The following is a 69,924-nucleotide window of genomic DNA, read 5'->3' on the forward strand; positions in this document are numbered from 1 at the left end:
GGAAGCCAGTGAAGATGGAACAGCGTTGGGGTGATGTGGGAGTACCGTGGGAGAAGGCAGGTGACGCACTGTGGCGTCGAGAACACGCTGTAAACGGTTAAGTTGGTACTGCGAAACACCGTAAAGCAACGTGTTTATACATTAATAATAAAATAAAGTACGTGATTAGAAGTGCATCAGCATTTTTACAATTGAGTACTAGACCATTCAGGTGTTGTTTTAATCGTCGGAAACAGATTTTTTTTTTTCTTTTTTGTCAAATGACGTGATTCAACTTGTTCTGTGGTATCCACAACAAGCATAATATGTTAGTAAATACATTAGAAGCCTTTCAGACTCTCACTTTAAGTCGAATTTCTTTGTAGAGAAGGATTGGATATGGAACTAATATTCAAATTTTCCACAAATAGATAATTAGTGCCTCAGTATCAAAGGTGGAATATTTCCCATGCTTTATTGACGTTTGACAAACTGAAAAAGATATTTGTTGGAAATAAAGGACATTAAGGCCATGATATGAAATTGAGATTTTAATATAATCCAGCCGATCTTATAACCGATGTCGAAGGAGTTGTGTTTAATTCTTTCTCACAGGTCAAAAAGAGAATTCACTAAGAACCATCTATATCAGACAGAGAGTCTCAAGCGTCGATAAATTCAATTAAAAAGCTTCAACTCCCGCCATCCTCCGGCAACCCACAGGCATTTGACTGTCGTCCGTCCCGGGGGATTGGAACCTTTGATCCTTGCCTGGGTGCCTGGAGTAGAGCATTTGAACCCGAACTGTCAAGTCTTTCCAATGGGACACGTGTGTATTATCTTTAAATATGGAAATGTTTAAAGGTAATGAACACGAACAGATGACTCGGCAGAAAAGGTCTGTTAGAAAGTCACGGTCGCTAGCTTTGCCTTTCACAAACAATTGACTATAGACCCCTTGCATTGACGTCACACTTCATTTACGTACCGTTAGTTACCAGGCACCTCGACTGAGGACCACTCCCCGATTGTTCATCGTAGCTTTCTTGTAATTAAATTTTGATATTGATACCGAAATGTGGTTGAGGCATTTATACATTTGATGGTTGGGGGGGGGGGGGGGGAGTGGAGGCGAATTTCAACGATACAATCTTCAAAAGCTCAAATACCTCGGGGGCTGCCGGGGGGGGATGTTGAAGCTTCGAATTGATCGATACATTACAGACTAAAGCTCTCAGTTGTTGTAGTCCTGTTCTAAGAATTTCATTGGAGAGGGTTTTAAAGTACCACAACTAGCAGACCCTACAAGTGCCAGGGCATAGGTTTGATAAAGGAATCGACCACACTTTCTATGGTTTTACCGGCTATTGATTAAATCACCCTTCCATGGCGCTTATTTCGACGGTATATTGTAGTTGTTATCGAATTTATTTTCAGTAGTGTGATTGGTTTTCTTGAAGGCTTGATTTATAATCCTTTCTCGTGTTCTTTCAAAATTCTGCGTTGATCTTTACGCTTTTAAACTAATAGTGCAGTCTATTGATTTCAAGGGAGAATTGATTACCTGACGGGAAAACTCTGCGTTATAAATTGGACACGAAAACCGATATTGCACGAATCGCAATCTATTTATCATCGTTGGCAATTTTTTGCTAAGAGAGGGAGAGAAGAATTGTAATTTGAAATTCAAAAACTAAAGAGATTTTCTATATCCTGTGCAACAAGCTTTCATGTATTTTCTTCAATTTTGATTTTAAAATTTGTGATTGAAAAGCTCCTTGTTGAAAGGGATCCAGCTAAATTTAGGCTCATGAAACCTACACTTTCTACCCTAACAGTTACGAAACTGGGCAGAGTTTTTCGAAAGGAGGCTAACGTTGACCTAGGATTAAAAATTAATCTTGGCCTTAATTTCTCGTGTAAAAGAGCGTTTATAAGAGCTAAGGTTCCCTTGGGGTTTATCTCAATATGCCTCCAAACTACCTGCAAAATATTCCATAAGAAAAATCCCTTTGCAAAGCAAAGGGAAATAAAAACTTGCCCTATCCCCAGGTCAGGTTAATCGTGTTTTCAACAACCCGGCACGGAGCGCTCTGCCTCGTGGCTTACGAATAAAATTTTCAAGTGCTAACCTTAATTGGAAAGGTGCAAAGTCATTGAATACTTCCGAGAATATTTTAAGGTGCAGCTAACGAGGAAATGTCTAGCTTAAAGTGCACCTACACCCAAAAATTTTTTTTCGCTTAACGAAGTAAGCTTATTTTTTTGAGTATTTCTGCGCAAACATTTTTTTATTTGCTCAAATCTTCAATTTTCTATGCCCAGTCAAAATACGGAAAATCGGCCGCCATCTTGCCCCACGACCGAGTTTAAAGAGGAATGGCTCTAGTGGGTAATGTGACGTCAAATCGAGAACACGAAAGTCTGCATTTCACACATTTTCACTTGTTTGGGAAGGTTGTAGTCGATAATTGTCCGAAAATATGCCGACTAAGTGTGTTGTAGAAGGATGTAGCAACGTGCGAAATTTGCAAGAGGGTATCGCGCTTCATACATTCTTCATACAACACACCTAGTCGGCATATTTCGGACAATATCGACGACAATCTTCCCAAACAAGTGAAAATGTGTGAGATGCAGACTTTCGTGTTCTCGATTTGACGTCACATTACCCGCTAGAGCCATTCTTCTTTAAACTCGGTCGTGGGGCAAGATGGCGGCCGATTTTCCGTATTTTGACTGGGCATAGAAAATTAAAGATTTGAGCAAATTAAAAAAATTTTGCACAGAAATACTCCAAAAAATAAGCTTATTTCGTTAAGCGAAAAAAAAATTTTGGGTTTAGGTGCACTTTAAGATGTACGTCTTTTGGTAAATTCCGTTTGTTAATGGCAGGCACGTCGGTTGATTTGCCATTTAAATCATCACTGGAAAATGTGAAACCATTTTTCGTGTACAGTTGAATCGCTGGCATCAGTGTGGATGTCGTTTTTACCATAATCAATTTTAATCTAGTTGTCTTAGCATGTGAGATTAATTCGTTGATGAGGTGATTAGCGATTCCCATTCCTCTACAATTAGGCACAATATACATGCGCTTGAGTTCATAAACACCTTGTTCGAAGTTTTCATTGTGAAGGAGGCCCACCATGCCAACAACACTTCCGTTCAACTCTGCCACCCACATGCGCGAGTTTTTATTCGACATGTAGGTTTCTTCAATGTCCTTTAAGTCACCTGATTTCAGCGTATGATTACTATACAGCCAGCCCGACAACTGTAGATAAATGCAGATGAATGCCAAAACCATGAATGCCATCACCACAAACACAGCAAAGATCCACGCCGACCAAATCCCTGCTGCAAGTATTGCAAACACAGCAGCTATGGCAATATACCTCATCAGCAGCAAAAGGTATACGATGGTTAAATTTTTGATAAACTCTTGATATCCGTCCTTGAAAATTTTTTGGCATTTCGATTGGTCCTCACGTTGGAAGGAACGAATAATGGGTGAGATCCTGACTGCAATGTTCTCGGTGAGTACGACCAACCTCTCTCCGGAGAATGACGGGGCCATTTGGGGCTGTGTGAAGTAATAAATAGAATTTACTGCTTAAAATCAAACGTGAAATATTTTACTCCGGTATTTAAGATGATGAAGATGATAATAATAATAATAATAATATTCGCTCCGACGAAGGGCTAACGCTCGAAACGTCAGCTTTTGTAATCGTTACGGTGGCCAATTTATCATTTCAACTTTGTTGATGTCAGCCTTTATTCATTTGTATATTAGTATCAGTTGTATCTTAAATAATATTCCATGCTAGCAAATAGGTTTTTATATTTTTTTTATAAGTGCAACGATGTGTAGTTTCATAGGCTACACTGTACACCCTGTGAAACTTTCTTTTGCTGGCATGCTGAAGTTCAATAAACTGCGTCATAATTTTCACTGCTAATCGCCGTCGCAAAGTACAGCAACGACTCAACTCAACAAGGTCGAACCGAAAGCTTACGAGATCTAACATTGTTAAAAAAAAAATTCAACCTTTTTTAATCAAGGTGATAATAAAAAGGCGCGTTACACGAGGCAAGGAAAAATTATACGCGCCTCTCCTCATGGGGAAAAAAATTAACGACTAGTCAATCTATATTGCCGGGCGGGGGTGTGGAGGGGGGAGAATTTTATGGGGAGTCAAGTTTTTTTGGAGGGGTGGGGAAAAGGGGGGGACAGTCTTCGTAAGATGAGGGTGGGGACTACAGAAAATTGAATGCCAGTGAGGGGGGGGGAGAGTAGCGCCACTACTCCTAGTTGCTTCATGCAAAGCAAACCAGGGCAATTTGATAAAACTAAAGCAGAAGGGCCGAAAAGCCTCCGTAAAGTCCACAGCTGACAATGAAAATACGTCTATTTTGGAGCGAAAAGGCTATCAGGAGCTAATCAAAATTACTTAATTCTTTCTGAAACGCAAGTGACTGGTAAGTTTGGTGGACGAGGACGCCTTCTTTTCTTTAGAAATTGTTTTCTAGGGTTGGAATTGACAGAATCTAAAGCTGATTTATCAGTGGCGCACCGGAGTACATATTTATCATCATATCCTTGACATGCAAAGACGCTGTTTGAAGTTTCATCAGAAATCTATGATAACTTTTATTGTTAAGGAATCACTTAAAGAAGGACTCATTTTAGCGCCAAAACACGTGAGTCTCGCTGACCCATTCAGTGAATGCTCAGCGCTAATTGACCATGCAACCCTTTCCGGCCTCTCACGAGATATTTTTTGCACCGAATCGATCCATTAGCGCAATTGTTAGAGTAACATGGTCACAGGAAACTGACCCTTTTAGCTCAACGTCATACATTGGTCAGATGGTTCGACTTGGGTGAACAACATTTGCGGTAATAAGAAATTTAAATAACTGCGAAGCGTGAAGAATGCTCCACTGTTGCTGCGTTTTTGACTGCTATAATAATTTCATACATTCGAATTTGTCTTTTCATGAATTTCCTAAGGATTCTGAGCTTCAGGAGTTAAATAAACATACCATATTACTTCAACCACTAGTCGCACGAATTTGTGTTTCAAGAGGGTATCTATGGTGCGGTGGCCCATAACAGTGTCACGGCAAGAAAAAAAAAAACTCACGGCAAGACAACGCCAACTCATGGTTTTTTAATGCGATGGTTGTTTTTCAGTTTCCTTTAAAAGTTTCCTTCGAAGAACACCGCAGTTCGAGATCAAAATCATCGAAAGAAAAAAAGTTTTCCAATAACGTTACTGCAATCAGTACTGCAACTGCCCAAATGTCCCTACGCCCCTTCTTATTTTCCTTGCTTTCTGGAAAAAAACATTTACTGATTGTTCGCAGCTCTGTTGTCGTGTTATGTATCTTGCAATGGCAACGCACAAACTTGTGTGGTAAAAGTTTTCGATGGCTTTTGAAGTTATTCGGGATAGCTTTTATTCCAGTCTCGGGGTTGGATGAAAATTGGAAGAACTGCCGATAGTCTCTTAAAATTGGACAACATTCCTTGAAAACTCATAACAATGTTATACTTGGGAGAAGACGATAATTTCTCGACTTGAGACTGATGAATTGTCTATCGTCGTTTCTTTTGCCCCTTTGCCTCCTACTCCTTGGCAATATAGGCTAATAATGGAGGCAAACAGTGAAAATGTTTTTACAAGCTTTTTTAGGACTTTTAGCGTGCTCTGGACATACAAGTCACCGTAACTATCCCACATTTAATCGCCATTAGTTAGATATACTTCCCCTATTACTTCCTAAAACTTCAACGAGAGGACGTAACTAGAAAGGAAATACATTTGCTAATCATTAACTATCCAAAAAATATCTTGATTACCTTATTTAAAGCAAGTTGTTTCTCCAGCTGCAGCGGATTACTTTCAACATGTACACCAAAAGATGTACAATACTAATGGACGAATGTAAACTAGCATATATATCAAAAACAAGAAGGTGACATAGGTGAATCTATTATAAACAGCCACCTAACCTTCTTGGCATAAAATTAAAAAACAATTTATTCATGTGTCAATAATGCGGGTATTTTTTTAAGTAAATCACAAAATATAATAAACTTGAAAAGCAGAAGCAAATTGAAATTTAAAAGCACTTGAAGCGATTCGCTTAGAGATCGCAATTGTTAATAAACGTTTTTTTCTTTGTTATCTTGTCAATTTCATGCTTTTATAAATCATTAAATAACACAGATCGATAACCTTTTACTAGGATTGGCAACAACTCGCCAAGAATTTGAAAAATATTTCGGGATGCAGGCAAATTGTTTTTAAAGGAAGAAACTTCGAGATATCTAAAGCCGGGTACTTCTAAATGAAACATTATTGTCGTCGATGTTTATCAATAAAAATTGAAGAAAGACGCCGGGAACAATAGATAAGTTGGTGGGGTAACTTAAACTGGTAATATTTTCAGTAAAAAGTTAAGAGCCAGGTGGGATTTTTTTCTATTTAAAATAGTGTTCTTTTTGCATATTTAGATGGCCGTCTTCCAAGGTAAGTTCAGCTAATGAGAACATATTGAAATACAAACGTAATGAAAACGTTTTTGAGCAAAAGATGTCTGTTCTTGCAGATATTACAAAGAGTTTGCTCTTCGCTCGGGAAAGTCTTCAACTGTTTCAGTGAAATTTTTTCTCAAGATACGGCATGATTCTCTGCCGAAAGGAGATTACTAATGCTGCGGGACCCAGAATTCTTTCTCTGTTACCGCACCTACCTTATTATTTCAAGATACCTCACCGACGGTCGCAATGCCGATGGAACCACTTGGCATTTTTCCAAGCACGTTCTTGAACTTGTAACTGATCGAACCTCACTAATACCCAAACATAAATTAAAATTACCAGCAATGTCGCTCTCTCTGACTTTACCATTGTCTCAGTAACCAAGATCATGTTTCCAAGAGGGTACGTAGCGAAAGGGTAGATCATGATCCTGTTTCACGCACGAATTTTTTACGCAGTTCTAAAGGAAAACTTCGAATCGCTCTTCTTGTGTACAAGGTCGAAGGGAGATCCAGGGGTTTACAGGAGATGAAATGTATACCTTCTAGTCCTTTCGGAAACAAAATAATTCTCTAACCTTCAGCAGAAGCCTATGACCTAGATTAGAAACTCCTGCTCGTCAGCATAATTTTAATTTAATTTAGTTTAATTTAGTCCATTTTCACTGCATTAAGTTTTGCAGTGGGGAAGGACTAGAAAGGAACATAGGAACCATTCGTGCTAGTCCACCCTCCCACCCATCCCACCCCAGGGGAGGACATCCATCACACAGTAATCTCGTGTGTGGGAAATTAACGTCTCCTACCCCAACCCTGCAGGAGACGGGACCTCCATTTATTCGTCCCTATCCGAGAAGACTAGAATATCTAACCATTTCTTGATGTTATAGAAAGGCAGCAAATTCTTCTCAATTATTTTAAGACCCTGAGTGTTGGTCCGGCCGGGGCTCGAACCCTCGACCTCCCGCACAACAGTCCAGCGCTCTATCCATTGAGCTAACCGGGAGGCGGTTAGCCTCTAATGAAATGAAATATAATGCCGACACTTGAACTTGCGTGTAAAAATTGATGAAAGAAGCAGGCTGGAATTTCAGCCTACAAAAAATGGTCACGAATTCCTAACCTGTAGAAAAAAAAAAAAGACAAAGCAGAATGCAAGAAATTTGTCACCACGGACCTATCTAAAAGACCTAGTATATCAAGAGTCTCCTGTGAGTCAACGACAATGTAAAAAAAAAAAAGAAAATACAACGCGAAGTTCAACGTTCTTCTCTGTCCACCATTTTCACCGGCGCTCGACCATGCACATGATCGTATACAAAAATCACGTTTTTGGGAAGGGTAGATGCATCATAAGTGTTATAAGTATAGACTTAAATTTTGCGGCTTGACCTCTGAATTTTCACCGGAATACTTCAATTTCTTTTTTACGTCAAACGGACGATTTTCTACTTAATGACGTCAATGTCTACTATTCGGACCCCAAATTTTCCCAACGGACATTACGTCCTATAAATAGTAATCACGTTTTTGGCAAAGAGGTACAGACGTTATTCGTGTTATGAATTGACTTAAGGTTGTCAGACTTTCCAATTCCAATTTCCACTATGTGTCATGTACTACAAATGAAGTTCAAGAGATTTTACACCGAGTTGTCGCCGCACTATACTCAGGGGGAGTCAGAGTTCCTCGAGCAAATGGTCCGCCCATGTTTTTTTACCGTCAGGGGTGGGGTCGGAGGATTTTTAGGGGATTACATGGTTTTCAGAGGGAACCGGTGGGGAATAATTTTCGCTAACAGAGTATAAACTGACTGCCAATGAAGGGGGGCCATAAGAAAGCTAAAAAGCCTAAGGGGGGGGGAGTGATCATTTAAAGTTTAATATGACACAAACAGATTAGCCCCCCCCTCCCACGATAAATAATAACTGGTCCTCAACAACAAAGCATACTAGTTCCTAAGCAGCAATAGGTCATTTTAATGACAAATTACCATAGAAGCCCTGTATCATCGGGAATGAGGAGAGCAAGAGTGAGGAGGGTGATGAGAGTGAGTTTGAGCCACTTGCAAAGAGACCTTGAAGCACAAGAAGTGGGCATCATACATCAAGTTTCATACTCTAGTTCTGTATCAACATTTTGTCCAAACGAAATAAAAGACAGGAATTTTAAGAGCATCGAACAGCATATTTTCATACCTTTTCTTTTTTCAGGAAAAAAATGGTTGCCCCCCCCCCCCTATGCTCCATGTCATTTTTGTTGAAAATTTTCCTTGGCCTCCTCCCCCCTAAATCATAGTAGGGAAAAAGAGTGATGCCCCCTGAAAATCATCATAGCCCAGCCTCTTGGTAAATTATGAATGCTCCCTAAGAACATTCAAATGATTTACACTATTTGGATTCTACACTTTTGATGCCATGTATCAGATTAAAAATAAATAACTTGAAAAGAAAAACTTGTTTTCAGTCAAAACTTATAGTGATCAGTACAAACTCTGCAGTCAGGCCTGTGATTGTTGCACAACCTGTACTGAGTGAAAATATCAACATATTATGCTTTCTTTTTTTTTTTTTTTTTGAGCCGACAGTGAGTTACGACTGTCCACAAAGTCTTTTCCTTTTAAACATAGTTACCTCTACTAACTATGTTTTAAAAGAGTCTTCATGTTTTCCACACCAGACTGAGGTTAACAGTTCATGAGTTTCTTTTTCATGCATTTTCTGTATTACCTGTCTCTTGGCAAGGACAAGGAAAGGAATGGATAGCAAACTTTAAATGAGACAATTTGTCAGAGAAGAGAAAATGGTCCTTGGCAATTAATGTCTGCAGTAAGAGATGGTTCCCCAAGATCATCCCAAAAACAATTCAGACTTAGTGACCTTTTTAAAAGCTGCAACATTGGTCATACATTGGTCATTGGCTGCAACATTGGTCATACATTGGTCACTGGTTGCAACATTGGTCATACACTGGTCATTGGCTGCATCATTGGTCATACATTGGTCATTGGCTGCAACATTGGTTTCATGGATGATGAGTGCAATGAAGACTCAATATTAATTACTTATTCTCAGATGTTAAGGTGCTACCAATACTCTGTTAAAGTCTGTACCCAAGCCATAGTTTATCATGGTTTCCATGAAGCTACAAGTATTACCACTCCTCCCTGGATGAGATACTAGTCCCTTACAAGATTACCCCCTCGGATTTCATCAGGCTTCCCTGAGATTGCTGGAACCCATTGCACTCCTGAGTGGAAAGAGGTATTGTGAAAGTAGAGTGTTTTTCCCAAGAACATGACACATTGACCTTGCCAGGTCTTGATTGTGGACCTCTTGACTAGGGTCAGTGCACTGATCATTAGGCCACTGTGTCTCCCACACAAGCACACTGTATACATGGCTAATTGTACACAGAGTTTCTATAGAGAAGAGACTCAATTTTGAGGCCACTGTGTCATACACAAGGTAACACTAGTAGTACAGCAGATATCATTATATGGAAATTAAAATGCAATCAGGGGTAGCTATCAATTGACCCTTTAAATCCCAAGATCTGATTGTCAATCCTCTCCTCTAGCTGCCACACAATTCCCTGTAAATAAGTTATGAGAATTTGGTGTAAGATCAAGATCACAACTTCTACACGTACCTGATAAGTTTGAGTATTCTTATTACCTCTTGCTAAATAATGTATGGATATTGTAGGGAGAAGTTCCATGTCAATCGCTTCTAGGAGTAAAAGGGTTAAATAACCTGATACCATAACAACAGAAACCAGCCTTATCCTAGATTTGGGACGTTTAATGTCAGAGGCTGGACCACTGCCCTAACAGTAATAATAATTTAATGATAATTTAATATTTATATTGTGCAAATTAACATTGGGATATGATCAAATGCACATTACAATGTTTTTTGCAGGGATTTGGCAGACTACTTGCAGCAGTTTACAATTTTTTTGTGGACTAACTTTGACAGATGCCACCAATTTCAGTAAACAGGCCAGACCACAATGCTGGGAGCTACGTTCCCTACTCTTTGTGATAAGTGTGTGGGTTCTTTGTCATCCCCTGCTAAACAGTACAAAGAAGATGCAGGAGACGGGGCCTGTGGTTTTTCATCTTTATCCTAGAAGACTAGAATGTCAATCCATTTCTTGATATTATAGAAAGGTAGCACATTCTCCTCAGTTATTTTGAGACCCGGAGTGTTGGTCCGGTCTGGGGCTTGTACCCTCTACCTGCCGAACAGCAGTTTGCTAACCAGGGTCAAATGCTGATGATGACAATAATGATGATATGCTATAACCCTTTAACTCCCATGAGTGACCAAGACAGAATTTCTCCTCACAATATCAATACAATATCAAGCAGACAAGTGATGAGAATAAAGAAAAATATCAATTGGGGGATTATTGGTTGATCTAATGTCAAATTCTCTGAACTAACATTCAAAAAATTGCATGGTAGACGGGAAGGAGACTTACTAGTATAAAATTAAATAAGTACAGATTGCCAAGTTTTTAATGGTATCTGATTACCATTATAGGTTTTATTAATTAAAAGAATCTCCCCAGCCATTACAAATAAATTTAAATTTCAAGTTTTTAACTACTAAATAGTTCAAAATGAAAAATAGATGTATTGTTTCTAACCTTCGAATTTGAAATTAAGTGGAATATCTGTGAATTCTGATATCATGAAAAAGTGAGTTCTTTTGCACTTATAACTATCTCATAAAAAAAAAAAAAAAAAAAAAAATATGCTTAATTTTACCATATGCTTAATTTTACCATATGCTTAATCTGAGTCAATTCAAAGTTATTTCCTAAGCTTTGGAAAAAAATTGGACTAGATAATTTGTTGCCAAATAGACCTGCTGTAGCTTCAAAATGTGAACACACTCTACAAATCCTGCATTATTTCATGATTTCCAGCTGTAACCTGTGTATTTCCCCTTCCAAGCTTCAATTGAGCAGACTCAATGAAACAAATGCAAAAATAAAAAATAGCTATCAATTTTTGAGATGATCAGTTTAAAAAACTCGACCAACAAGAACAGCTGAGACCAAAGGCTTGTTAAAGTAGTCTACACTCATAACATTTCCTGATACTGACATTGCCTTAGCTGGGATAAGTTCCACATTAGAAGCCAGAACAGCTGGAAAAACATAAGCCTTCGCTGAAAAGTTCCCCATTAGACGAAATGATTTGAATACAGTTGACGAAGTTTGTGTGGCAGTGCCGCAGGAAGACTCTCCCATACTTAAGCATTTTATCAAAACACAATTCTGGAATATGTAACCCTCTGGGATATGGCGGCCACTGAAAGCTCCCAACGCAAACATTTCATCACTGAAAGGATTTTGGCTCTGTGTGATGTAGCTTGCATGGCAACAAAGTTCACTATCACAGACTGAGACCTGACCCACAGCACTGCTGAGTTTGACAAAAGTGTACATGTCATTCATCAACTTGGAATAAAATGGTACTCCTTCTTGCCGTCCTTGTTTGAAATCATAATTTTGTGTTGAAAGAGGAGGGACTGATAGACAAGACTGTTGATTGCATTTTGGAGGTTGATGATTCAAATCTGGTAGCTGTGCAACAAGAAGGTGCCCTTCATAAGTCTTCATATCATACACATATGATAGTGGATCTCCACAAGAGTAAATTCCACTTCCCACCATATCTAAGATAGGGAAATGTTGATTCGCTGCTAAAAGATTGACGCATGTCAATCTAGACCATGCTTGCTGATACTCAACTGAGGCCATGATAGGAAAGCCATCCATCCAAGCAGTTGGAAAAACAATGTTCCGGATGCCGTATTTCTCTACCAACTCAATTGCAGGATCGTGGTAAACCATGTCAAAGCAAGTGAACACACCAAACTCGATTCCAAATGATGTCTTAAAAATTACGATTTCCGGTTTTTGGGGAGTGTTGAACGCTTTCTCGTGATACAGATGCTGTTTGTGATATTTTGCTAGTAATGTGCCATCTGTATCAAACACAACATCTGTGTTAAATTGGTATCTGCCATCTCCGGGACAGTAAGGATCTGATTTATCACAGTACTGCACATCGCCCATGTTGGCTACCACTGCAATAGAAGAATTACGAGCAATGCAGCTCAACTCTCTTAGCACCTCAATGTTACTGAAGCGACCAGGATCTTTACACGGATTCCAGCTCTTCTCCAAATGGTAAGGATTTGGAATGACTTCTAAGAAGGGAAGGATTTGTTCTCGGGCGTAATCAAAACCATATATTCCATCTTCCGGGAAAACTATGATCTCTGCACCCGTGGATTTCGCCAAGACCGCCTTTGTTTCGAAAACAGCGAGATTTTTCTTCATGATTTCCAAAGCTCCAGATCGAGTGACCTCTGTCTTGTTTTCCAGTACGAAGAACGTGACGTGTTCGTAAACTGCTGCAGTGTATTTTGATGAGCAGAAGCCGAGAGAAAGTATGAAATAAGTAAACGACAAACAAACGAAAGTCAACTTCGACTCCATCGTGACGAAGCAGGTTCGGGAGGCAAAAGTAAACCAAACAAGTGTAGACTGGGTCCTACTCGGTCGTCACACCGTATTTTCGGGTGACACAATAGAGCGTTTTACACTCACTTGACCAAATTTCTTTATCATCATGGTAACCGACTTATCCGCCATGTTGGTGTTCCATGATAATCAGCTCTGAGTAATTGTGACGGGAAACATTTGGAGCACATTTTACGGTTTTGAGAAGATAATCGTGTAATATTTATATTTTCGTTATCACAGTCCTTTGCCTTGTCATTAGCTGTGGAAACAAAACAGGGAAGAAGTGGTCTAACGTCGAAAAGTAATGTTTTTTCGTGTCCCACGTGTTCAGTAAAGTCAAGGAGAGTACACCGAAGAACTTACTTCTGAGCGAAGAAGAATGTGGATCTGTGCGATCAGTAGAGATGACTTAACTGATGATATTTAAGAACGCGATAGGGTCTGCAGCCGGCATTTCGTTTCAGAAGAAGCTGCGAAAGATTGGGATCGATTCAACGTAGACTGGATCCCTACCCTCCATCTTGGGCATTCAAGTATGCAGGTCCATTGCATCGGGCAACTATTTTATTTTCACTATAATAAAGTGGGTATTCTTTCTCTCCAAAAATTTTTTAACTGTAGATGTACCTTAAGCAGTCTAAAATTTAGGAAACATTTTCAATACACCAGATTTTAAAGACTGATATAAATGGTTTCTCGTTTTAGGGACATCAAATTGCATTGTTTCAGGGTGTATACCATAAGCAAGGCATGTAGCAAAGGTGGCAGCAAATACCCCACAGTCACTGCTATTTGTCAGTTGTTGCACGGGGACAACTTGAAATGCTAGTAAAATTTGAACGTCCAACAAGATTGAGTACCTGCTCTTGTACTTCATTTAGAATAATGTTATGATACAAACTGTCATACAGGCTGACAGTGCCATCTTCACACCCTACTGAGCTTACACATACCCAGTGGGCATTGCCAGTATGCAGAATCTGAATAAATTCCCCAATAACCTGATTAAGTTTCTAAAGGGGCCTAAAGTTGGTCTCTGAAAGCCCTCCACATCTGGATTAATATGTTTCTTAGACAAACATGTACTTCATGGATAATATCACAGTCAAACCAACCATTGGGTGATGAAATCAATTGGTAATGCCCATCATCCAGCTTTGCAAGTGATGCCGACTTTTCTGAAGAGTATTTTGAAATACCAGTTATCGCAACACTATCATCAGATGCATTGAAAGTGTCACTAAAAATCTTTGTTCAGTTTTCCCTCCTGATTTACACACCATACATTCCCAAGTTGTCATTGCATTGTTCAGCACCTGCTTGAAGTATAAGCAGGGCAAATGAAAAAACTTTCTACCTTGACAAAATGGGTTGTGGGATTTCAGCAGTTTATCTGAACAGTGGGTTTTGTTTGCATGTGCAGATAAAATCTAATTTGAGAGCTTCATCCAAAATATCTCTGTTTATGTCTGTTTGCATTTTGATTTTTCATTTTTGGCTGCTGGTGTTTTTAGAAACAGGTGACAAAACCACTTGTTAGGTACTTTTGTAATTTTCAAATAAGATAAATGAAAAGTAGAGATGGGACATGCTTGGTTTGTGCATGTTACCACAGGCCCTCTGGCTGCCAGTCTGCAAAAACAAGCAAAAACAATCGGGATACGGGGATGAATGAGACAAACTTCACTTTTGAGTATACCACCTTCCCAAAATTTCTGGTAGCACGCAGTATCTCCAGAAGTGATTAAGTTTGGAAACAACAGAGTGCCAGTGTCTGACATCAGGCAAAATTCTTTCACAGAAGAGATCAATTTGCTCACGAAAACCACAAACAACAAAGTCACAATAAAGCTTTTCAGCAGTGAATATTTACTGTTAGATTTGGTAAAAGTAGGCATGAGTTGTATTTGTTAGTATACAGCTCCAAGTCTATATTGTTACGAGGATCGAATTATTTTTACTGAATCTGTCATGTAATCCCAGGCTTTTCTAGAATTATCTATAATCTGTAATATTCCAGAAACTTCTTTCATGTGACTCAGCAGTTTCCAAAAATAGTACAACTTGTAATACGCTATAAATAGTAATAGAACATTCTAAATCACTAAAGTAAATGTATAAAAGCTGGCTTGTGAGAAATACAAAAGAGATTTGCCCGAGGGCTTACCCTTGTGGCTTGCTGACTGAACTTTTGGAAGCTATGATATGACGAGGCTATGACCTTTTGACCTTGCGATATCCGGAGAGAAGAAAGAGAAGAAAAATACGAAAGCCGAGAGAGGAAGGAGATAAAGAATTTAGAGTTCACTATGAAGTCCTCCAGAAGAGTTTGTGTACACGGAAAGAAAGTCATGATTCAAGAAAGCCAAGCGCTGTGGTCTTCAGTCGGCGGAAGTTGGAATTGGAGGTTGATCAAGACGATGAACACTTCTACGGCATAAAGGATTGTAAGCCTGCTTTATGAACTGCTTAACTTCATCTTTAACCTAAGTAAATTAGACAATGTAAAACTAATTAAATAATAGTTAAAATGGGTAACTGCTTGTTGTTACATTTTTATTGCGTGCCATATAGCATACTCGGGAGTCTATTTTCATATATGCTTTGTTAGCGGACATTTGTTGGTCATTCGTGCACGTAACAGTATCCTTTAAACAATAGGGGCTTTTGACCTCCCCACATCCATTCCCACAGCAATTACACCTACACAAAATGTCAGGTGTGGCATGTAATCATGGATATTGTTTATTGATAAACGTGCCACATTTCGTTACCTGAAAGTTGATGTGCTTTTCCTTCATGATCTTTTCATAAGTTTCAATAGCAACACTTTCATGTTTACAACCATGTTCTGTAGACTTCTATACGCCTTAAAGTAGTCTTTACTGTAATAACTCGTGTCAATCACCAAAAACAACAATAAATCCATCGATTCGACCAGAGGCAGGCACTCTGGATCGTATTTTTTGTCTGAGAACAAGAGAGGATCGATTCCAACACAAGAAATCTTCTCTAAATAACGTTTTTTCACGTGGGGATCGAGCGTGTTCGCATAATCTGAGAGAGGATATCCCGCCATGTTGAAAAATGTGGAACACCAACATGGCGACTCAACTTTCCCGCGAAATTTGTGACGTCATGTGCAAACGCTCTATAGTGCTTTCTACAAAGATGTCCAGACATTTCAGTTGTGGTTCATTCTAAATGGGATATTACCAGGAAAGAGACGCAAACCTTCTAAGGCAGTCCAAAGATCCCAAATAGTTGATTTTGTTTCTTAGTAGGTAAGCTACAGCAAAAGTCACATTTAATTTCACATGCATAACCCGTGGGTTGCCCAAGGGTGACTTTGAAGCTTGAAATTCATCAACGCATCGGTAATTTTCACTCTTGGTGTCGTAATCGTTATCGTTGTTATTGTTATTGTTAGTTTAATCATTATCGTTTTTACTATTATCTGGCAGTATCTGTATCTGGATGCCCAGAATAAAAACAAAACCACAGCTATGGCTAGGCGATCAGCCGTGGCCAGCCACAGCGTCGACCAAGATCCACATAAACAATTAGAAATACAGATGGTAAAAACAAACAAAAAAGTTTGTAAACACTTTGAATGTCTTAATGTTCAATAGTATTCTACAGAAATCAATTTCAATTCCATTGTTTATATGTAATATCTAGTGACTCAGCTTAAATGTTCTTACGATACGACGGGAGCTCGTGAGGATGACCTTCTGCATATGTCCCAGGATAGATTCATTCTTGTCTTCCATCAGTTCTTTGATATTTCGCTCCACCTCTCTTGAGCAACCACTATACTTTCACTGAGACTTTGTTTCCCCAATACTATAGCGGTTCCAAGGAGAGTAACTTTTTGTTTGCGCTCCTCTGAAGTGCCAGAACACCGACACAGTACGCGAACTACTTTGATTCGAGCCCTCATACATTTGCCCATTTTCTCGCTCTAGAACGCCCAAACAAATCAACCGAAGTTTATAACAAGCTTTATTTGATAGAGCCAGAGTGTCTCTCTTCTGAAATTCCAAGCTAATGGCTCTTTGATTACCGTTTACTTTTTGGTCACAATGTTATGTTTGCGTTTGTGCTTGCGCTTGTGCTTGCGTCGCTAGTGAAAACCAGGCTTAAGACTGTATAGGTCAATTTGTCTTTTGGATGAAGAAATGGTGACCCTTTACTTTCGTAAAATTACGAGCAACAGATCTTAACACAGGGCTTGAGAGGTACATTTATTCCGTCATTAAAACACTAAAGAACGCTAACACTAACAGAAATTATACGCTCGAGTTACCCACATTTGGGGTAATCGCAAGGGTCAACGTTTGTATCGTACGCGCAACTATTTCTCCACATCCTCTTTAATTTTCAAGGGTCGCGTTCACATAGTGGATATGATTACCTCAGGAATATTCCGGCAACACAGGGTAGCCAATTATGCTCAATTCTGAAAGTACACCATTATTTTCGTATTCTTCTACGATGAAAAAATTATTCGAGAGATCAATCAACCTCTGATGAGTGCCGTGAACTTGTTTAAGGCGATAAACAACGAACCTACTTTAGGATGTAAATAAGAGAATCTATTTCTGTTTTTGTTTATAGTTGTTTAAATTTTGTGTTGTTGTTAACAGTTATTCACTCCTCCCCAGTACACTTGAATAGTATTCGTTGTGACGTATTCAGCCTCGCTTCCATTCGGATGGCATCATCCACTAGGGTTTTCTAAGGATTGCGCACAAGCTAAGAATCTCACTTTGTTAACTCACAGTTCATTGTCACACCGGCGGACAGACTCAGCTCGCAAAGGTTAATTGAGGTTGACCCAATAAGATCTCTACTTTTCCCTGGCAACTGGACAAATCTCTCGTTTTTGACGATCACTTCCAAGTACTTATTGCATAACTGGTCAAGACCGATAACGTATTCGAAAGTGTCGTTAAAAACGGGATTTAGACTTCCGGCGTAGGAATCCGTCTTGCGAATCGATCTCTTGGAGCGAGAAGGAAGCAGATTTAGCTGTATATAAGGATTCGTTTTGGACACGGGCTCTGATGACACAAGCTCCTTTGCACTAAGAACAGTGACAACCAGTCTGTTCCTACGATGATCGTATATAAGCCACAGCGATACTTCTCCTCGGGACATATAATCCCTAACCGAAGCCTCGGGACTTTGCCCGTTAGACGTGTCACCTGCAATGCTTCCACTAGGAGATGAACCGGAACTGGAACCGGAACTGCTACTAGACGTTTTCTCGGCGGTTCTACTGCTGTCGCTCTCGGTACTAGCGGAGGTAGATGGATCATCTTGAGCATTCACGTCTGGTAACATCGTGGGCGTGTCCACTCTCTGGAGACAGATTCCATTGTTGTGAAAAGCGTTGAACTTTCGGCCAAACTGTAGTGGCATTGGGGCGTTAGAGGTGTCTGCAGTCTTCAGCGCCCGGAGAATGAACTTGCACTCAAGACTTCCGGTCCCGCCATTCAGCCGGAAAGAGTCTTGTCGAGCCATTTCCGGTTCCTCTATCAGCTTTCGAATGACGAATAACATAGATCCCAAGCTCTTGTTGTCATTACCCTCCATAACTTCAATACGGGCCTCTTCATGGGGGTCTGTAAGAAGGAATCGCAAGGATTGCCCCCATACCATTTCATCTCCGTGCGCGAAAAAACTGTTCAACGCTATATCTCCGACGGATACCTTACAGAAAACTTTTCTTGTCACCACTGAACTGGATGAGCTTGGAAGATTTTGTGCTTTGATCAGCTTAACAAACAGCACGGCTACGGTCTCCTTTTCCCTAGTATATCTAAAATGCAGTGGATCACAGCTCAGAGAAAACCATTCCAGGTTCAAATGGATTTTTCCCTGTTTGGCTTTTTCTAAAGGCAGCCAGATGTCCTGGACGCCTTCTTCCACCACGGAACGGATTTTGATATCAACACTGCCAATTTTAGAATCTTTTGAAGCAACATCCCGGTCGTAGAGGTAAATTTCTAATTCCTGGCCCATGGAATTGTCTACAAATGACTCAAAGGTTTCCTCCCACCCCGGATTTGAAGCATTTTTCTTCGTTTCAGTACGAAACTTTTGCGCACCAACTTCCAAGATGGCGTAAGGGTCAGGACTAGCTCCACCAATCAGTGAAAAATCAGACTTTACCAGTTCCCGTGCTCCCAGAATTTGCACACGTAGGAGACCTTCAGGGATTGGGTACTGCAGATCGCTGAGGTCCACGCTCTCCGCCAAGGGTATTGCAATCCTATTGGGCAAGACGGCAAAACTAGCGATGACGTCATCAACGATGCCACGCAAAGTTTTCTTCAATCCGGGAAAATCTAACACATTCAACAAGTTTGTCAAATTGAAGGTGATTCTTGGCCTCTTGAGAAAAAATAGCGTTACACCGCCAACGATAGACTGGTTCGACAGAAGAGGTTTCAAGATAATTCGAAGCGAGCCGTATATCTGAAAATCGGAGATTCCCAAATTTACATTTTTAACTGTCACTTTCACCTGTGCATCTCCATTGTACGTAACATCGGCGTCCATTATAAATTCAGAAGCTCTCTTTTCTCCATTTCCACTTGCATACGATTTTATGTTTCCGACGAAGGGAGGTTTTTGCCCCAACTCGATCTTGTCGAAGGAAAGAGTCTTAAAAGCCGAAGGAAGGTTTTTCTGTATTTCGGGCTCCACACGTTCCTTAATAATATTCTTTGTCATTCCCTCGATAGAAGGCCACAGTTTTTTAATAAACTCGTTAAGCCATGTCGAGCTTTCCGTCTCTGACAGATAAACGGATGGTATTGGAAAACTTTTTATCTTGGACAGGTTCGCTTCATCTGTCATCTTGCGGAAGTTTTTACGCTTCCGTTTAGAAACTTCTGAACGATATTCTCCAAAAACATAGATCAAAACAAACATAATTACCCATGCGAAGCTAATATTCCACCATCCAAACAACCACAGCATGGAAGCGACGAGAAAATGAATGATTATTTGTCTCCGATCGATCCCTACAAACGCTTGAAACATTTGCGATGCAGTATTCTTGTCTTGTTGTTGTTCCATATCGCGTCTATCGACGATATGTTTGGAATTCCTGTTGAATAAAAATATATCGATACTAATGTATATTTTTTGAAGCAAGAAGGAGGCAGGAAACATAGAGATCGGCGACGGGAAAACGAAACGGCCACAGTTTTCTGTATAATATTTTTCTGTAAAATATTTTTCGAGCAAGCTAGAGAATAAAAAAAATCATCTCATTCGGAAAATCAAAATCGCCAAACTGATCAAAAACGACTTACCGAGTTATGCCAATATTTTCGTTAAAACTCTGACCAATAATCCGAAGAGATCTGTTTACTGGCGTACAAGTGACTTGTGATCAATTCTTGTTAGGCTTATATGTGCATTTGCATCTATTCCAGTTGTCTACATTACTTTGTGTATATTTGCAAGCACGTGTCCACATGCCTGTTTTTAAGAAACCCCCAACTTGCTATCTTTTGTGTGCGGAAGCTTTTCTCCATCGATTCAGCCAATCAAGGATAGTTTTCAATCTGTTGATCGATCTCTGACCACAATCATCTATTAGGAGCTTATGCAGATCTGCGAGCTATTTTAATTTCTTTAGCCATTCTTGATCATGAATTTTTAATCAGCGTCTTCTTCTTTGAGTTTGATTGTTTTAAGGACTCACTCTCTTAAGATGAAGCGAGGATCCTTTATAAAAAGACAATTTTGTGACAACGTAAATATATGACATGAAAATACTACATGTGTTTGTTTGGATGGGAGCTTCTAAAAAGAACAGGTTGTTTGGAATGTTTCTTCCAATTTTGGTTTTTGTCTTTATTTAATCGTATTTCAAGGTCCAGATGTTTTGCTTTTTTCCGTGTTCCTTACGGTCACCAAAGAGCGCAGAATAAGCAAAAGGCACCAACATTGTCTTAGCGATAGATTTCAGGATATCGTGTTCGTTTCCTCTCTAACATGTTCCGCTTTTTATTGTTGTTTGACTTCCAAATTTAGGCGAGCGCCTGCCTCTTTTATTCACTCCTTTGCTATTAATTCGGTGCCTATGTCTGGCAGCTCATGAATACCTCTATTACACTTTTTCCGCTTCCAGACAAAACGAAATTCCATCCAACTAGCATTACTGATTAATCTAGACATTTTCGATCGTGCTACATCAGCTACATCAATATGGTTTTCAATAACTTTTTCATGATAAGTGGTTGTGTAATTGGGGGCCGTGTCCGGATCGAAAAAGAGCGCAAGACAAAATCCAAACACGTGAGCCCGCTCGCAGACCAAACATACAGCGGTGCGAGGTCTTTTAGGTAGTGGTAGACCGCTGGTCCGGTAACTGGTAACCTGCACATCATGTGTAAGTTTATTGACGTTTTTCAATCGAACTGACGCAAGTGCGAGGCGAGGTGCGCTAAGTGTGAGTTACACGCGAGCCACTCGCGAGGGAAATAACGGAAAAAAACCATAAATATAAGAAAAATATATTAGAGAGATGAACAAGAGGATGGGAATGTCATTTCAGGACGGCAAATATAACGATAAGAAACTGGGTCGAGAACGGCGTCGCGCTGTGTTGAGTGATTTAGCAAGGAAAACGTGTCGTCAATTCTTGTTCTAGAATATCAATATTTGTCGTAAAGTTACAGTTACAGGTATATTTCGCGCCACGCGCTCGCCCAGCGCTTGGCTTCGTTCGCTGTTAAAACGCAAAAAAATTAGACCTGTTATGTAGGGCCAGTAAGCAGTTTTTATTGAAGCACTATCCTGGGCTTGTTTCCTGAAAAGGTTTTTAGAGCGTATTTCAAAATCTGGCTTAAATGGAACTCTTAAAGGTCCAAAAAATTTTGAATAAGCCGCTGTGAGTTTCAACTACCCGTCTAATCTTTATTCCTTAACCTCTCCCTCTATCCGGTAGTATAGCAGATCATTTCCGATCTACTGTTTACCAAAAGCCGACAAAAGGGCCAAAATTATGAATCAATAATCTTGCTTCTCTCTTCTACAATGAAACTAATAAATCATAAAATTATACATTATTTCAGAAAGTTGTCACTCATGATCAGGTCATTTTTTTTTTGTAAGGCCGGCCCTGATGAAATGTAAAACCGATCTGCAGACCCACTAGCCTTTTAGACGTCGTCTCGAAAAAGACTTGTTTTTTGTAAGAGTTTTTCGAGATCGGTTTTTGATAGCACAAGGGGAGAATGAAATAGCAGAACCTTTTTTTGTCTGCTATCCTCGTATCACTTGCCACTACTGCAGTTAATCAAAACTGTAGAAAAGTTCTCGAACGTGATTGGTTATCACCACTGCCCCGTTTGGAGCCCTGCAGGAGGTAGGACAGTTATGCCCTGTTGTCGTGTATTTTGCTGAGTTAACTGTCGTCTGTGAAAAAAACCTAAATACAACCATGGCAAGTCTGTTTAATTCTCAAATTTTGTCATAGTTTTGATTAATTGGTAACAGTATTTCGTGTCGGCCAACTCCTTCGATAATCGTGCCCGTGATTAATCGTGAACTAGACTTCCGCTTTGCGGTCGAAGTTTAATTTTGTTAATCACTCGTATGATTACGACCAAATTGGGTTCCACCCAATCCTTTTACTCTATTATTCTATTAGTTTTGTTCGTTCGTCCGGGGGCACGCTCACAGACGCCAGAAAGCTCTTCCGTCAGAACAAACGATTTTATGAGTACAATTCAGCCCTGCTAGCAGAATTGCCACCTGCCCGCATAAAGCTCCACGACATTTAAAACGTTCAAACCTATTCTCGTTTGTACTTGTCGTGCGAAATGACAATAGAGCTTACGCCGAGAGCAAAATTCCCCGTGTGATGGGCCTTTGCTTAGGCGTAACTTGTGCCTGTGAGTGCAAACAACATTTTTAGACTATTCTACTGATTAAGTATCTTTCCAACTACACCTATAAAGTCGTATTAATCTACTGTTCAACCTTTTTTCTTGAGCCATTTTGCAACGATTTAAATGGTTCCTTTCTATACATTACCCTTTCGCCTTACTGACTTGTTAAATTAAGTTTATATCTGGTTTGATGAAGACATTAAAACTTCTCCTCTCGCCCTCCCCCACAGCGCACTATTTTGTCACGCTTCGGCACACAAGAGCATATTTACATACGTGAGCCCGGCACGACTGTCTTTTCAGCGGAGTCTGTTAATCACATATCATCATTTCCACGCCGTTATCGATGTGCATGGACATTTTGCACAATGAACCATGATTTCGCCATTGTTTCTCTAAAAGAAGGGCGCTTTTGAAACTGAGAACAAGCGTAGTCAACCTATCAACAAGTCGTATCGTTATGAACTACCGTATTATGTTTTTACCCGAATTTTTCTTATTCAACTTTTATGAAAGTGCTTGCATTTGGCACTTCAAGAAACCTAAAATCGCGTGATTGTGAAAATATACGAGATATTCGCAAGGATACTTATAAAAATATTACGACGCGCTTTGATGCTTGTCGTAGTTGACAGTCGGATTCTCGGGTATTCAAATTCACAAACATACGTGTCACTACGGAATAATTAGCCCGGACTTTTAAACAAAGCTGATTGGCTTATTAGCTGTTTATTTCACGCAACAACGAAATTGAATCTTAATGACCTTTGAATAGGATATAAATATCCATCCATGCATGGTATTTTTCGTCTGGGCGTATAAGACTTGAGCCAAATCTTTTGCTCGTGTTTTGCCGCTTGGAAAGGAATTTTGCGTCTCTTTTTGGCCTTATCTGACGGGTTTGTGGTTAAATTTGTTCAATCAAACCTCAAGAATCATTCGTAAAAGTCTCACCCCAGGAGCCAGAGAGATAGCAGGCCCGTGATTTAGATTGCACGAGAACTTTCCATCCCGAGTAGCACTCGAGCTGACATCAAATTGTTGTTTAACGTTTGATTTGGGCCATGGCGGACACAACTTCGACAACAGTAACCGCTCCGAAGCCTCCCTACAAGCGAATTCTGCACAACTTGAAGAATATTTCACGCGACGAGATTAAAGAATTGCTCCTTTATTTTGCTGTCACGCTCTCTCTTTTTCTGGTCGGCCATTTTCATTTCAGCTTCGCATGGATCATCATGATTCTCGTGTTGTTTGTCAGCTGGGAATATCAAATGGATGATAAGAAAAAGCGCAGGGATCGCATGGAAAAAGCTCTGAAGTCCTCCTTTATCGACAAGATACAGAATCTTCCCTCTTGGGTCTATTTTCCGGAAAAAGAGCAAGCAGAATGGATCAACAGCATCATTGATCAAATGTGGCCCTACGTAGACGGCATGGTGTACAAAATTCTGAAAGAAAGTGTCGAACCCGAGATGCAGAAGAACATGCCGAAAGCTCTGAACACGCTCTACTTCGAAACAATCGACCTCGGGAACAAGCCACCTTACGTAGCAAATGTGAAGTCGTATCCCAGCAAGGAAGACAGGAAATCAGAGTTTATTTTCGATATGGATATTGTGTACAATGGCGACGCCACAATCAAGCTTGCAGTCAAGAAATTTAAACTGGGCCTGTCCAACATCGAACTGCGTGGAGTCCTAAGGGTCATTTTCAAGCCGTTGGTTGCCGAATACAACCCTATTGGAGGCGTTACAGTGTTTTTCTTAAACAGACCCAAGCTAAAATTCGATCTAACCAATTTGTTGAATGTTCTGGATCTTCCTGGGCTCAAAAGCTCTTTGCGCCGAATCACAGATGACGTCATCGCCTCCTTCGTAGTGCTTCCGAACCGCATCGCCGTTCCCCTCGCTACGGGTGTCGACGCCAGTGATCTTCAGTATCCGATTCCTGAGGGAGTCCTTCGTGTAAAAGTCGTGGAGGCGAAGAACCTGATAGCGAAAGATATCGGCCTCGTGAAGAAGGGAAAGTCGGATCCTTATGCCATAATTCGCATCGGTGCTCAAAGCTTCCGCACCGAGGTGATCTCGAACGATCTAAATCCAGAGTGGAACGAAACCTTTGAAGCATTTGTGGATAATAGTGAGGGGCAAGAGCTTGAAGCTGTAATATACGATGAAGACACATCCTCTAAGGACAGCAAGATTGGACGACTCGACACCGACATTGCTTCTGCGGTGGAGACAGGCAATCGGGACCTCTGGCTGCCGCTGGAGGGTGTCAAACAAGGAAGCGTTCACTTACAGCTGACCTGGTTCTCGCTCAGTGCCAATGCATCAAATTTGGAACCCCCGCAAGGGAAGGGCCTCTCTGTAGCAGCGCTCATCGTGAAGCCCATCTCTGCCCACGCCCTACCTCTCACCAGTGGTCAGAAGGAAGCTCTGAGGAGTGTTTACTGCGAGATCACAGTTGGCAAGACCACCCTGCAAACCTTCCAGTGCTATGGAGAAAAAACTGAATGGAAACATGCATTGCGTTTCCTTGTTGGCGACCCTGGAGGCCAAGTAGCTGAGGTTGAGGTGATCGAAGCCAAGGGCACCCACACGTTGGGTAAAATGTCGTTCGATATCTGCAAGCTGCTGAACAAAGATGGTATGACCGTAGAAGAAACCTTCCCCTTGAAGGAGTCTGGGGAGAAGAGCACCTTAACCTGCCGCTTTACCTTGAGGGTTCTGAACACCCCGGATGTTAAACCGAGCGAGCCTGAAACGAGGTAATTCAATGTTGGAACTTTAAAATTTCTTCGTATGCTATGTACAACTGGAAAAAAGAAAAGGACTGATAAGTATTTGTTTTCATTTGAATAAGGTTATATTTTTCTAATCAAAATTTGGTGACGGTGTTTTGGGCTCTTATTTAAGAGATAGGGATTAGTCAATCTATATTTAACCACTTAACTCCCCAAGAACTGATTATGAATTCTCCCCTCTAGCTGCTAGACATTTCCTTGTAAACTGGTTATGAGAATTCGCTGTTCAATCAAGGTAACAATTTCTACCTGATAAGTTTGAGTATTCTCACTATCTATTTTCCGGATAATGTATGGATATTGTAGGGAGAAGTTACATGTTTATCACTTCTGGGAGTCAATGGGTTAACAATTTTGAATGATGGACAGAAATTCTGACCTACTATCTTATATGGAATAGTGTTTTGGTTTTTTTTTTTAGACTGAAATGCCAAATAATCACCATACGTGTGATGGTAGATTTTAGAATTTTGTAGTTCATCAAGACAACTCTGTTCAGTTTCCTTTTGAGAAGTTACGATGTTGTATGGAGAAATTATAATTTAAAGCTGGATCGATTTCGGGTATAAATAGCTGTAAGGGGGTTACTTCACCTAAAGGTTAAAAGATGTCATTCCACATTGAGGTGTGTTTCAGAAATTTAGATGTAGGTTTTGCACTACAAGGAAATGTTTGCACCTGTAATTATTCCAAAAACATAAAATTGTGTTAAACGCAAATCTAGCAGAACTGCTCGAGATCTTCGCTGTTTTGTGATGATCGGGTATTTCCATGCAGCATGTCACGCAATGTCCTGCAAGTGTTGCGTGACATTGACGGTTTCCAAAACGATTGGAACTTTCTTGCGTTGACATTCCCACAAGACATCCATGTGATAACGAAGACTTCATCTAACCTTTTCACTCCCAGGAAATGATCACTGGGGAAACTCTCCTTACATTGGTGTTATAATGTCGAGCAAATCTGTGATGAGAATGTTTGATCAAATCAAACTACGGAAAATTGTCTTGATATTACTTCAAGTTCTCACGACAAGCCAACAAAGGGATATATTTTTTAAACTAACAAAAAATCATGGGAGTGAGAAAGCTAGTTTACTCCATGGTTCAACCAGAATTAAATTTATTTTTCTACTCCTCTGTCATTTTCATTCGTAGTCTCGTAGATATATTTTTGAGCAGGTCGATTTTTTGATAGTATTTCAGACTTTTTCAGGTATTTGCCGCCTGGCTGTCTTGTGGATATCAACCTAGTTTTCACTCTTTCTTCAGCTGAAAAAAAGTATTTGTAAACAACCGTAAAGCGCTAACATTTTGCATGACCACCAACTGAATACTCTGTAATGTAACCTCTCTGTGGCAAAAGAGCTCATTAAATGTGGGTTTGCGTTTTTTGTTTAGTTGGTCCTTGTGTCTGTGATTTTTCGGTCGCTAATTCGCTTAGCTTTAATTAACCCTTATATTTCTCCACATGAAGTGTAACACCTTACGCTCGGCAAGCATGATTATTTTGTTGTCAAATTAGTCTAGGTGCGACTTTTTTTGTAGTGCAAATACTACATTTACTAATCAACATGCTCGTCACGTGACCATGGTTATACCTTGCACGTGTAAACTTGACCATTTGCGTTTAGAGGTGATGCGAGTGTCATGCGGGATATCCCGTTATACTTTAATTCCCTTTACGCGACTCGCCCTTATCTCGTTAAGGCTTCGGCCTTGTTGGGAAGCTTTTGTTGCCCCTTTGCAAAAGATTACGGTCGGCATGATAATTGCGATTGAAAACTGTAAGACGCACACAAATTGTGGAAAACTCTCGTGAGTAATGGCCCACGTTGGATTTTTTTTGGAACCGAACTAAAAATACTTGTCGAGTACAGAGGGTGGAAGCTTTCGGCGAAAAATGAATGAAAAAGGCGCAGGAATTCATCTACTTCCTGGTTTTAACTGTTCTGTTTGGCTTTTGCTGTCTTCTGATAAGCTCCCGCCAAAATTTATTTCTGTATGTGGATTGTGACTTTCCAAGAACTTCGGTTAGAAAAAGAAATACAAGTGATCGTTTTGAAAAATTCTTTTTGGAAGCCAAACTATCGAGTCTCGATCTCTTGTACTCGACCCACTCCTCTTGTGTGGCACCTTAAACATATACAGGTCCTCGGCTAAAGAAGGCGAGCGAAAGAAAACAGCTTAGTTTTTTCTTTCTTTGCCTGACCCTCACCATTTTTCGTGCGGCCGCTTTTATGCTCGTTTGCACTGACCAATAGTCTAGCACAGGCCAATCCTTCTTCGTCCGTTGCAACACGCGCGTTCGCTGGGCTCATCGCCTGCCACAAATCTTCATGCAAGCTTCTACCAACGTAAGTGTTTTTCACCCTTTACCTCTCAGAGGTGATCAACTTGTAACTTCTCCCTATAGTGCTTAGACTCAACAGGTAGATGGTTATATTGATCTAACACCAAATTCCCGTTACTAGTTTACAGAGAAGTGTGTAGCAGTTAGAGGGGAGAATTAACAATTGAAACTTGGGATTGAAAAGATTAAACTGTGTATCAAAAGGGGTCAAGCCTTTCACACTTGGAACAAACAGTACTTGCAAAGTTTGCGTGAAAGTATAATACAGTTTCAAACAAACAGGTATTAATGAGAATTGAGAGAATCATCAACCTTTCTTAAAACTGGCCAATAAACATATGTATGTCCATCTGTTTGGAGATATAAGCTTGCAGATCTTGAGAATGAAATCACGGGTTACCCTTTTTTGTTCCTAAGATCTCGATTGCAAAAAGTCCCGCTCTGTCTGCGAAATACATTTAGATATGTCGTTCCTAGCTGATAATAGCCCATTTCTGAATTGCCTTAAAGCCTCGTTTTCAAAGCGAGTCCTTGTGCTCATCTTCTCGTATGGTAATAAGTTTTCATTCACACGCAAATTAAACTCATATTCGTACGTATGGTTGAGCACCAGGCCTCGTTTTGAAAGAGAGGCCAAATGTAATTCGGAAATGGCCTATTTTCTTTTTATTTCATAATTTTTTTCGGGATTCTCTTGGTCACTCCCGCTAGTGAAAAGCTCGTCAATTCCGGAGAATTGAGTTTTCTCAGAATGAACACAAGTTCCTGCCCGCGGGACACCCGAGGCAGGACTCTCGACTGATAGTGGCCGTCTTATGAATTTTTTTAAAGAAATTTTGATGTTTGATCGACTCATGAACCCAGTCTCACCATCGTAGGTATGACGCTGAAGTTGATGCCGGACTCAAGAAACCAGTGATTCCCTTGGCTCACTCAACTCCAATACCAAAACTTGTCATTAATGGAGTTAGTCCCGAGGAACAATCGGAAGTAGGGGAAGAACGCGACAAAGATTCTGACGTGGGAAGCGTTTATGACGGAAGTGTTTATGGCACTGAGAGCCATCGTACGGATTCCAATGACGACCTGACTAATAAGGGGCAACTGGATTTGCACTTGAAGTAAGTGACAAGTCTAGGGGTACGTTTAAAAGTTGGAGGAATTTATAATTAAGTGTCAAGAGTACTTCACGATCGTGACGGATGTTTCTTTAGTGAAATTAGTGAGTGATTTTCAATGAGCTGGATGTGAAAAATAAAATCAGTGCGTTTATTGACTTCCTAGGTACAGTCATCTGAAGAACTGCCTCTCCGTCACCGTCAAAAGTGTTCGATCCCTCGTGTCTCGCGACCCGCCCAGCAAGACCAATCCATTGGTCCGCCTGTACTTGTTACCAGACCGCTCCAAACGCTCCCGGCGCGTCACCACAGTGCTGAATAGAACCTTGGAAGGAGTGTTTAACGAAACCTTTGAATACATGATTGGCCTAGATCAACTGCGCACGATGCAGATCGATGTCGCAGTGAAAAGTGACCGTGGATTTGCGATTGGACGAGCGCGACATCGACTTATTGGAATTGCTGTGGTGGATTTGTCTAAAAAGGATCTCATTAAAGGGTGTGACGTCATTTGTGAGCTTAGAAAGTTTAGTTCGACGTTTTGAATGGTCTTCGAGAAAACGAATCTTTGTTAGTATTTGAGCAACTGCTAACCTACCCCTCCCTAAACAAACATCAACCTTAACTTGGGATTAGTTGACATTTTTGGGTAAGGGGTGGGTGCGCCTTTGCTCAGTACTGACGTCCAGCTCGATAGAATAGGCCATTTTACAGTTGTGTACTTAGTTTCCAAGCCTTTGATTCGGAGTGAGGCTGAAGGTGACCTTGTTGTGATGGAGACTAGTAACTAGTTGGCACGATAACAAAGTAATTTACAGTTGAAAAGCAGCAACGTTTGTATCATAACAAAGTCAACCTAAGCCTCATTCCAGATCAAAGGCTTGGCAACCAAGCACGCGACTGTAAAATAGACTTAGGCTTCAAGCGGTGTTGTGACGCTGTCAGATATAAATTTTACGAGGATTGAAAGACTGAAGACTCAAATTTACCTTGCCAATAAAAAAAACCCGGTCATTCGTCTAACTGCAATAAAATGTCCCTCGAGAGAAAAGTATGTTTAAGTCATAGTCAGTGAAAGAAAACGCACATTCAAAGAAAGAATAAGGGCTTAGAGCTATGACAGAGAATCTCCGTATGACTGAGGTATTTTCATTTGTTACGACGGCTGTTACTCAGCAACACACACGCTATGGTGAAATGGCTTGAGTAAGTAGTTTGGCAGAGAGAGTAACCTAACCCAAAACTTAGTCCCCTAGCATTACAAGGATTAGAAATTAAAATCTTTCGTTAGATATATTTTATGCAGAAAAAGGCTGTGTATCTATTTTAAAGGAAGTGTACCATCAAAGTAGTTTTAGTTATACGTTGGTGTTCCCAATTCAATCATAAAGGTATTTCACCTGAAGAGATAAAAGGTACTAGAATCTCATTTTTATGGCGCTGTTAATATATATATATATATATATACGAAATGCAACTGACGTGTGTGGAAACAGAGAAATAAATTGTTGCTTGTGTGATATGTCTTTGCGTACGCAATATAATCCTGGGCTAAATGGAAAGAGAGATTAGTCCATCTAAAATGTTTGGAAAATTCATGCCTTTGCGTGACAAATCAATTGACAAATCGTAAAGGTTTATCTGGGTTTACTCCGAAATAGACGTCAAGAAGGCACAGGCGCAGTCCCTCTTTCATGACCTACTCTTTTCCATGAAAAAATAAAAATCTGCCAAAAAATATCCCAGTCCGGCGTGGACTTTGGGAAGCGTTCTCGTTTGGATCTCCAGGAAACATTACGCTGGGAATTCTGGGAAATGGTCACGTCGGGATCTCTGGGAAATGTTTACGTTCGCGCGCGTTATTGTCACAGGGTGCCAGAAAATATTTCAACCAGGCGCAGCAAGGATTTCTTGTCTTTTTATTTCGGGAAATATAAAATGTATGCGTTTTCAAGCGAATTCAATGTCACAAACTTCCGATGGAAAGCTTTAATGCTCTCATGTGACAATCTTGAACAGGATAATATGGATTTCAGCCAAACGACCACAAATGCTTAATATTGAAGATAATTAAATAAAAAAAAAAATAAAAAAAAACACGACATGTTCCATCATTGAAATGAGGAATAAAGCGTTGATTTAAGAAAAAAAATCTTAAAAGTTAATTTGATAGTATGATCTTTATCAGTAATATTGGCTCGTGTTTGTAATGCCGCTATCAAGAATTCATATCCGGGAATAGCCAATATTGAGTTGGGTCAAGATGACCGGAAGCAAGATATAGACAGTGTACAGCCATCTTCAAGAAAGAGAAAAAAGGTATCATTCTGCTGCCCTTGAAAGAAGTATCGAAGGTGCAAAATAGAATTTCATTCAGTTGATTGCATTCAGGCGAGCGTTACTTGGAGCAAGACACTAGTCTAGTCTGGGTGAAACATTTGAAAATTTGAGTGAACCCTGGGTTCTACTACAAAGTTTTCATTGAGCCCGCGACAAAAGGCAAGAGTTGCGCGGATCTCCGAGGAGCGTAAAAACAGTTCTTACCACTGGACTACGGCAAGAAATTGTAGTAGACTCAAACTTTATATCTGTGCTGTATGTGACCGCTAACTTCTTAGAACAGTTCCACCTCAGCTTCAGTTCCAACGCAGCTGCCATCAGGGATTTGCTTCTCCGAGCGATATCTTATTTCAACACGCGGGTTTTGAGGCACACAATATATCAGCCGTAGTTTTGACAGAGTGCGACCGGCAAGCTTCTCTCGGCCATTCGAGAGTTGAATGGCTTTTGACCAGAGCATTTCCTGGTTTCAACGAAAGGTAAGATTCGTCTTGATACATGAACAAAAAAGGATAATTCCAAAGGGAGTCAAGTGATTTCCCCCTTGTTATTTACACTGCGCGCAATTCTCAAATTTTTCGGTTACTGTTTGTGAAAAAGATTCAATTAGGAATATTTTTTCATCTTGCACGAAGTACCCTCTATTCTTTGCTTTATTGTAAGCGTATTTCTTTTGAATACTGAAACGAAAAAGTCCTTTCCTTTGCTAAACAGCTGAATTCGGGTTGGAGCAAGAAGTGTATAGTTTCAACTTTATTTGATTTGCATAAAGCACTTGTGAAATTGTGAAGGCCCGACGAAAAGCGACGAGAGTTTCTCTGTGCTGTTTATTAGGCCATTTTCATCGCTTCATATTGGATATATTATCCTCCAATTAAGATCTCTTTCCTTTCGGCTTCAAAAACTTTAGTGATGATATACTCCACGTACAAAAAATATAGGTTTGATTCTAGGAATCAAGGTTTACCTTTAAATCAATTTCGGGCTCAAATCAATCGGCTGATATCGAGCTTGGCTTATGTAGTTTAAAAGAAATTTTTTTTGAACCGCCTCCCGCATTGCCACCTCTGAGTTTGGTTTTGTTTTGCAACGATAGACGTCGATCACTACGGTAAATAGTCAACTTTTTAGCTGTGCTGATTATCTGAGAAGATTGAACTGCGAGCTTTTTCTCACCTGACTTTGTTTCGTCTTTGTTTTAACCGGTGATATTCTTGGGTAAAACGCTCAAGCTTATTTCTTGGCGATTAATTTGTTCCTCGGGCAAGAAACTTTGTGAGTTAGCCTTATATTGGTAATATTTCACTGGGGAAAATGAAAATATATTTTAATTCGAAAGGGTCTTTTTTTTTGTTTAATCAATATTATTTCGCGAAAACCGGCATCTGGATGTTTGATTACTCACAGATTAGCAGAAATTGTTTACCAATACAGCCAGTGTGAAAGCATTGGTTAAATGGGATTAGATCTGGTGAAAGCTGTGGTTTTCTGGGTAACTGAATAATTAAAGTTGGTCACTGGAGATAGCTTGACACCGACCATGCTGTTTCAAGACATCCAGTGTGACAGTTTGGTTTAATCCATTTGTTTATTCATTGGTCCCCAAATTTTAAATTAAGGTCCTGTAATTATGTTTTGCAGACCTGTTTTCCATTTTTTTTTTAAAAACAATACTAATTTTGGCTTCAAAATGTTAATTCAGTTTTCAATATATTCTATTTCTGATCATAAACTTGCCCACAATATAATGAGAACACCTTTCTCAAAAACCTCAAAGCAGAATATTAACTCATGTTCTTAGTTAATTAGAGTTTGAGCTCCACCTGTTTCTGTAACCCTCTACAACCATCAATTCAATTTTAAATCCAAATGCAACTTGGTGAAAAGAGTAATACTGCTAATCTCAGTGCGGTTTTTTTGGTTGTTATTGAATTTATAACCCACCATCAATTTTCACACAATTCTATTCTCCATCGAAAAGAAATCTTGTGCAGTTCCCTCTGATTTAACTGTACAAGACCTTGAAAGTCTTTAGTTGCCTCTGATTTTTACTGCATAAGAACCTGAGAGTCTTTGTTGCCTCTAATTTTTGTATAAAAGACCTTGAAATTCATAAGTTGCTTCTGATTTTACCCTATGAGGCCTTGAAAGTCCTTTGTTGCCTCTGATTTTACTGTAAAAGACCTTGAAAGTCGTAAGTTGCCTCTGATTTTACTGTAAAGGACCTTGAAAGTCCTTTGTTGCCTCTGATTTTATTGCAAAAGACCTTGAAAGTCTTTTGTTGCCTCTGATTTTACTGTACAAGACCTTGAAAAACTTTTTTTAGCCTCTCATTTTACTACAGGTACAACACTTTGAAAACCTTTCTTTCATCTTTTGGTTTTTATCCTTTTTTTACTTGCTTGTTTTTTGAAGTATTGTTATCTATGTATTTTTAGCTTGGAAAATATGATAAAGCTTCATGGGAAAGAACATTTGAAGAGCAAGAACAAGAGACGGTAAATACACCTGGTAACCCTTTGACTCTCAATATCTGAATGAAAATTCTCCTAACTGTTTGCCATACATTTCTTACAAAGTTCATTCTGAGAATTTGGGTTTGGATCAACCAACAATCCCCTAATAAGCATTCTTGCTATTTGCGTCACTCATTTGCTTTACATTGTATGGATTCTGTAAGGAGAAATTATCTCTTGGTCAGTTTTGGAAGTGAAAGGATTAATAACTTAATTTATAAGCAATTAAGGCTCAATTACGGTAACTGTAATAGACCACTTTCATAAATGGCTGCTGGATTAATATTCTTTTGTTTAAATTTAAATTAGCTCTTCTGGCCTCATTCTCCAGTACAAAATTCAAAAGAATATATTATCTCAAGCAAGGCCAGAATGGCTAATTTAAATTTAAACAAAAGAATATTAATCTGGCAGCCATTTATGAAAGTAGTCTGTCAATATAATTATATAACAGGTGACTTCCTGACTGGCTCACTGAATTGAGCTGTTACTACAATTCAAGGTTATCAAATTTAATGAAGTTGACTAGGGCAAAGGAAATCACCTCGAAAACTTTGTGTTTTAATTCAGTTACCCTGCTTCACTTTTGCTGTCATTCATGTCTTATCTCACCAACAGGGTACCTTTATCCATGTTCCTAAGAAGCCTGGTGGTTTAAAACCCGAACTCATAGATGTTGATCTGGTCATTGGTATGTAATTTGTTATAATTATATTGAATGTTATGAATTTTAACAAATGGTAAACACCACAGCGTACACTATTGAGTTATGGATGCATGCGGGAGGTTGCTAAGCACGAAAGAAGCGTAAGAGTCGCTCGAGACAATAGCCGAGAGCGACTCTAGCTTCTTGAGTGCTTAGCAAACCTCCCAAGTGCATCCATAACTCAATAGTGTACGCTGTGGTGTTTACCATTTGTTTTATAACATAACATTGATACATTGTAGCTAAAGAGTTCCCTTTTATTGAACAAATCTTACGCGACCAGAAAAAACAAGCACGCGTGTAAAAATAGTCTTTGCATTTGCTCACGTCAGCAGCGTACACCCATGGGCAAATGGGGGACGCTAAATTGACCAATCAGAGCGTACGCTTTACTTTGGTTATGTTATAATTGATATTGTTAGACAAGTATGTTTTTTTGTTGCTTTTTTGACATTTCTTGGTCAGTACTTGATTGTCAGGGGAGGAGTGGTTCTCATTGATGTACAATTTATTGGTCAGCAGAGGTTGCATATGCTATAGTTACAAAGTCAGTCATCGTACACACATTTATAATGTGACATGTACAGCCATGAATATGCTATCATTGAAAAAGATTAGACAAAGATCGTTATGCGAGTGTCACATGGCACAAGCAGGGCTGGGAAAACCCATATGGCCTTGCATGTGTAAGCTGAGAGAAGAAAAGAAGAAAATGAAAGTCAGAGCAATGGCCACTTGACCAAATACTTATAGACTGAGTTGAGTTGTGCTGGTGAGGGACATATCTGGTTCTTGGTCTTGATGCTCAGATCTCCCTGAGCTTGGTCCTTGCATCATGACATTAATCCAGAATTTTTTTATCTGTCAGGCTGTTCTACTCAGTCAATATGAATATGATCTTCTCAGCTCTACAGCATCCAACTGTCATTAGACTGATACTTCAATTAATGCCTGCAGTATCTGCTAGGAGGTTTTTTTCAGTTTTGCTATGGAACAAAAGAGTACAATGTATAAACCAACTTTTGTAATAGAGTGGACATAACCTTTTACTCAGCAATTGTTACAGAGTTTTTCATTCTCAACCATTGTAATGATTGCCTAGGTTCGACGTTTCCCAAGACAAAGCCAGTCCATAGTTGGTTTGCTGTCGCACAGAAAGGAGCTGTAAGAGTTCTCCTGTTTCCATTTTTCCGATCATGGTAAGGAAACCTCAATTAACTTCTGAAAGAGAAAATTTTGTACATGCTGCCATGTTGGATTGCATGACATTTCACTAATGCCACTCCTATCGGCATGAATGCTGTCAGTAGTACTCGTGTGAAAAAAAAAAAAAGGCTTTTGTTTCCTGTTGATATTATTGCAGCAGCTGTGTGTCAGGTTATAGAATCCTTATGGCACTTAGCTGTAAATATTCCTCAGAGGTTTCATTAGAGGCCAAATTGACTGGTTGGGAGGACAGTTTTACCCACCTGGTTTGACCATCTGGAGGAAAGTTTATCTTATAAAGAAGTTTAGTTCAAAAAGTTTGGCCCACCTGTGAAAACCAGTTGCCCTACTACTGAAAACATTAATGAAACCCCTGATTGCTTGACATATTTATTACTAGTTTTTTTGTGCATTTTGGTGGTTGTTTCTCATTTGCACTGAAAGAACTTATTTTAAGGGGGTATTTTTGTTAGCTCAACCCCCTAACTCCCACAATCTGATTGTGAATTCTCCCCTCTAGCTGCCACACATTTCCTTGTAAATTAGTTCCGAGAATTTGCTGTCAGATCAAGATTGCAACTTCTACCTGATGCCTCTGAATATTCTCATTACCTGTTTTCTGGGTAACGTATGGAAAATGTGCAGGAGAAGTTACATGCTAATCCCTTCTGGGAGTGTAAGGGTTATTGGTAACCTATTTTAGCAAGGTAATATGGATATATCAACAAAGTTGAAATGGCTAATTTACCATTTCAACTTTGTTGATATATCCATATTATTTCGTTACTCCCACCGACGCAGCCCCAAACAGTTTCTTTCGAAACTATCAGCCTTTATTCGTATTTTAGCAAGGGCTTGACACTAACTTTTCAACTTATTAGCCAAGTGGCTGGTGACATCTTAGATGCTATGACAATGTCAGTTTGTTTACTGGCCAAACTGGCTGGTGGAAACCGAAAGCCACCAGCCAAAACTGAATTTCTACTAGTCTGTGGCCAGTGGGCTACCGTTACTGTCAAGCCCTGTCAGCAGTAGAGGCATCCTACAAACCATTAACCCTTCAAAATCTCATTCAGAATTCTCCTTACTGTCTGCTAAACTATTCTTATGATGTCCATTTGGAGAATTTAGCATTGATCCACCAATAATCCCCTCATTGATAGTTTTCTTTATTCTCGTCAGTGGTCTGCTTGATATTGTATTGATTCAGTAAGGAGAAATTCTGTCTTGGTCACTGGTGGGAGTGAAAGGGTGAACTCCAAAGAGCGACTGGCATCTATTTTCTCTAGACATTATCTCTTCAGAATCAAAAATTCAGGTTATAAGATCACAGGAAATGAAAACCTACTCAAGAAGCTCTCAATTGTATAACAAATTCTCCTTGTCAGTACCTTTGAAAAAGTGTAGAGAACAGTATGGAGAATATGCATATTGATGTGAGGGTGTATAGGGTTAATAACTGAGTTTTTGTTTTTCTAGGTGGATGCAACAGTTATCCCCCAAGCTATGGTGTCTGTTTTTTTTCCTTTATTTATGTGAAGTTCTGGTGCTGTTTGTTTATCTAAGAAAATGGGAATCACACTGGAAGGTATGTGAGTACTGAGAAATTCTAAAAGATAATGTCCTTGAGATTTCTGATGTGTGACTGTCATTCGAAGAGACAGAGATTGGATAACATGATCATTCAATCATGCATAAATCTACTAGTCATTGGCACCTGAATTTGTTAGCTAGCTAGTACCTGGGGTGTAGGTTTAAATCTGATTGAAGCCTGAGCTTTTTTTTTTTTTAGGCTCTTTTTCTGCAATTCCTTATTTAAATTTAAGCCCACCTGTGAGGAATATCCTGTTTAAATTTTTGTCGTATGCTTCTCACTAAAATTTAAATTTTTGTCGTATGCTTCTCACTAAAATTTAAATTTTTGTTGTATGCTTCTCACTAAAATTTAAATTTTTGTCGTATGCTTCTCACTAAAATTTAAATTTTTGTTGTATGCTTCTCACTAAAATTTAAATTTTTGTCGTATGCTTCTCACTAAAATTTAAATTTTTGTCGTATGCTTCTCACTAAAATTGAGCCCTTTTGTTGCATGGCTGTGTAACTTGCTTTAATTGGGCACTTTTGTTAATATGGTTACTTGTGAGGACTTTAAGTCCAAAAGAAATTACCTGTGGAAGTTGTAAAGATTCTGAATTCAGATTACATTTAATTATTAAGGAAGTCTCGAGAACTGCCTCTTTACCTCATAGTCCAAATCATTTTTTGTGCTAGGTTGTCACTTGGTCAGAAGCATGTGGACCAGCTCTGGTAGGAAGCTTTGTTCCATTGGATAACAGCCAACCTAGCATTTATAATCACACCATTCTTGATTTATTTGTTAGATTTCATTTAACGGACCAGTACATGTAGATAGCAAGGGCTACTGTAACAATGATTGTTTATATGAGGTCATGACTATAATTACATCATGCATAGACCAATAAATTTATGGGAGAGTTTTTTTTTTTTTAATTCAATACTCTTTAATTTGTTATTGCCAAATCCTCTTATTGTTAATTGCCGTAATTTCCGGCCATTTACCCGCACGGCCGATTACCTGCATCAGCTGATTATTGCATGCAGCGAAAAAAAAAAGTCAACAGATTCCCGTGCTGGTGGATAACCCGCACCTTAAAAACAAAGGAAATTTGTACAAATGTGCTCTACAATTCACAACGTTGCATACTTGACAGAATGTGAATTCATGGCCACATTTTGTGCGAACGATCGTTCAGCGCCATGTCGATTTCTCAAAAAAATCAATATCTCTGGTTCTTCTGGGCCTAACAAATCCCTTAAAACGGGAAAATTCTCCTCAGCTGAAGCTAGTGTTAACTGGAAATTTGTTACTGATGTGCCGGTTTTCCTCAGTTTATTTTTGTCACCATCAAGGTTTTGTTTACACGCATGCTGATAGTAATTTGTTCGTCACACAACTAATTGTGCGTGAAATAAACTCGAGTCGGCATCATGTTTTCGTGCCGCTTTGTGGCACTCTTAATGCAATAAAATTCATCTGAGAGGTGAAAACATAGGTAGGTGAGAATTTTCTTCAATTCAACGGCCAGTAGATTTCAAAATTGTCACATAACCCGCACCTCCCTATTACCCGCAGTGGCGCGTGTTTAAGGCCAAATCAACAGATTACCCGTGGGTAAACGGCCAGAAATTATGGTATTTGTTGTTCAAGTTTATCCTTACATAGTAATTTTTCAAAACAAGTTAAATTTATTTTCCTTTATTTTAAGTTATGATTTGCTGTATTTGCTTCTACCCTTCCATGTACATGATCTATGAAAACATGTTCTGTTGCCTATTGCAGTTCAATGTTTTGACAGAATAATTTCAAAGTTTTCTGGTCCATTTGAGTGAAGGTTTTGCATTCGCCTGCCCACTTGAGAAGGTTTTTGCTTTTGTTGATGGTGTTCAGTAATGGCACATTTGCAGTCATCAAACAAGGCAGAAATTTTAACGGTGGTGTGCCACTGTCCACTGACATATGAAATAATTAGGTGATTCACCTCACACAGCTCTATTTGTTTACATGGGTTGGAAGAGTGTGGCGCTTTAACCTGAAAACAATATTGAACAACTGGACAGGAAAAATTAAAAAGTTTTATAACATAACTAAAGTAAAGTGTGCGCTCTGATTGGTCAATTTAGCGTCCCCCATTTGCCCATGGGGTGTACGCTGCTGACGTGGGCAAATGCAAAGACTATTTTCCGTGTGCACTTGTTTTTTCTGGTCACGTAAGATTTGTTAAATAAAAGGGAACTCTTTCGCTACAATGTATCAATGTTAAGTTATAAAACAAATGGTAAACACCCCAGCGTACACTATTGAGTTATGGATGCACTTGGCAGGTTTGCTAAGCACCCAAGAAGCTAGAGTCGCTCGAGGCGATAGCCGAGAGCGACTCTTAGGCTTCTTTCGTGCTTAGCAACCTCCCGCATGCATCCATAACTCAATAGTATACACTGTGGTGTTTACCATTTGTTAATTGTTGTCCAAACAATTAAGTGTGATAGGCCAACAGAACAAGTTCTTTACTAAAAGTGTGAAAATGTAGCTGATGCAATCAATTGTACTACATTTAAATGACCAAATTGTTTTTTGGTAGATCATGGTTCTGCTGGGTGTGCTCTACACGTACATGGTGTCAACAGACTACTCAAGCTCATCTCAAAGAAGGAAAGCTAAAAGTATCAGTAGGAGGTATTGAAATATTAATTTGTTAGAATAACTGCAGTGGAACCCCCACACTTTGGAGCCCTCAGTTTGTAAATAAGAGTACAGACCATGCTAAAGCACTGTCAATTTGTTGAATTTACATTTAGACGAAGAGTTGCCAGACAGAAGAGAAAGGGTAGTGCACAAGAAAATGATGATGGCCTTGTTACAAATGGAATAAGACAGAGGAAATCAACAAACTTGTCAGCTGGTATATGATATATAAGACATATGATATTCATTATTTTGTAACAGTAAGTCACATGATTTTATCATGTGCCATTATTGGTTAAAAATCTGAACAAGATGTATTTGCAGAGGCTTGATTACAGATTAAAATGTCGCCGGCCAACTAGTTAGATCTTGTGTCAAGTTTGAACTCCCTACTCACACATTTATGTACATTTTTAAGATCAAACACAGAGCACAGAGGGAGAGAGAATGGTGACAGTTATTTTTTTGTAACAAAGAAACATGTTGTTACAAGGCAGAGTGAAGTGAAAATTTTTTTTTAATTTTTTTCCCAGACGTAGCTGTCAAGGATAACATAGAAACTGTCGATAATGGAAATCATTACAACTCCAAAGACAATGACAATGACAAAACAGAAGAAGAGCTCAGTGAGAGCAGTGAGACCACGTCCTCAACAACAGAAAGTGATGTGTCCGATGTAGAGATGGACAGCTATAGCGAGGATCCTTTTGCTTGGGATAAACAGGTTTTTAGAAATTTTCACAATTTCAATTTTTATTTGAAGTAGTTAATTTTATTCTTGGCTGGAAAGTTCTTTTTGTATAAATACCTTCAGCAAGAGTCTTAAACTGCAAACTGAGTGTCTGAGAAATACTTGATTTTCATTTAGGTAGATGTTTCTTTATTGGAAATGCCTTCAGCTCGAGTCAAGAGGTATTGCCCCCAGCAAAAAATTAATTCAGTTATTAAAGATCTGTGTTCATCTACACTGTGGACCCACTTCCTAAAATTGGAATGTTCTTGCAGGGCTGCAATGTACTATGATATAAATATATATAAAAACTAAAACTAAAGTGGAGGTGGCTAGTGGAAGTGAGGCGTGCCACCAATACTGAGGTGAAGAGTGAGATAATATAGCCCTGAAAGATGATTTAAATTCATTTATTCTTACAACATTTACGATAATTTTGGGTGCAAATCCTGTGCATGTTGCTCAGAGGTGAATAGCAAAGGATATTCAGAGTCTGAGTAGCCAATCAGAGGGCACCCTCAATGATATCCACTGTTTTTGGTATTACTAATATATTATGATATATACAAATGTAATAAGAATATTATATTTATCAAAGGGTAATGGATCTCCAGGAATGCAAACCAGCCCAACCCCTCCTCCCACTGCAGAGAAAGGTAAGTGCTGTACCTTTTTGCTTATGCTATAGCCACCAAAGCACTCACTCTTCAATGGTCCTTTTTACAGTTGTGGGCTTGGTGGCCAAGCCTTTAAACAGGAGTGAGGCTAAGGGTGACCCTGTTGTGATAGAGACCTGTATCTAGTTAGCATTACATCAAAGAAATTTGCAATTGAATAGCGGCAACATCTCTATCATAACAAGGTCACCCTTAGCCTCACTCCTGTTCAAAGGCTTGGCCACCAAGCCCACAACTGTAAAAAGGACTGTTGAGTGTTGTAAACCCAGCCACAAGAAACACTGGGGTATGGAATATTTGGCACCGGTATCAACCCTTCCTTTCCTGTGGCTGTGTGTTAAGCCATATTGCCCGAAATTTGCTAACAGTTTTGTATCCTTGTGATTTAGTCACCTTTTTTCATGATAATTTCATTTTTAGTGTTGCATTGCACATCCTTACTGTACTTTTAAGTAGAGAGGGGGTAAGTCTCTGAAGAAACTATGGTTCTGTGTCGATGGGAGTAACAATGTAATTTGGGTTTGATCAACGAGTTGATAATAATATTATAAACTGGCCATTGTAAGGAGTTTCAAAGCTGATTATGTTTCCAGCGTAAGCCCTTCGTCAGAGCAAATGAACTTTGTGTACTTTTATGTAATTTTACCTGTGGTAAACAATTGATTTCACCTTTTAAACCCCTAACAGTGACCAGCATCTAATTTCTCCTTACAATATCAGCCCTGAATCACACATTAAGGTCAGGAGAATAAAGAAAATGATCACCGACTAAAAAAGCTCTTGATTGTTAAACAAATTCTCCTTGTCAGCACCTCAGGAAATGTTTAGATAACAGTGTGGAGAATATGCATGCTGATGTTAGAGGTGTAAAGGGTGAATCTTGTCATTTTTTGTAGTTATGGTTTCTATTTGGGAAGGAAATCAGTGCAAAAAAGCTCAGTTGACACTCATGGAGATTAGTGCTGCCATTGCAAATAAAGTGGTAAGTTAGATTTTTCTCTTGTTACATTTGATTTTTTCATTTGCTATCATGTGATGACAGCTGTTACAATTATTGAATTGTTACAAATTCCCAGTCTCTTATTTTATTACAATGTTAAATGTTGGTGCTAAGGCTGAGCGTACTTAATTTTTTTCTGTTTTGAGCTTGAAAACGTTCTTAAAATGTTCTTAAAGTTGTGTGGTAATTAATCAATTCAGACGGGATCAGACTAAGTTCGACTACAAACTGAGTTGTAGTTGTGTATCACGCAATAACCGCATTTTTAATGTTAGAAAATGTCCTCAAGTATTTGTTAACTGTTAGACCCCAGTTTTACATTTTTTTTACCTTGAGTTTTATTTTTACTTCTCACCAAAATAAAAAAAATATGAGTCGTACTGACTCTCAGCCTGGGTATGTTCTTGGTATGTTCTTTAAATTTTGGTTAATCTCAGCCTGAACGTTCTTATAAGAAATTTCTTATAAAGAAAAGAGTGTATTTAAAAGCCATAACGATTAAATGGGAAAACACTTGTGTCAATCTCTTCCAAACGTCTTTAAATATGGCTGGGCATTTGGATGTATAGTTTGTATCTTCTAGTTGCTGTTCCCTTGACAAAATGCTGTTAGGGGGAATTTGGCAGCTTAACATCTGCATGATGCTCTAGCAGAATCAAGCATTCACGGTCATCAAAAGACTTTATTGATAATAGAAACCATACTTTTCTTTTTCTCTCCATTTCAGGACTCTCATAAAAGCCACACGGGATATGTGCAGTTTTCTGTTGTTGTCTCTGTGACTCTGGCATTTATTCCTCTACTTTTTCGTCTCTATAACACAACAGTAAGTCTACCGTCATATATTATTACACTAGTTAACTGTTACTCTGTCTACCTGATGTACTGTGCCTGCTTAACTTTCATTTCTTCCCGAGGTATAAAATAATGAAATATGGATACATGTTTTGGGGTTATTCATTTCTAGTGTGGTTAGCAAGATAGACTACTGAGTAGTTCTGGTTTTATCAATTGAGTTAGAGCGAATGGCAGAGGGTTAATGCTCGAAACGTCAGCTTTGAAGCTACGGTGGCCAATTAACATTATCAGCTCAGTTGATAAAACCAAAATGACCTTGTTACCCCCACCGACGCAGCACCATAGTTTCTTTATAAACTTACCCTCTTTATTTATTCGACTCGTGAGTACTGTAGGTTGACTGAGGACCAGTGAGTCAGATTGGAAGTTGTTCAGTCAGCTTTTCGGACTTTCGGCTAGTGTGTCAGTTGGTTGGTCGAACACTCAATTAGCTAGAGAGTCACTAAATCTAGTGAGTTACACTAAGTCAACCAATCAGTTAGTCCGTCAGTCAGTTAGTCCGTCAGTCAGTTATTCCGTCAATCAGTCAGTTTCTTGTTCAGTGAGCCAGCCTCTCCAACGGTCAATCAGTCAGTAAAGCAGACAGTCTTTCTCGTCGCTCTGACGAAGGGCTGACGTTCGAAACGTCAGCTTTTAAACTCTTTACGGTGGCCAATATATTATCGACTCAATTGATAAAACTAAAATAGTGTATATCTCAGTCAGGCAGCGGGACAATCCAGTCAGCCAGGCATTCAGCCGTCTTCATGTCAGTCAGGAGCCATTTCCTTTTGCGTTTATCAAACCGTTTATTTACTTATTTATTTTTCTATTTATTTGTAAAACAAACTGTGTGAAACTATACTGCTGTTAATTACTGCATGCAATTAATTGTCTTTCTCTTTGGTTGAAGGGAAATATAGGAGATCTTTTGTTAAGCAATAGTGAAGATCTCTTGTGTAAAATGTTCGGATATTCATTATGGTATGTATTTATAGCCTTTATGTGTGTTCTACTTTTTATGCAACAAATATTTTAACTTCCCTCAGTACTAACCTTTCTCAATATTTTTTCTTCCTTAATGTCTTCCAAGGTCACGTGTCATTGTTGTTATTAGCATGCAGGAGAGGTTCTTTCTGAGTTTCTCGTTTTTCTTCCTGCTGTGTGTGGCAGAAAAATCCTATAGAGAGGTGAGCAAGTAGTGCACTCTGTGAAAGATTCTCAGTATTGAAAATTTCCATTCCTTTTCCTGTTTCCCTGAAAGTATGATAAACCCTTTAACTCCCCGAAGTGATTAACATGGAACTGCTTTCTGTAATGTCTTCACATTATCCAGTAAACAGGTAATGAAAATACTCAAACTTACCGGGTGGAAGTTGTGATCTGTATTCGATTGCGTTTCTCCAAAAAAACTCTATTGATATCTCATTCTGACACTGTTGTTCCGTGTATTTATTTCAGCGATGTCTGTACGCAAAGTTATTTGGTTGGCTCACGTCGTCGCGAAAGTCTCGCCGAGCAGGGCTCCCTCACTTTCGTCTCCACAAAGTACGGAATATAAAGACCTGGTTGTCGCTCAGATCTCTGTTAAAGGTTAGCTCGCACTGATCTCTGTTAAAGGTTAGCTCGCACTGATCTCTGTTAAAGGTTAGCTCGCACTGATCTCTGTTAAAGGTTAGCTCGCACTGATCTCTGTTAAAGGTTAGCTGACACTGATCTCTGTTAAAGGTTAGCTCGCACTGATCTCTGTTAAAGGTTAGCTGACACTGATCTCTGTTAAAGGTTAGCTCGCACTGATCTCTGTTAAAGGTTAGCTCGCACTGATCTCTGTTAAAGGTTAGCTCGCACTGATCTCTGTTAAAGGTTAGCTCGCACTGATCTCTGTTAAAGGTTAGCTCGCACTGATCTCTGTTAAAGGTTAGCTCGCACTGATCTCTGTTAAAGGTTAGCTCGCACTGATCTCTGTTAAAGGTTAGCTCGCACTGATCTCTGTTAAAGGTTAGCTCGCACTGATCTCTGTTAAAGGTTAGCTCGCACTGATCTCTGTTAAAGGTTAGCTCGCACTGATCTCTGTTAAAGGTTAGCTCGCACTGATCTCTGTTAAAGGTTAGCTCGCACTGATCTCTGTTAAAGGTTAGCTCGCACTGATCTCTGTTAAAGGTTAGCTCGCACTGATCTCTGTTAAAGGTTAGCTCGCACTGATCTCTGTTAAAGGTTAGCTCGCACTGATCTCTGTTAAAGGTTAGCTCGCACTGATCTCTGTTAAAGGTTAGCTTGCACTGATCTCTGTTAAAGGTTAGCTTGCACTGATCTCTGTTAAAGGTTAGCTCGCACTGATCTCTGTTAAAGGTTAGCTCGCACTGATCTCTGTTAAAGGTTAGCTCGCACTGATCTCTGTTAAAGGTTAGCTTGCACTGATCTCTGTTAAAGGTTAGCTTGCACTGATCTCTGTTAAAGGTTAGCTCGCACTGATCTCTGTTAAAGGTTAGCTCGCACTGATCTCTGTTAAAGGTTAGCTCGCACTGATCTCTGTTAAAGGTTAGCTTGCACTGATCTCTGTTAAAGGTTAGCTTGCACTGATCTCTGTTAAAGGTTAGCTCGCACTGATCTCTGTTAAAGGTTAGCTCGCACTGATCTCTGTTAAAGGTTAGCTCGCACTGATCTCTGTTAAAGGTTAGCTCGCACTGATCTCTGTTAAAGGTTAGCTCGCACTGATCTCTGTTAAAGGTTAGCTCGCACTGATCTCTGTTAAAGGTTAGCTCGCACTGATCTCTGTTAAAGGTTAGCTCGCACTGATCTCTGTTAAAGGTTAGCTCGCACTGATCTCTGTTAAAGGTTAGCTCGCACTGATCTCTGTTAAAGGTTAGCTCGCACTGATCTCTGTTAAAGGTTAGCTCGCACTGATCTCTGTTAAAGGTTAGCTCGCACTGATCTCTGTTAAAGGTTAGCTCGCACTGATCTCTGTTAAAGGTTAGCTCGCACTGATCTCTGTTAAAGGTTAGCTTGCACTGATCTCTGTTAAAGGTTAGCTTGCACTGATCTCTGTTAAAGGTTAGCTCGCACTGATCTCTGTTAAAGGTTAGCTCGCACTGATCTCTGTTAAAGGTTAGCTTGCACTGATCTCTGTTAAAGGTTAGCTTGCACTGATCTCTGTTAAAGGTTAGCTCGCACTGATCTCTGTTAAAGGTTAGCTCGCACTGATCTCTGTTAAAGGTTAGCTCGCACTGATCTCTGTTAAAGGTTAGCTTGCACTGATCTCTGTTAAAGGTTAGCTTGCACTGATCTCTGTTAAAGGTTAGCTCGCACTGATCTCTGTTAAAGGTTAGCTCGCACTGATCTCTGTTAAAGGTTAGTTCGCACTGATCTCTGTTAAAGGTTAGCTCGCACTGATCTCTGTTAAAGGTTAGCTCGCACTGATCTCTGTTAAAGGTTAGCTTGCACTGATCTCTGTTAAAGGTTAGCTTGCACTGATCTCTGTTAAAGGTTAGCTTGCACTGATCTCTGTTAAAGGTTAGCTTGCACTGATCTCTGTTAAAGGTTAGCTCGCACTGATCTCTGTTAAAGGTTAGCTCGCACTGATCTCTGTTAAAGGTTAGCTCGCACTAATCTCTGTTAAAGGTTAGCTCGCACTGATCTCTGTTAAAGGTTAGCTCGCACTGATCTCTGTTAAAGGTTAGCTCGCACTGATCTCTGTTAAAGGTTAGGTCGCACTGATCTCTGTTAAAGGTTAGCTCGCACTGATCTCTGTTAAAGGTTAGCTCGCACTAATCTCTGTTAAAGGTTAGCTCGCACTGATCTCTGTTAAAGGTTAGCTCGCACTGATCTCTGTTAAAGGTTAGCTCGCACTGATCTCTGTTAAAGGTTAGCTCGCACTGATCTCTGTTAAAGGTTAGCTCGCACTGATCTCTGTTAAAGGTTAGCTCGCACTGATCTCTGTTAAAGGTTAGCTCGCACTGATCTCTGTTAAAGGTTAGCTTGCACTGATCTCTGTTAAAGGTTAGCTCGCACTGATCTCTGTTAAAGGTTAGCTCGCACTGATCTCTGTTAAAGGTTAGCTCGCACTGATCTCTGTTAAAGGTTAGCTCGCACTGATCTCTGTTAAAGGTTAGCTCGCACTGATCTCTGTTAAAGGTTAGCTCGCACTGATCTCTGTTAAAGGTTAGCTCGCACTGATCTCTGTTAAAGGTTAGCTCGCACTGATCTCTGTTAAAGGTTAGCTCGCACTGATCTCTGTTAAAGGTTAGCTCGCACTGATCTCTGTTAAAGGTTAGCTCGCACTGATCTCTGTTAAAGGTTAGCTCGCACTGATCTCTGTTAAAGGTTAGCTCGCACTGATCTCTGTTAAAGGTTAGCTCGCACTGATCTCTGTTAAAGGTTAGCTCGCACTGATCTCTGTTAAAGGTTAGCTCGCACTGATCTCTGTTAAAGGTTAGCTCGCACTGATCTCTGTTAAAGGTTAGCTCGCACTGATCTCTGTTAAAGGTTAGCTCGCACTGATCTCTGTTAAAGGTTAGCTCGCACTGATCTCTGTTAAAGGTTAGCTCGCACTGATCTCTGTTAAAGGTTAGCTCGCACTGATCTCTGTTAAAGGTTAGCTCGCACTGATCTCTGTTAAAGGTTAGCTCGCACTGATCTCTGTTAAAGGTTAGCTCGCACTGATCTCTGTTAAAGGTTAGCTCGCACTGATCTCTGTTAAAGGTTAGCTCGCACTGATCTCTGTTAAAGGTTAGCTCGCACTGATCTCTGTTAAAGGTTAGCTCGCACTGATCTCTGTTAAAGGTTAGCTTGCACTGATCTCTGTTAAAGGTTAGCTTGCACTGATCTCTGTTAAAGGTTAGCTCGCACTGATCTCTGTTAAAGGTTAGCTCGCACTGATCTCTGTTAAAGGTTAGCTTGCACTGATCTCTGTTAAAGGTTAGCTTGCACTGATCTCTGTTAAAGGTTAGCTCGCACTGATCTCTGTTAAAGGTTAGCTCGCACTGATCTCTGTTAAAGGTTAGCTCGCACTGATCTCTGTTAAAGGTTAGCTTGCACTGATCTCTGTTAAAGGTTAGCTTGCACTGATCTCTGTTAAAGGTTAGCTCGCACTGATCTCTGTTAAAGGTTAGCTCGCACTGATCTCTGTTAAAGGTTAGCTCGCACTGATCTCTGTTAAAGGTTAGCTTGCACTGATCTCTGTTAAAGGTTAGCTTGCACTGATCTCTGTTAAAGGTTAGCTCGCACTGATCTCTGTTAAAGGTTAGCTCGCACTGATCTCTGTTAAAGGTTAGTTCGCACTGATCTCTGTTAAAGGTTAGCTCGCACTGATCTCTGTTAAAGGTTAGCTCGCACTGATCTCTGTTAAAGGTTAGCTTGCACTGATCTCTGTTAAAGGTTAGCTTGCACTGATCTCTGTTAAAGGTTAGCTCGCACTGATCTCTGTTAAAGGTTAGCTTGCACTGATCTCTGTTAAAGGTTAGCTCGCACTGATCTCTGTTAAAGGTTAGCTCGCACTGATCTCTGTTAAAGGTTAGCTCGCACTAATCTCTGTTAAAGGTTAGCTCGCACTGATCTCTGTTAAAGGTTAGCTCGCACTGATCTCTGTTAAAGGTTAGCTCGCACTGATCTCTGTTAAAGGTTAGGTCGCACTGATCTCTGTTAAAGGTTAGCTCGCACTGATCTCTGTTAAAGGTTAGCTCGCACTGATCTCTGTTAAAGGTTAGCTCGCACTGATCTCTGTTAAAGGTTAGCTCGCACTGATCTCTGTTAAAGGTTAGCTCGCACTGATCTCTGTTAAAGGTTAGCTTGCACTGATCTCTGTTAAAGGTTAGCTTGCACTGATCTCTGTTAAAGGTTAGCTCGCACTGATCTCTGTTAAAGGTTAGCTCGCACTGATCTCTGTTAAAGGTTAGCTCGCACTGATCTCTGTTAAAGGTTAGCTTGCACTGATCTCTGTTAAAGGTTAGCTCGCACTGATCTCTGTTAAAGGTTAGCTCGCACTGATCTCTGTTAAAGGTTAGCTCGCACTGATCTCTGTTAAAGGTTAGCTCGCACTGATCTCTGTTAAAGGTTAGCTCGCACTGATCTCTGTTAAAGGTTAGCTCGCACTGATCTTTGTTAAAGGTTAGCTCGCACTGATCTCTGTTAAAGGTTAGCTCGCACTGATCTCTGTTAAAGGTTAGCTCGCACTGATCTCTGTTAAAGGTTAGCTCGCACTGATCTCTGTTAAAGGTTAGCTCGCACTGATCTCTGTTAAAGGTTAGCTCGCACTGATCTCTGTTAAAGGTTAGCTCGCACTGATCTCTGTTAAAGGTTAGCTCGCACTGATCTCTGTTAAAGGTTAGCTCGCACTGATCTCTGTTAAAGGTTAGCTCGCACTGATCTCTGTTAAAGGTTAGCTCGCACTGATCTCTGTTAAAGGTTAGGTCGCACTGATCTCTGTTAAAGGTTAGCTCGCACTGATCTCTGTTAAAGGTTAGCTCGCACTGATCTCTGTTAAAGGTTAGCTCGCACTGATCTCTGTTAAAGGTTAGCTCGCACTGATCTCTGTTAAAGGTTAGCTTGCACTGATCTCTGTTAAAGGTTAGCTCGCACTGATCTCTGTTAAAGGTTAGCTCGCACTGATCTCTGTTAAAGGTTAGCTCGCACTGATCTCTGTTAAAGGTTAGCTCGCACTGATCTCTGTTAAAGGTTAGCTCGCACTGATCTCTGTTAAAGGTTAGCTCGCACTGATCTCTGTTAAAGGTTAGCTCGCACTGATCTCTGTTAAAGGTTAGCTTGCACTGATCTCTGTTAAAGGTTAGCTCGCACTGATCTCTGTTAAAGGTTAGCTCGCACTGATCTCTGTTAAAGGTTAGCTCGCACTGATCTCTGTTAAAGGTTAGGTCGCACTGATCTCTGTTAAAGGTTAGCTCGCACTGATCTCTGTTAAAGGTTAGCTCGCACTGATCTCTGTTAAAGGTTAGCTTGCACTGATCTCTGTTAAAGGTTAGCTCGCACTGATCTCTGTTAAAGGTTAGCTCGCACTGATCTCTGTTAAAGGTTAGCTTGCACTGATCTCTGTTAAAGGTTAGCTCGCACTGATCTCTGTTAAAGGTTAGCTCGCACTGATCTCTGTTAAAGGTTAGCTCGCACTGATCTCTGTTAAAGGTTAGCTCGCACTGATCTCTGTTAAAGGTTAGCTCGCACTGATCTCTGTTAAAGGTTAGCTTGCACTGATCTCTGTTAAAGGTTAGCTCGCACTGATCTCTGTTAAAGGTTAGCTCGCACTGATCTCTGTTAAAGGTTAGGTCGCACTGATCTCTGTTAAAGGTTAGCTCGCACTGATCTCTGTTAAAGGTTAGCTCGCACTGATCTCTGTTAAAGGTTAGCTTGCACTGATCTCTGTTAAAGGTTAGCTTGCACTGATCTCTGTTAAAGGTTAGCTCGCACTGATCTCTGTTAAAGGTTAGCTCGCACTGATCTCTGTTAAAGGTTAGCTTGCACTGATCTCTGTTAAAGGTTAGCTTGCACTGATCTCTGTTAAAGGTTAGCTCGCACTGATCTCTGTTAAAGGTTAGCTCGCACTGATCTCTGTTAAAGGTTAGCTCGCACTGATCTCTGTTAAAGGTTAGCTTGCACTGATCTCTGTTAAAGGTTAGCTTGCACTGATCTCTGTTAAAGGTTAGCTCGCACTGATCTCTGTTAAAGGTTAGCTCGCACTGATCTCTGTTAAAGGTTAGCTCGCACTGATCTCTGTTAAAGGTTAGCTTGCACTGATCTCTGTTAAAGGTTAGCTTGCACTGATCTCTGTTAAAGGTTAGCTCGCACTGATCTCTGTTAAAGGTTAGCTCGCACTGATCTCTGTTAAAGGTTAGTTCGCACTGATCTCTGTTAAAGGTTAGCTCGCACTGATCTCTGTTAAAGGTTAGCTCGCACTGATCTCTGTTAAAGGTTAGCTTGCACTGATCTCTGTTAAAGGTTAGCTTGCACTGATCTCTGTTAAAGGTTAGCTCGCACTGATCTCTGTTAAAGGTTAGCTTGCACTGATCTCTGTTAAAGGTTAGCTCGCACTGATCTCTGTTAAAGGTTAGCTCGCACTGATCTCTGTTAAAGGTTAGCTCGCACTAATCTCTGTTAAAGGTTAGCTCGCACTGATCTCTGTTAAAGGTTAGCTCGCACTGATCTCTGTTAAAGGTTAGCTCGCACTGATCTCTGTTAAAGGTTAGGTCGCACTGATCTCTGTTAAAGGTTAGCTCGCACTGATCTCTGTTAAAGGTTAGCTCGCACTGATCTCTGTTAAAGGTTAGCTCGCACTGATCTCTGTTAAAGGTTAGCTCGCACTGATCTCTGTTAAAGGTTAGCTCGCACTGATCTCTGTTAAAGGTTAGCTTGCACTGATCTCTGTTAAAGGTTAGCTTGCACTGATCTCTGTTAAAGGTTAGCTCGCACTGATCTCTGTTAAAGGTTAGCTCGCACTGATCTCTGTTAAAGGTTAGCTCGCACTGATCTCTGTTAAAGGTTAGCTTGCACTGATCTCTGTTAAAGGTTAGCTCGCACTGATCTCTGTTAAAGGTTAGCTCGCACTGATCTCTGTTAAAGGTTAGCTCGCACTGATCTCTGTTAAAGGTTAGCTCGCACTGATCTCTGTTAAAGGTTAGCTCGCACTGATCTCTGTTAAAGGTTAGCTCGCACTGATCTTTGTTAAAGGTTAGCTCGCACTGATCTCTGTTAAAGGTTAGCTCGCACTGATCTCTGTTAAAGGTTAGCTCGCACTGATCTCTGTTAAAGGTTAGCTCGCACTGATCTCTGTTAAAGGTTAGCTCGCACTGATCTCTGTTAAAGGTTAGCTCGCACTGATCTCTGTTAAAGGTTAGCTCGCACTGATCTCTGTTAAAGGTTAGCTCGCACTGATCTCTGTTAAAGGTTAGCTCGCACTGATCTCTGTTAAAGGTTAGCTCGCACTGATCTCTGTTAAAGGTTAGCTCGCACTGATCTCTGTTAAAGGTTAGGTCGCACTGATCTCTGTTAAAGGTTAGCTCGCACTGATCTCTGTTAAAGGTTAGCTCGCACTGATCTCTGTTAAAGGTTAGCTCGCACTGATCTCTGTTAAAGGTTAGCTCGCACTGATCTCTGTTAAAGGTTAGCTTGCACTGATCTCTGTTAAAGGTTAGCTCGCACTGATCTCTGTTAAAGGTTAGCTCGCACTGATCTCTGTTAAAGGTTAGCTCGCACTGATCTCTGTTAAAGGTTAGCTCGCACTGATCTCTGTTAAAGGTTAGCTCGCACTGATCTCTGTTAAAGGTTAGCTCGCACTGATCTCTGTTAAAGGTTAGCTCGCACTGATCTCTGTTAAAGGTTAGCTTGCACTGATCTCTGTTAAAGGTTAGCTCGCACTGATCTCTGTTAAAGGTTAGCTCGCACTGATCTCTGTTAAAGGTTAGCTCGCACTGATCTCTGTTAAAGGTTAGGTCGCACTGATCTCTGTTAAAGGTTAGCTCGCACTGATCTCTGTTAAAGGTTAGCTCGCACTGATCTCTGTTAAAGGTTAGCTTGCACTGATCTCTGTTAAAGGTTAGCTCGCACTGATCTCTGTTAAAGGTTAGCTCGCACTGATCTCTGTTAAAGGTTAGCTTGCACTGATCTCTGTTAAAGGTTAGCTCGCACTGATCTCTGTTAAAGGTTAGCTCGCACTGATCTCTGTTAAAGGTTAGCTCGCACTGATCTCTGTTAAAGGTTAGCTCGCACTGATCTCTGTTAAAGGTTAGCTCGCACTGATCTCTGTTAAAGGTTAGCTTGCACTGATCTCTGTTAAAGGTTAGCTCGCACTGATCTCTGTTAAAGGTTAGCTCGCACTGATCTCTGTTAAAGGTTAGGTCGCACTGATCTCTGTTAAAGGTTAGCTCGCACTGATCTCTGTTAAAGGTTAGCTCGCACTGATCTCTGTTAAAGGTTAGCTCGCACTGATCTCTGTTAAAGGTTAGGTCGCACTGATCTCTGTTAAAGGTTAGCTCGCACTGATCTCTGTTAAAGGTTAGCTCGCACTGATCTCTGTTAAAGGTTAGCTCGCACTGATCTCTGTTAAAGGTTAGCTCGCACTGATCTCTGTTAAAGGTTAGCTTGCACTGATCTCTGTTAAAGGTTAGCTCGCACTGATCTCTGTTAAAGGTTAGCTCGCACTGATCTCTGTTAAAGGTTAGCTCGCACTGATCTCTGTTAAAGGTTAGCTTGCACTGATCTCTGTTAAAGGTTAGCTCGCACTGATCTCTGTTAAAGGTTAGCTCGCACTGATCTCTGTTAAAGGTTAGCTCGCACTGATCTCTGTTAAAGGTTAGCTCGCACTGATCTCTGTTAAAGGTTAGCTTGCACTGATCTCTGTTAAAGGTTAGCTCGCACTGATCTCTGTTAAAGGTTAGCTTGCACTGATCTCTGTTAAAGGTTAGCTCGCACTGATCTCTGTTAAAGGTTAGCTCGCACTGATCTCTGTTAAAGGTTAGCTCGCACTGATCTCTGTTAAAGGTTAGCTCGCACTGATCTCTGTTAAAAGGTTAGCTCGCGCTGATCTCTGTTAAACGTCAGCTTGCACTTCATAACGGTTAAGATATGAAGTAGTGGTTCAGGCTGCGTTCTGAGTTTACGGAGAGAAATCAAACCTTTCGAAATTTATCCTCAAATGTGCTGAAACTTCGACTGCAGACGCCGTCATTTTTAATCTTGCTTTGTAACCTAGCCCCAACTTGTGACGTGCAGGCCCTCTTTTCTAATCTCGTGGCATATCGTTTGAATGTTTAGGAACGACATAGAGTACGAGACTGGCTATGTTTCTTGCCCTCGTTCATCTGCAGATGAGCTTCTTTTTCTCTTTTTTCTCCCTTTGATTTCACTTGGTTATTATCATTACTATTATTTTTTTAACCTACCATCTGCTTTAAGCTAAACAAGACAAGGCTGTAGCGTTGAGAAGGAAAGACGCCCTTGCTTCCATCTACTTCTTCCCAACTTCCTTTCTTCTCCCCCATGCGGTTACCGGTCGTTTCTTATCCAGTTAGATCGTTTGGTACCCAGCTAGTCGAGTCAGTTGATACGAACCGACTCAAACCTCTGTACGAACTGACTCAAACCTGGGCACGAATCGATTGCATTTAGGTACGAAACGACCTTCCCCCTCCCCTCCCCCCCTCGTCGTACCTCCTTCCGTACCGTTTTTCTGTACAGAAGACGCTGTCCTGTAACCTTCCCAGCCTTACACTGATCGTTCTAATGTTCTTTGAATTTAGAGACGAGGACCTCAGAGATCAGTAGACATGATTGTATCGTCCTCTTTTATACTTGGCATGGTTCTAGTGATCCTCATGTGTGTTCAGGTGAGTCAGAGCCACATGCTCTCTGTTTTGAAATTAATGTCGAAATTTTAAAGTTAGATGCACTTAATGTTCGCTAAAATTCGGTTATGTTCTCGTCAAAACTTCATTCAAATTCTTGTCTCTTTGCAGCTTATCAAGGGAAATGAAAAAGAGAGATTCCTGTCCATATTATTTAACTGGGAAGTGTCAATATGGTAAGTGATGAAGAGGTAGCTGCCAATCAGTCAATAAGTCAGTCATTCAGGCAATGAAACAATTAGTCAAATGAGTCGGTCAATCAGTCAATCAACTAGTTAATAAATCAGTCAGCCAGTTAATTAACCAGTCAGTCAGTCAATCAATCAGTCAGTCAATCACTCAGTTAGTCAATCAACCCATTAGTCAATCAGTCAGCCAGTCAATCAATCAATAAATCAAACAATCAGTCAGTCAGTCAATCAGTCAGTCAGTCAATCAGTCAGTCAGTCAGTCAATCAATTAGTCAGGAAATTAATCAGTGACAGTCAATCAATCAGTCAGTCAATCAGTTAGTCAGCTAATTAATTAGTGACGGTCAATCAGTCAGTCAATCAATCAGTCAGTCAATCAATCAGTCAGTCAGTCGGCAGCCAGCCAGCCAACCAGTCCGTCAGTTCGTCAATTAGTTGGTCAGTCAATCCGTCTGACCCAGAAAGCTTCGAGTAAATCCTCAGAGACACCTTTACAGCTACCTTATTAATCATCGAATTGCGCAGTCCTGTTTATACATGCGTGTCCATTTGTTTTGCCTTCAGGTGCCTTGTGTTGTCGGTCTATGTACTGCGGTTCATGACGCTAGGATCCAAGATCAACAGTAAATTCACGAACACTTCAGGATTACTAACAGAGCAAGTGAGTAAATGATGAACAGTGATTTAACAAATTCAACGTTTGAGTCCTTGTGGCTCAAGATACGTCCGAGTTTTCTACTCCAGTATTATGTCTCAGTTTCACCAATAAGTGTAAGTCATACATTTTAGTGAAAAGCGAGTGATCATCTGTCGGCTCATTGTCCCTGTTATTTTTTTTTTCCGCCTGTGTGGTTTACACCTCCGTATCGGTGAAGGTGCTGGTTATTTAGCTTCACTTCGGTGAGCAATTGCTAAGCATAATATGTCTATTTTTTTTTTTTTTTTTTCTGTGTGTGTGTTCACTTTAGATCAATCTTTACCTTCAAATGGAAAAAGCCCCTCATAAAAAAGACGACCTGACAATAGCTAACCACGTGCTTCAGCTGGCCTCGAAACTACTCAAGGTAATGTTATGTTTTGTTTCTTTTGTACTGAGAGAGACAGAGGGAATGTGTTAGGAACCTGTATCAAGCGTTGTTCGTGAAGAGAAATGAGAGTTTCAGTTTCATACGATCATAGTTTCTGTGTGGTTAAAGTTTTGAATCTTTTATTTCGGGAACGACGTGTGCGCACTGATATTCACGGAGTTCAGGTCGATTGCTGTAGAGAATTCCTAAGTAATTAGAATTGCCCTACCAGATCCATCCACTTCTAAGTTTTATCCATTAATTGTGCAATCTGTTTGAAAGCTGTAGAAAACTTTAGAAAAATGCTTATTATTTTTAAACTTGACCTTTCTGGCCGGCCAGGTATGACTAAGGCTCAGCGATGTTCTATCCACCTAAAAAAGCCAGACTGGTTTGCTGATTTTTCGCGCAATTCTGTTTGGGGTTTGACATTGAAAAACTTTCCGCGATTGACCACACTTCCAGCAAATCGGCATTAGCGAAGGTTTCGCGAGTATGTGCTGAATGCAAATCTTACTATATTGCCTTTGATCTTGTTGAGAAGCTCTACTACAAACAACACTAACAGTTGTTTCCTCTGCTTGTCAGGAAATTGAGAGCCCATTCAAGATGTCAGGTTTATCCATGAACCCGTTACTTTATAACATCACCAGGGTTGTCGTGCTCTCCCTGTTCTCTGGAGTGATGTCGGATCTTCTAGGCTTTAGACTAAAGGTTAGAGATAAAGAACTGATTCTTCCTGTTTTTTGTTTGTTTATTTAACTGGTTTTGAGTCTTTGCTTTTCACCATTTTGACCTTGAATCTTTCGACTTCTTCTATCCCCTGCACTCTTCAAAAAGCCATGATCATAGGACTTTTATTTGAACTTAGCAAAAATTTTTGTATCTATTTTTGAGAGTACTTCGTTATCGATAGGCACACAAAGATAATTAAAGGACCTCTCGAAGAGGCATCAACCCCTTTACATCCTAAATTCTCCAGTAGTTGTTCTCCAGACATTTCCAGTGGTACTGACAAGAAGAATTTGTTTAAAACCATTCATAAGCTTTTGTAGTTCAAGGCCATTTCATCCTCGTGATCCTAATGTTGATATTTTCAAGGTCACCTCACAGGAAAATCAGCAATGATGAAACCGTTGTAAACCACTATTCCACCCTAAGTCTTCAAGTTCGGCAATTTGCCATCGTTTTCCAAATTCTCCGTCGTTAGCTATCCTTTTTCTGCTTTCATTTGTTCTCGCCCCTTTGGTGTTTCTCTACTTCTTTGTCAGTAAAACATTTTTGCTAGTGTTCATTCCGTCAGGTCAAACCTCTGAAACTATCAATACCTCGAGTATTGTGACGTATGAAGTCCACGTGATCGTAAGGTGTCAATGCCTGCGTGGATGTCTCGTCATCGTGCGCGAACCCCTCGCGTGCTTCACAAGAAGCGATCTCTTGTTAAATGCTCATGTTAACTTGGAGAGAAGTCGTCTTTTATTTCACATTTTCACTTTCTTTTCAGGTTTGGAAAATCAAGACGTAGCATCAAATGGACAAAAAAAAAAAAAAAGAGGCAAATTATTTATATTTAACTTAACACGCGTTTTATTTTTCTGTCAAATGAAGTTGTATACATTTTATTATAACCACACGAAGTGGTGATGATATAAAAAGGGCTTGTAAGGCCCAATATTGACAAAAGAGGTGGTCAGGTGAATCCTATGCGACAGTAATGAAAGGTTATCGCGTAGCGATTGATTTTTCGATTTTTGATTACTCATTTACCGAAAAAAAAAAAAAACCCATCGTTGCGTTTTGCTCTCAATGGGGTGCAAGCTCGTAATTTTGCACAAGTTCCTTTGATTTTGCACTAAATGCTGTAACCCTTGATCACGCAAATGAGTGTATTAAGTAATGGGAGAGGCAGTGGCTTGCTGGCAGACTGCAAAGCGAGAGGTTTGGGTTCGAGTCGTGACCAGTACTTTGGGTTGTGTTTGGTGCAAGATGCTTACCTGTTACCGAGTTTCTCCTCCACCCGCTGACACAAGTGAATGCCAGCAAGATGTCAAGGAAACGTGTCAAGTGCTGTGCGCGTGCGTGGCTTGAAATGAACAGCGTCCTTTCCAAAAGGAGAGGCAATACTTAAATTGGCCACCAAAGTCAACCGAAGCAAATTAGCGATCGGGTTCTTAAACTGCAAACATTTTAGCTTCTCATAATATTTTCGATATTGTCGCTTACTATTTCACGCTTCTTTTAGTCATTTGTAGCCCGAAGCAACTGTATATATTAGTGCTTACTCTGCTGTATATGGTTCGGAATTGCTAATGACTGTATACATGTCTGTCCTCCTGTTGATCAAACTACTTCTTAAAACTGACGTTAGTTGAACGGTGGTTCACGTCAGGAAAACATTTTAGATTAACGCTTTACACCCTTATATTTGTATTCAAATTCTCCACACTGTTTTTGTGACATTTTCTATGGGACAGACAGGGAGAATTTGTTTGACAATCAGGAGTTTCCTAAACTGGTGATCTTTTCCTCTCTTCTCAGGACCTTGATATTTGTTTTCAAGGGTGATATTGTCAGGAGAAATAGTCCTTTTTACAGTTGTGGGCTTGGTGGCCAAGCTTTTGGACAGGAGTGAGGCTAAGGTTGACCTTGTAATGATAGAGATGCTGCTGCTTTTCAAATGCAAATTTCTTTGTTATCATGCTAACTAGGTACAGGTCTCTATCACAACAGGGTTACCCTTAGCTTCACTCCTGTTCAAAGGCTTGGCCACCAAGCCCACAACTTTAAAAAGGACCATTAGAAGTTAGTTATATTCTTTAGAGTTTGAGGGTTAGCAAACTGGTGAAGAAAAGAACCAACAATATAAAATAAGGATTGTATTGATACTTTATTTTTAACACTGAATTTTTTTTTAAAAGTATTGTGGATCTCTTGTAAAGTTTTTGTCGAATTCTTAGTTATTCAATTTGATTAAACTCAAGATGAAATGCTTACACCGAGGTTAGTTTCCTATACTTAAAAATGTTAAATTAGTAATTGAGTTTATCGCATGACCCGTCCGGCCTCGCTCGCGCAATCCCACAGAAAACCACAGTAAAAGTTGACGTGTGTAGGGCCGGTCCCGGAAAAGCCGTCCGGCCCTGGTGCGCTTGTACGGCGACATTGTTCGCTGTTGTTGCAGAATCTTTACTGTGGTTTTCCTGTCAGCGCCAATCTATTGCATTCTATTTAAGTTTAAACGAACTTTTAAGAATTTCGCAAAAGTTCGCGGTCATATGATAAAGTGCTTATTGACTGAGTTTGTTCGGGCTGGACGGGAAAATATTTGGCTCTTGTTTATGACGTATGGCCTCGCCACGCTCGGTCCGCACGTCATGAGCTCGAGCGAATTATTTTCCCGTCCGCCCCTCCCACTCAGTCATTAAGCATTTTATCATATGACCGGCGAACGAAAGTCGCTTATCAGGACAAAAGAGGGCAGCTAACTTGACACCACTTCGCTCGAAGAAAGAGGTGGTCTCTATAAAGAGATTGCAACTAGCACCTTCGTGAGATGGGCCTCAAGTCCAAAGTGAGAGTGGTATAGAAGACGATAGTCTAAAATGGCGACCAATTTTTAAAATTTATCATCGAGAAAAAATGATCGCTATTGGAACAAAGAGAATGATTCAAAATAAAATAACTGAAAGATGTGTCTTTTGTAACCAAGTATATTGGATAACCCCTTGTGGTTTATTTCCCTAGTTTTTATGGTTGGTGTACATAACATGGCGTCTTCTATCACACAAATGCTGTGCTGTTTTTAAATCCTCGATTGAAACAGCACTTCGCCAAGTGAAACTTTGGGAGACTGTCAACTAAAAAATACTTTCTTACAGGTGGTCCGAATTTCTTCTGAAGTTGAATTTTGAAAAGTTTCAATGTTCATCCGCCATTGTGAAAAAGGGTCTTCCAGTGTGTAATGTAGTACACACTTGGGGTCAGTAGAATTGCTGAATGAAGTCACGAGTGATTCCCTTGTCCTTCGATCGTTGTTTGTCTTATTATATTACGTTGAATTTTTTTACCACAAGTAGTTCCTCGTTTTCGACGCAGTCCGTCTCAAGAGTCAACAACAACAAAAAAAAAACCCTTTAAATTGATGTTAGTGGGACGCATAGTACTCTAAAGGTATAAGTCACGCCGTGCAACTCACTCCCAGAGTTCCGCGCGTTCGTACGACGAACTTGTTCCAAGAAGGAGGAACGGCTCGTAGTCCACATGAAATAATGAGGAATCATTTTGTTTTATTGAATGATGTTGATATTTTCAGCGAAATAATTATAACACTGGTATCAATGGTGTGCCAGTCTTTTGTTTCGTGCGGAGTCCCATCCACCCACCATAAATGTACCTTCGAACGGAGAACAGACTCGTGGGCAAAAATAAGTTATCTCTTCGCTTATGAGCTACGAGTTGAAGCTTGGTTGAAGTAATGAAAATCATGAAAAATAAACAAGTTTTTTTTAATATGCACGTTTTGAAATTGAAGTAAACAAGCGTCAAGACAGAATAGGTAAATTTTTAAAAAGTTTTTCGAAAGTAAGTCTCGTTGGGTAAACAACTGATCAGCAAAGGACTTTACCATGTAACTTCTAGTGTAGGAGGTCGTCAAAAATCGATAAATATTTTTGATAATTGTCATTCTTTACGCTACGATTATTAGTACATATTTTTATCGTTTGTTTAAAAACTTTATTTACAAAGAGATGTGATGAATATTTTTCTGTTGGTTAATTAAATAACCTATATATGAACAAAACACTTTGGATTGCTTTTGTTAACAAGTTCAGCCCTCAAAAAAATATCAAAATTAATTACAGTCCTTGGAATTGTTCAGCAATTTTAAACTGATGGTCTTAAATACTAACGAAAAGATGGTAATGCTAAAAACAAATTAATGATAACCAACTTCAATTTTGTGAAAAATGCCTTTTCTTATAAGGAAATTTTGGTGATGTTTCCTTCTAAAAATGACAAGTGTTTTTCGAGGATGATAAGTGTTGGATGTACATAAGTAAAGCCTTCATAATTTTTAGAAACGATTTCTCACAGAATATTTTCACCTGTCCTTCATAAGCTTTTCTCTCGGACTTATTTACACAGCTGCCGTAATGCGTTGAAAATATATTTGACGACATTATATTGAAATTAAATTTCACAACAAGAAAAATTGAGAAACAAAGATTTCTTGCGTTTTATCTGTCAGTTCAAATCGATTACGGTTCTCACAACCCTAAATTTTCCAATCTATCAAACAGAATGACGAAAGGATTGTACTGACCTTTTATGCTCACTTGCATAATTAAAACAGGAAGTTTTAAATTAGTAATGCGCTATGTGTATCAAGTATGTCCACAAAGAAATGAGAAGATATTTTGTCAATGCTGTTATTGGTTCGTCACAGACACCTGCTAACGTTAGAGTCTTTTAATCCATCCGTAGGTGATAACAGTCAAGTCATGCAATATTTGTGGTATATCTGAGATATCAATATAGAAATTCAGTCGCTTTCGGTAAAGAATGGAGTTTGGTGCGCTTTTCATGTTGTTAGCTTCGACTGTAGTGATGACTTATTGGACATTTGGTATCGGTGAGTTGCAAACTGCAAATCATTTTCAATCTTAAATTTATCGTCCTTTCTTTGTCCAACGTTCGTGACAGGGAAAAAAAGATATCTTACTTTAGTATATACTAAAACAGTGGATGGCCTTGAAGGCGCGCTCTGATTCACCACTCAAACTCCGAATATTCTTTACTATTCACCTCCGAGCAACTCGCGCCCAAAAATATTGCAATATTTTCTGGAATAAATGAGTTAAAATCATCCTTTTTCGCAGCTCGTTAATATCCACCACTTGCCACCTCCACCTCGGTGATTGAATTTTTTTTTTTTTTAGAGAGAGATCGCACAATGTTGTTTCCAGATTACTACTTCTTTTCTGAAAGACGTTTGGTAAATCATACGATCGGAACAAAACACGTCAAGAACTTTGATGATTGTGAGCTTTTGTGCTACTTGCACGACAACTGTGTCAGTGCTAACTTCAAAAAATATCCGGAGAAAGGTGGAATAGCTTATGTCTGTGAACTGAACAACGCCACTCATCTAGAGCACGAGACAGACCTAGTTACCGACAACGTTTTCTACTACCGTGGTTCGAAGGTGGGTGCAAATCAAATTTACTTCACTAGTGGGAATGAATAACTACGGACCTTCAGCAGTGAGCTGGGCCCAGTCGTAAAAATGGCGGATAACGCTATTCAACGGATAAATCGCTTCCGACGGATAAATTGTTAACCAGTGAATAAGTGATAGCAAAACATATAGCGTTGTCGTGTTATCCGACCTTCGAACAAATGAGCCCTGGACAGCAACACCGAGGAAGACGTCAATTAAAAATTGAATTTATATTTTCATTCAGACTTCCGCGAATGGCTATGTGTTTGTCGTTTCTTATGGTGCAACGCCTCAACATTAGCATTACGCATACTGTATGAGCAGCTTTGGGTTCTAAATGGAAACTTGACTCATGATTTCATGTCGGGGTTTACATTTTCAGACCACGTAAATTTTGGTGATTTCACTTGTTTGTTCTGCAGAGGACGGCTAAGAATTGTACCAAGTTTTAAAATACACGTGCTGAGCTATTGTTCTGTTAATTAGATCTTTTGTTTTGGCACGTCGTTACCGTCGCCCTTTCTCTTTCGTTCATTTGTTTTACTTTTAAAAATCTCTGACTTCTTCTTCAGAACGCCTGCGGCAAAAATTCTCTGTGCCAAAATAACGCAGCCTGTCAGTCTGGTTTCACATTCAAGGGATATCGATGTTCGTGCCCTGCTGGATTCGAGGGCGAATATTGCGAAAATGGTACGAGTTCCTGCTTTTGTTCTTGTTGTTTTATGTGTGTGTGTTCTTCCCTTTTTGTATAGGTAATTACATGATTTCGAGTGCAATTTGGAATAAATAAGTACAGGTAAATTTTTTCAAAGAGTAACAAAATTGCACGAGCCCGTAGGGCGTGTGATTTTAAATTAATAAGGCCATCCCCTTCTTTTTTATGTTTAGCGTCGTCTGACCGACTCAGATTTTTGTGTTTTCGAAAAAATAAAGTTATATTTGTAGAGGGCAATGACACCTTATTTAAAAAAAATGTCACTTTAATCTCAAGCATAAGCAGTTGTTTACCATACAGATTTTTAGTTCGACTTTAACTACAGAGAGCACTCATTTTCCGGCGAGAGAGACTTTCTGTCCATGTGATTGGAAAACATTTAAGGTCATTCCACTGAAATAGAACCTGCGCTGAGATTTTTGTCAAACTTTGCCTGTTGACTATTTATATTGTAATAACTTGAATTTGGAAATAAAAATGAGGGGTCCCCATGTTCGTTTAGGAGCAACAGCACCTTGTTTATACCATATAAAGCCCTACAATAGCACCATGATTAAAATAACGTTTCCGACGATTGTTCCTTGCTCAACACTGAGAATTCGCCCATATTTATTTTACAAAGAGAAATTTATTACTTATTTAACCACGACGTCGATTTTTTTCTTCCTCCACTACCGCCATGTTGACTTTGTAACCACGTCTTGATGTTTCCAGGCTCCACGGATATTACGCTGAGGTACCGGGCCTCCTAGTTCCAGACTCCTTCTCCAATTTTTTTTTCTTTACCGACCGACCGACCCAAAATCAGAAAACACATTCGACAATAAACGAAAAAAAAAGGGGGATGGCCTAGTATACATAAAAAAAATACGAGATAGCTTATCATAATTGTGCAAAAGAAAAGCGCGCGCATCACAAGCAAAAATAATTTATTCAAACCTTGCAAGTGACATTGACCTTGACATTGACCTTGATATTGACCAATCATTCTGACCAATCAGAATGCCTGTTTTGTTTCCTTCTCTGCACTGAATTAACCCTCTTCTGCACTGAATTAACTCTCTTCTGCACTGATTTACCTGAAAACTGCATTTACCTTAACCAATCAGAACTGAGTAATTTTTTATTTATATTATTAGATCAATAATATATTGTACTTAAATCACTCCAAATAACTGATACCTCACACAAACACGAGGAGCCTTTAGCTCGCCTAGGCCTCTTGGTTTCTTTTCGGGCTTCGTCGTCACGTGTTAATTTTTCAAAAATGGAAAAATGAACAAATCAATTAAAAAAAAAAAAAAAAAAAAAAAAAAAACTCAGCTTACCGCAAAAATATTGCTCTAATATTCATGCTAGTACAACACTTCTAACCATGGGTCGATTAATTAACAGAGGGTTTGATTGTTTTAAATTACAATGATCGATGTCTTGATGTCTTCTTTAGTATGACGTTTACACTTTATTCCATCGTCTTTTTTCAAGAAGAGGTGGGGAGCGGCCGGGGTGTAATTCAGTCTGTATGTTTTATCTCAGCGTCTTCTTATGGAGATAAAATAAAGTGTCTTACGATCAGCAAAGGTTGTTAAGTACACTTGATTCATCCGAAAGGTCCAAATGAAGAAACCCAAGGAAATATTCTTGTTACAGACACGAGCAGCGAGAAATGTGTTTGGGATTTGCTGAGGTAGTACGTATAGTTGGTGGAAAGAAAAATAAAGTGAATTTGATGAAAAAGATTACTTATTCTCTCCCATTGTCCTCTTTCTCACCATTTCTTAAATTTAACGTTTCTTTCGATCGCTTTTTTAGATATCAACGAATGCAAAACAAATTCTCACAATTGCAATGCAAATGCCTACTGCAATAACACAATGGGATCGTATCACTGCTCCTGCAAACCTGGTTATATCCGAAATGGACGAAATTGTACAGGTACGATCGACAGTCATGGAGACCTCTCAACCTCGTTCCCAGGGTCTCTCATATTCCCGCTCCCCTCTCGCCCCAGGGGGTGGGAAGATGAGAGCCCCTGGGAACGAGGTTTGAGACCTCTGGGTTCTCATAGCTGGCCTAGATACGTAGCTAGATACACAAATCCCAAAAAATGGCTGAAATAATCCATTCCAAAATTCTCCAAAGAAGTGTGTATAAATCTCATTTTTAATCTCTAAAAATCTCAAAAGTTTTTAAAAAAATCACGAGTTATTTCGATTTTTTTTCTATACTATTGCACAATTTGCATAAAATGCGAGATTCCTGTGGTGAAATTGCGTTGAAGCTTCTTCAAATTGACTCATTATGATCTTTTAGTTACCAGACAATCGAAATGGTTCCGTCTCCTAATACTTCTCGATCTTTCAAACAAAATAATGACAACAACCGCTAGCGGGCCGTTTTTGTTTTGAAGGAGCCCGCTTGGAAGCAAGGAAGAAGCTTCTGAGAAACACTGACACGTAAACTTATTTTTATGCTAGCTTTCGGCTATATATATTTTCTCAAAATAATGGCCTAAAAATCTCATTTGTGTTCTAAAAATACCGTTTGACTCTATAACTCTCGACAAAATTCGGAGTTTTGTATCAAGCTCCATCATAGGTATGTAGATGTAGATGTACATTATTTCTAATTTAATCGGTGCTATTACAATTCTACTTTTCTCTTATATTGTCAAACACTTTTATCATGAGCCTCTGGCTCGGGGGATTGGGCGACCACCCTCTGTGTATCTTTTGACATTAAATAAATTTTCCTTATCCTTATTTACTCTTTATCTATCTACCTAATCATTTATATATTTATTTCTTCATTATTTGTTTTTTGGCTGATAGTTTCTAAATTAAAGAAACTGTTTGGCGCTGCGTCGGTGGGGGTATTTATTCGTTTTTTATCTGATTGCTTCAACATCGAGCTTAAAACGGGACTGAAAGTCGTATAGTTCTTTTCAGCGCAACGGTTAAATAAACAAAGAGTGTATTGTCCTTCATAGGTAAATTACATTTGAAGATATTGTGTGGAAAGAAGCCAGAAAAAAATCAGGTTTCGACGGGATCATAATCTGCGCCCTCCTGAAACTAGTTGGGTGCTACTAGCAATTAAGTTACAAAGACACACGTCCAGAGCAATAAAATAAATCGAAGTAAAAATAAGGAAACTGCCTGAAGCGTGGGTAAATATTAGTGACCAAGTTGTGATCTGATTTAGTGAGAAAGTGGCGCGAGTTTTCGGGACCAATCAAAGTGCGAAGTAAAGCAAAAACAACCAATGTTTAGAGAGTGCGATACTCGTTTTATTGTGTGCTCATATATGATCATTGTCCTTCACTTCATAAACTTCTATAACGGTATCCTTTTGTTTTCCCGTTCAGTTGATCCATGTCAACTCCACACAGTTTTAAACGATGAAGATCGAGACATAGAGAACGTTGAAGAAGGCGAGAAATGTGACAGCGAACTAGAAACCGGCTGGTATCGTTTCCTAGACATTCCAGGAATACGAATGCCGACTAAGTGTCCTCCGACTGATACGAGGTGCGGCACGTCATGGCCAGGGTGGTTAAAAGGAGATCATCCGACGGTGGACGATGCAATAGTAACAAGGACTGTCAAATTTCGAAGGCGTAAAAATTGCGAAGAAAAAACTTTATTCGACATTAAAGTGAAGAACTGTTCTTCCTTCTTTGTTTACCTTTTGAGATCAACAGCTGGATGTACCTATCGCTACTGCTATTCATTTTAATTAACCCTTTAACAGGCCTAAGGGTGAGATTTCTCCTGACAGTTTCATCTCTGAATCAAGCATTCAATTCCGGAGAATAAAGGAAATCATCAACAACTAAAGAAGCTTTTAGTTATTGAGTAAATTCTACTTGTTACCGCCTCAGAAATGTATTGAGGACAGTATGGGACTATGCTTACTGATGTTCACTGGTGTTCAAATGAAAACAAAACTATTAAGACTAAGGAACACAAGCCATTTTTCTGTTATTGTTTAGATTTTTTTGAGAGGGATCAATGAGCGGTGTGCTTTTGTAAAACTATGTAACAAAGAAGGATCAAAAACAAAAATAACATAAAATAAAGCGCCAAATTAGCAGTAATGAAAAGTTCAGTCGCAAAAATTACAAGATAGCTCGAAAACGTCATTACTTATCATTGAAGTAAAATACGTTTATAGAAGTGTTCAGACTTTTCGCGGTCATGATCAATTTAAATAGATAAAATTAAAGACTTTTGAGGATATATTTGCAGTTTTGGTCATGATCGGCTATGTTAGATTTCGGATATATCAACAAAGTTGAAGTGGTAAATTGGCCACCATAACGATTCCAAAAGCTGACGTTTCGAGCGTTAGCCCTTCGTCGGAGCGAATAGAGGAATTGTGGGTTGTGTGTGCTTTTAGAGGCAAAGAATGGAGCTACGTTATTGGTGGGAACATGGCAACGAGGAAAACAAAAACAAATTAGCGGAATGAAAAGCGTTCGTTGATCCCTGTGGGATTTAGACTGCCGGTTTGAAAGATGAGCTATTGTTCAAGATTTTTACGGCTTTCCGTGCTACCTAAGTGTAAGGAAAGACCGCAGACTGCCATATGTTGCTTAGAATGATTAGGTAAATTAAAATGTCTAGTGACTGGTTTCGATTTGTCAAAACGATCCAGAGACAAATACTATCTTTTCGCAGCCTCCGCTCATTTCATTCAAACGCGACAAAAACATAGGCAATTCTTTGGTCAGAAGTTCTTTTCAGACTAAAGACCAACCAGGCACTTTTAAATGCGCTCGTGCACGGTGCAAAACGTGTCCTTTCATTGACAACACTGATAAATATCGGGGCCTAAACGATCACTTCACGTGCACCTCCGCCAATGTAATCTATTGCATAACTTGCACTTATTGCAAAAAGATATACATCGGCGAAACAGGCAGAAGACTAGGTGACCGATTCCGAGAACACCTTCGAGACGTGGAAAGGAATGACAAGGACAAATCGAAATGTGTCCTAGAGGAGAAATTTAAGCAAACCAGTTTTCAAAAGTTCAAATGCCCGCGAGAGGGGGATGTTGAAGCTTTTAATTGATGGACGCATTAATCATCTTAATTAAGTTAAAGAATAAATTGGAGTTAAAGTTATCGTTCTTCAAAGAATTATTTCCACTAGCTTTTTAGCTCTGAAAACAGCTTTCATCTAACTGTCTCCTTGGTTCAATTTTAGCTAAATAAGGCGCTGATTAGGAAACCCGACAGATTTCTTGGTTACATGTTTTTGTTTGGTTTCGTGGACCTGATTATGCAGGACACAACGTTTAATAGCATTCCAAGAACGAACAACTTGCCCCCTGAGGGAACTGGCACTAGGTCGAGCAATCCCAATGTCTATTCGGATGCCAGTACTAGCGAAGTCTCGTATCGTGGAACCATACGACCCACAAAAACTTAAATCCCCTTAAGAACAAAAAGAAAAAAACTAATGCACCGACAAGGAGCTCTCCAACAAAAAACCCGCAGCACCTTTTTATCTTTAAATCCAGTAGTGATGAACATGAAACTTCTCCCTACGATATACTTACATTATCCAATAAACTGGTGATGAGAATTACTGAAACTATCAGGTAGAAGTTGGTATCTTGATCTAACACCAAATTCTTGTAACTGATTTACCAAGAAACGTGTAGCAGCTAGAGGGGAGAACTAACAATCAAATCTTGGTAGTTTAGGGTGAACAGGTCTTCCCTTCCAGTCATCCCTACTTCCATCGATCTCAGTAAAGCGAGAGTACGAAAAAATATCAATGTAGTGGTTATCCTGGGCTAGGAGAAAAAAAATCATACAACTATATCCTCATCGCAGTCGCTCGCAAATGATCGCTTCCTTAAATAGCTTTATCAATAACTTTATCCTACCATAAAATTTTCTAACCAGGTAATATCGATTAACCAGGTAATATCGATTAACCAGGTAATATCGATTAACCAGGTAATATCGATTGGCCAACCATACGAGGAGCAACCCTTGGCCAATTCTCGTCAAGCAACACGATTGTTTTCGGATCCCCTTCGACCAATTGAGAATAATCCGAGCAATCGCCGAACACGATCTCGTTCAAGCAGACTTGGAAAAGTTTCACGAGATCTTTAACAAAATGATAAATTCGCCGTAACATTTACCAGCAAATATACAAATCGGCACGTGCAACATCGCCTTTGACATAACTAAGTACTAAAAATTTTCAATGAAATTTCTTCTATGCTATCGATTTTCAGTCAGCCCTCTGTCAAAAGAAGTGCTACAGGCTTAACTTTGTACACCTCAGATCCTCTCTGTAACTAACCAAGACCTACTGAAATATTTGTTTAAAGTAGAGAAGAATTTTCATTTTTCGCCCCGAAGTTTCCACAATGATCAGCCACGAGATATCACGTCTTAATTGGGAATTTTTTTTTTTTTAGGGAAATAGCTACCTTGGACAATCTCACAATTGTGAATTTCTATGTGCTCATCCAAACATGAATTCTCTCATGTATTTCCCTCCGTTTCTGTGATCTGGCAGTTTATAGCGATCCATCTAAAATAGGCATGTCACATCGCCGGCTCACCAAATAGATTGAACAACGAAGTACCAGCTTTCCACCGCTTCTCGCTGTCTACTTAGTTGAAGACAAGAGTATTGGCTGATTCCCTTCTCTCCTGCCTGGCTTGCCTTATTCCATCAGATTTAGTGAAGTCCACCTCAGCGTACGCACTCCTGACGGGAGCAGATTTCGGCCCCGGAGACCCACGCCGACACGAGGTTAAGTCTATGTTCGCAGGTCGTCGGCGCTGACGACTTGGAGACT

At 39.8% G+C, this 69,924-nt stretch overlaps 6 protein-coding genes and 2 long non-coding RNA genes across 9 annotated transcripts in view; 3 read left to right on the forward strand and 5 right to left on the reverse strand.

Moving 5' to 3' along the window:
- LOC148738037 (uncharacterized) overlaps positions 1-7,157 on the reverse strand; it is an 8,885-nt gene extending 1,728 nt beyond the window's left edge. The window contains exons 1-3 of one of the 2 annotated variants that reach the window (XR_015997347.1): positions 6,748-7,157; positions 2,831-3,565; positions 1-2,186 (exon numbers count right to left, since the gene is read on the reverse strand). The exon at positions 1-2,186 is cut by the window's left edge and continues 1,728 nt beyond it. This is a non-coding gene — a long non-coding RNA (uncharacterized LOC148738037). Of the gene's footprint in view, positions 2,187-2,830; positions 3,566-5,851; positions 6,179-6,747 lie in introns of those variants that run through there. The other variant, XR_015997348.1, reaches the window with a different exon arrangement.
- Positions 7,158-11,055: 3,898 nt separating this feature from the next.
- LOC111337869 (pantetheinase) lies at positions 11,056-14,126 on the reverse strand. Its single transcript, XM_088748835.1, has one exon. It carries the CDS (start codon positions 13,054-13,056, stop codon positions 11,572-11,574), a length of 1,485 nt encoding a protein of 494 aa, XP_088604961.1. The 5' UTR covers positions 13,057-14,126; the 3' UTR covers positions 11,056-11,571.
- Positions 14,127-17,317: 3,191 nt separating this feature from the next.
- LOC111337870 (extended synaptotagmin-2) lies at positions 17,318-20,607 on the reverse strand. The gene is made up of 2 exons (XM_022944242.2): positions 20,415-20,607; positions 17,318-20,206 (listed from the first exon to the last, which is right to left on the reverse strand). The coding sequence occupies exon 2, from the start codon at positions 20,173-20,175 to the stop codon at positions 17,851-17,853; it is 2,325 nt and encodes a 774-aa protein (XP_022799977.1). The 5' UTR covers positions 20,176-20,206; positions 20,415-20,607; the 3' UTR covers positions 17,318-17,850.
- A 3,187-nt stretch (positions 20,608-23,794) lies between these two features.
- Positions 23,795-30,804, forward strand: LOC111337861 (extended synaptotagmin-3). Its single transcript, XM_022944230.2, has 3 exons — positions 23,795-25,776; positions 29,043-29,285; positions 29,449-30,804. Exons 1-3 carry the CDS (start codon positions 24,068-24,070, stop codon positions 29,825-29,827), a joined length of 2,331 nt encoding a protein of 776 aa, XP_022799965.1. The 5' UTR covers positions 23,795-24,067; the 3' UTR covers positions 29,828-30,804.
- Positions 30,805-31,783: 979 nt separating this feature from the next.
- Positions 31,784-59,148, forward strand: LOC111337868 (protein PHTF2). The gene is made up of 21 exons (XM_022944240.2): positions 31,784-32,101; positions 34,061-34,120; positions 34,757-34,829; positions 35,947-36,043; positions 37,530-37,638; positions 38,322-38,357; positions 40,211-40,305; positions 40,428-40,531; positions 40,848-41,038; positions 41,643-41,700; positions 42,618-42,703; positions 43,449-43,547; positions 44,472-44,542; positions 44,652-44,748; positions 45,020-45,151; positions 54,793-54,879; positions 55,009-55,073; positions 55,653-55,749; positions 56,057-56,152; positions 56,744-56,869; positions 57,660-59,148. The coding sequence occupies exons 1-21, from the start codon at positions 32,063-32,065 to the stop codon at positions 57,678-57,680; spliced, it is 1,839 nt and encodes a 612-aa protein (XP_022799975.2). The 5' UTR covers positions 31,784-32,062; the 3' UTR covers positions 57,681-59,148.
- Positions 33,212-39,170, reverse strand: LOC148738038 (uncharacterized). Its single transcript, XR_015996928.1, has 3 exons — positions 38,293-39,170; positions 33,703-35,830; positions 33,212-33,661 (listed from the first exon to the last, which is right to left on the reverse strand). It is a non-coding gene; the product is annotated as an uncharacterized LOC148738038 (long non-coding RNA).
- A 2,459-nt stretch (positions 59,149-61,607) lies between the features above and the next one.
- LOC111337851 (uromodulin-like) lies at positions 61,608-66,828 on the forward strand. The gene is made up of 5 exons (XM_088749959.1): positions 61,608-61,787; positions 62,095-62,360; positions 62,948-63,065; positions 64,903-65,025; positions 66,458-66,828. Exons 1-5 carry the CDS (start codon positions 61,718-61,720, stop codon positions 66,826-66,828), a joined length of 948 nt encoding a protein of 315 aa, XP_088606085.1. The 5' UTR covers positions 61,608-61,717.
- Positions 66,829-68,116: 1,288 nt separating this feature from the next.
- The window catches only part of LOC111337867 (uncharacterized), a 12,068-nt gene continuing 10,260 nt past the window's right edge, over positions 68,117-69,924 (reverse strand). The window contains exon 7 of the mRNA XM_022944238.2: positions 68,117-69,924. This exon is cut by the window's right edge and continues 1,075 nt beyond it. Within this exon, the coding sequence (XP_022799973.2) occupies positions 69,737-69,924 (188 nt within the window). The 3' untranslated portion in view covers positions 68,117-69,736.

This window comes from Stylophora pistillata, chromosome 2 (assembly GCF_964205215.1).
Source record: "Stylophora pistillata chromosome 2, jaStyPist1.2, whole genome shotgun sequence".
NCBI classification, from domain to species: domain Eukaryota; kingdom Metazoa; phylum Cnidaria; class Anthozoa; order Scleractinia; family Pocilloporidae; genus Stylophora; species Stylophora pistillata.

Coding starts and splice junctions, on each gene's coding strand:
- LOC111337869 (XM_088748835.1), bottom strand. CDS start 13,056: ATGGAGTCGAAGTTGACTTTCGTTTGTTTGTCGTTTACTTATTTCATA.
- LOC111337870 (XM_022944242.2), bottom strand. CDS start 20,175: ATGGAACAACAACAAGACAAGAATACTGCATCGCAAATGTTTCAAGCG.
- LOC111337861 (XM_022944230.2), top strand. CDS start 24,068: ATGGCGGACACAACTTCGACAACAGTAACCGCTCCGAAGCCTCCCTAC. Junction 25,777..29,042: donor CCGAGCGAGCCTGAAACGAG/GTAATTCAATGT, acceptor TCACCATCGTAG/GTATGACGCTGAAGTTGATG. Junction 29,286..29,448: donor CAACTGGATTTGCACTTGAA/GTAAGTGACAAG, acceptor TTGACTTCCTAG/GTACAGTCATCTGAAGAACT.
- LOC111337868 (XM_022944240.2), top strand. CDS start 32,063: ATGGCTTTTGACCAGAGCATTTCCTGGTTTCAACGAAAG. Junction 34,830..35,946: donor AGATGTTGATCTGGTCATTG/GTATGTAATTTG, acceptor ATGATTGCCTAG/GTTCGACGTTTCCCAAGACA. Junction 37,639..38,321: donor AATGGGAATCACACTGGAAG/GTATGTGAGTAC, acceptor TTTTTGTGCTAG/GTTGTCACTTGGTCAGAAGC.
- LOC111337851 (XM_088749959.1), top strand. CDS start 61,718: ATGGAGTTTGGTGCGCTTTTCATGTTGTTAGCTTCGACTGTAGTGATG. Junction 62,361..62,947: donor TCTACTACCGTGGTTCGAAG/GTGGGTGCAAAT, acceptor CTTCTTCTTCAG/AACGCCTGCGGCAAAAATTC. Junction 65,026..66,457: donor AAATGGACGAAATTGTACAG/GTACGATCGACA, acceptor TTTCCCGTTCAG/TTGATCCATGTCAACTCCAC.